The sequence below is a fragment of the Bufo gargarizans genome, chromosome 7 (genome assembly GCF_014858855.1).
Source record: "Bufo gargarizans isolate SCDJY-AF-19 chromosome 7, ASM1485885v1, whole genome shotgun sequence".
Lineage (NCBI taxonomy): Eukaryota > Metazoa > Chordata > Amphibia > Anura > Bufonidae > Bufo > Bufo gargarizans.
In genome coordinates this window covers 108,252,202-108,324,290 of record NC_058086.1, presented here as the reverse complement: position 1 = coordinate 108,324,290, position 72,089 = coordinate 108,252,202, and the positions used below count along the sequence as shown (strand labels likewise).

Sequence of the window (72,089 nt, the reverse complement as noted above, 5' to 3'; positions counted from 1 at the left end):
GATATTTGTGAAATTAAAAAGAATTTCATTAATCGCCACCTAAAAGATATTTTTAGCTTTCTCTAATGAAAAGGAAAGTATTCTATGATTCTAGTAAAGGAACAACTGCATAAGCCAATGTATATACAGACGTGGACAAAATTGTTGGTACCCTTTGGTCAATGAAAGAAAAAGTCACAATGGTCACAGAAATAACTTTAATCTGACAAAAGTAATAATAAATTAAAATTCTATAAATGTTAACCAATGAAAGTCAGACATTGTTTTTCAACCATGCTTCAACAGAATTATGTAAAAAAATAAACTCATGAAACAGGCATGGACAAAAATGATGGTACCCCTAGAAAACACAGAACATAATGTGACCAAAGGGACATGTTAATTCAAGGTGTGTCCACTAATTAGCATCACAGGTGTCTACAACCTTGTAATCAGCCATTGGGCCTATATATATGGCTCCAGGTAATCACTGTGTTGTTTGGTGATATGGTGTGTACCACACTCGACATGGACCAGAGGAAGCAAAGGAAAGAGCTGTCTCAAGAGATCAGAAAGAAAATTATAGACAAGCATGTTAAAGGTAAAGGCTATAAGACCATCTCCAAGCAACTAGATGTTCCTGTGAGTACAGTTGCACATATTATTCATAAGTTTAAGATCCATGGGACTGTAGCCAACCTCCCTGGACGTGGCCGCAGGAGGAAAATTGATGACAAATCTAAGAGACGGATAATCCGAATGGTAACAAAAGAGCCTAGAAAGACTTCTAAAGAGATTCAAGGTGAACTTCATGCTCAAGGAACATCAGTGTCAGATCGCACCATCCGTCGTTGTTTGAGCCAAAGTGGACTACATGGGAGACGACCAAGGAGGACACCATTGTTGAAAACGAATCATAAAAAAGCAAGACTGGAATATGCCAAACTACATGTTGACAAGCCACAAAGCTTCTGGGAGAATGTCCTGTGGACAGATGAGACAAAAATCGAAGTTTTTGCCAAGGCACATCAGCTGTATGTTCACAGACGAAAAAATGAAGCATATCAAGAAAAGAACACTGTCCCTACTGTGAAACATGGAGGAGGCTCTGTTATGTTCTGGGGCTGCTTTGCTGCGTCTGGCACAGGGTGTCTTGAATCTGTGCAGGGTACAATGAAATCTCAAGACTATCAAGGAATTCTAGAGAGAAATGTACTAGCCAGTGTCAGAAAGCTTGGTCTCAGTCGCAGGTCATGGGTCTTGCAACAGGACAATGACCCAAAACACACCGCTAAAAACACCCAAGAATGGCTAAGAGGAAAAAATTGGACTATTCTAAAGTGGCCTTCTATGAGCCCTGACCTCAATCCTATTGAGCATCTTTGGAAGGAGCTGAAACATGCAGTCTGGAAAAGGCACCCTTCAAACCGGACACAACTGGAGCAGTTTGCTCATGAGGAGTGGGCCAAAATACCTGCTGAGAGGTGCAGATGTCTCATTGACAGTTACAGGAAGCGTTTGATTGCAGTGATTGCCTCAAAAGGTTGCGCAACAAAATATTAAGTTAGGGGTACCATCATTTTTGTCCATGCCTGTTTCATGAGTTTATTTTTTTACATAATTCTGTTGAAGCATGGTTGAAAAACAATGTCTGACTTTCATTGGTTAACATTTATAGAATTTTAATTTATTATTACTTTTGTCAGATTAAAGTTATTTCTGTGACCATTGTGACTTTTTCTTTCATTGACCAAAGGGTACCAACAATTTTGTCCACGTCTGTATATGTCTGAAGCTGCCGACATTAGGTCTGCCAAAAGGGCAGAAAAAGGTTAGCAATCATAGTTGTTAGGTTTCCTTCCTTCTGGGAAGTGTTAATAGTTTTCTATGGCACGCTTCCCGAAAAGCTGTTTGCTTCATATTAAGGGAAAAGTTAAAAGCTTTTAACTGAAATGCCAGATAATTAGATTTTTTCCCAAGAAATACTGAAATGACCTTTCTCATTAAGGGCTCATGCACCCAAACGTATTTTCATTCCGTGTTAGTTTCATTTTTTTTGCGGACCGTATGCGGAACTATTCATTTCAATGGGTCGCAAAAAAAACCCTGAAATTTAACCACGTGTATTCCGTTTCCATATGTCCGTATATCCATTCCGCAAAAAAATAGAACATGTCCTATTTTTGTCCGCAATACGGACAAGGATAGTACTGTTATATTAGGGGCAAGCTGTTCCATTCTGCAAAATATGGAATGCACACAGATGTCATCCGTTTTTTTTGCAGAGCCGTTTTTTATACATACAGTCATGTGCATGAGCCCTTAAGCCCCTTTCACACGAGCGAGTTTTCCGTGCGGGTGCAATGCGTGACGTGAACGCATAGCACCCGCACTGAATCCTGACCCATTCATTTCAATGGGTCTGTGTACATTAGCGTTGATTTTCACGCATCAGTTCTGTGCTGCGTGAAAATCGCAGCATGTTCTATATTCTGCTTTTTTCACGCAGCCATATATAATATATTAGTAGGATGCACAGAATTGTTGGTCCCCCAATCAGGGTGCTCACAGTCCCGCAGTGTCACCCCACTGCCAATAAAGAACAGAGAATTAAATAGAAAAGGACTGGACACACCTAGGATACTGGGTCATTCACTTTATTTAGGTACAGTTAAAATATAACAATATATAGCAGTAAAAACGATAATGAATTATTGTAGCAAAGATGATTAGGATATTGTATCACCTGCGGTAGAAGGTATACAATGTATCCAGGGACAGACACACTCCTTAAATGGAATAAAAATGTTAGGGCTACTACTTGTAACTGAAATAGATGTGACGTAAGTTAATTAGAACAGCATGGTGTGTAGCAAATCAATAAATATAGCAGCATAATTCATTAAAATAGCATAAATTAATATATTAATATAGCATTATTCATTTTTAGCAGCGCTGATATTAAATTATAGGAATGGCCCAAATTCTTGATGAATAAACAATAAAAGCATAAGTCCCTAAGGTGTTCCGTTAAATAGAGGACTAATTCTGAGGTGGTCTTTCAGAATAAAGTTTTCCAAAATAGAATTCTTCGAATGTCCCAAATACTAAATAATAGTATAGACTGGATGGAACCGGCACTCAAAACAATCGGATTGCACGTGGAAGTTGAATAAAAATTTATTAAACAATCAACACTATATACTAGATGCACCAAGATAAAATTCATATAAAATATATAAAAATATAATAAAAAGCATATACAGTATCTCAGTGTTAGCCAAGCGAGTGGAGTTTTCTTAGGGCACAAAGGTCTGAAGTGCTACGCACAGAGGGCTGCATCCGTGTCCCCCCAATTGGGTAGGCTATTGGATCACAGTCGTCCGTGACGGAGCTGCACAGAGCTGATTGAATATTGTGCTTGAAATAGTCGCAGGTATTATTCACATATAAATTTCACATAAGCTTAAATGCATGTAGATAAAATCTTGTGCCACCGTATGGGGTAGAGAAAAGGTATTTAAAGGTGAACTGAGTTCAATTATCCATCACCTATAATGGTCTCAATTTCTAAGTGAACTGGAGGTGAGAAAGTCACTAGTCCAGCACGTCTGATGTCACCGTGCATATGCCGCCTTGCGTACAGCGGTTCAGTATGGTTCCACTTGAGTTAATGTTACTCACTGTTTCCCGTGTGAATTCACTTGGTTAGGTCTGCGGGAGGTTTTCTGTCGTGGCGTCCCACGCTTCAGTCTTTCCCCGCTGTATTAGTGTCGGGTCCGGTTGTCTGTTTGGATCCCGTCTGTACTCTCGTGGGAGACCTATGTCAGCTGTTTCACTTGCGTGAATTTCACAGCGCTTCTTGGTCTTACGTGAGTAAGTGGATGAACTTTTAGTACATGGCCATGTACCGCTGCGATAATTCTTTCACAGGTAATACGCCCAGACGCGTTTCGAGATATCTTATCTCTTCCTCAGTGGGTATGACCTGTGAGCTCTGGTCTCGCTTTTTGTATGTTCTCATCTCAATTGGATAATTGATTTCACCTGTCCCAAAGTTTGTGTGGGAAAATGGAGCCTTGCTTTTCGTTGCCCTTTACTTTTTCATATGTTGTTTCTACCTAAAACCCCTCTTTCGGTGGCAATTTAGCAATACCTTTCTAATAGTGTCCAGTCTCTCTGTATACATATACGCATACATGTATCGAATATGGGAGATATATATGACTACATAAAATACATACAACCAAATAAAATACATAAAATAAGGCTGTGTCAAAAAAGAGACACTTCTTAGTTATATTAATATAGAAGGCAGTATCTTATAATGCAAGGGAATGTTATTATGTCAGCATTGTGTAGTAAATGATTATACGTTTACGTGTCTTACTATACTGGTATCCACAGTATTATCAAAGAGGATTTTGATCCTGAGTGGTGGATATCGATCTATATCCTCTTGAGGGCTGATTAATTCGATATTAGAGTACTCTTGTAATTTTAATTTATTTATAATTTTCAAGGAATGGTGAATCTGTTTCTCTTTCTTATATGTATCCTTCTCTATAATCTTTATTCCTGTTTTGATATAATTTCTTTTTGCTATTTTTCTTTTTATATTGCGTTTTTTTATATTGCGTTTTAAAAAAAAATGTTCATGCGGTTTTTATTAGAATGCGTTTTTTTTATAATTTTTTATAATTTGTTTTTATATACAGAAGGTCCTATTTCCCTTCTAGTGGAGAAGTTTTTCAGCTCAATCGGAGATATAATATTTTCATTTTGCTATATATGGAGAATCATTACTCCCTTTTTAATAGTCAATTTTTATTTTTTATTTTCCGTCCATACTACTGTGGATGAATTTATATTTATGCTCAATTTTTCATTAGTGTTGGTCAAGCACCAAAGTGCTCTTGTGCTCGGGTTCTCGAATAGAACACCTGGGGATGAAGACTTATAATTTAGATGAAGCCAAAAATTTCCAAATCAGAATTTAACCCTGCAGGGAGAAGGCTGCCAAAATCATAAATCCTTCTGGACTCAGCCCGTGACATTCTCATGATGTGGTTACCTCCTCTCCAGTGTATGTCCACCTTTTCCAGGGCCACAAAAGAGAAACCCTTGGGGTCACTGTTATGCACCATTTTAAAGTGCTTAGATAGAGAGTGGTTTTCATATCCTTTTCTGATATTGTTTAGATGTTCTGTGATCCTCACTCGCAGGGGTCTCTTAGTTCTGCCAATATATTGTTTTTGGCAGGGGCACTGGAAAAGGTAGACAACACTGGAGGAGTCACAAGTCAAACAGCCCTTAATGTCTAACGTAAATTGGTTCTGAGTGGATTGTACCCTACTTATCTTTTTTGGGAATGTTGAGTGTTTACACCCCGAACACCTCCCACATCTGTAGAACCCATTCATCTTCAGCCATTTTTGAAGTGTAGGTGCATCTTTTTTCTTGTGATTGGTTATTGAAGGTGCTATTTTTAAACCTAAATTTGGTGCTTTAGTGAAGGTGATTAATGGGGAAGTGTGTAACATAGGTCCAATGACCTTGTCTCTTAATAGGAAGTGCCAGTGTTGGTTTATAATGTGTCGTATTTGTTTAGATTGTGAACTATAAGGTAGGATTAGTCTCAGTTCGCCTTCCTTATTTGTGTTTTTGTGCGTATTTGGCTGAAAAAAGGTTTCTCTCTCTGTTTCTCTTATTTTTTCCAGAGCATCTATCAGAACTTTTTCGGGGTAGCCCTTACATTCAAATTCTTGTTTCATTTTTAGGGCCTCCATTTCGAAATCCGCTTCCTCTGTACAGTTTCGCTTTATACGGCGGAACTGACCTGAGGGAATATTTAGCAGCCACTGGGGTAGGTGGCAGCTCATGAATGGTATAAAGCTATTTTTCGCTGTAGGTTTATAGTAAGTGTTACACCTATATTTGTTATCACATTGTGTAATCTGAATGTCCAAAAACTCTATAGATGTTTCCTTAATTTTGGACAGAAAGATCAAGTTTTTATCATTGTGATTCAGGGTCTCTAGGAATTCTTGCAATAGATGTTCATCTTTTCTCCATACAAACAGGACGTCGTCAATGTAGCGACGCCATAGGGCCAGGTCCGTCCCCAGTTTGGGGGTGATGTTTTCATGTTCCCACTGTGCCAAAAATAGATTTGCATAACTGGGGGCGAACCTGGTCCCCATGGCCGTCCCACACAGCTGCAAGTAATGATCGCCCTCAAAATAGAAATAATTATGATGGAGTATAAATTGGATCCCCTCCATCAAAAATTCGATCTGTTTGGTGCATAGGGTACCATCCATTTCTAGTTGTAATTTTACTGCTGCCATCCCTTGGTCATGTTTTATGCTGGTATAGAGGGATTGGACATCTAGTGTCCCAATAATCCAGCCTGGTTCTACGACAAGACCCTCTAACGTCCCAATAATATCTGTGGTGTCTCGAATATATGATTTGGTCCTCCTCACTACAGGCTGTAATAGTACATCAATGTACTGGGAGAGATTCGAGGTCATTGACCCTATCCCAGATATTATCGGACGTCCTGGTGGTTGTTCCAAGCATTTGTAAATTTTGGGCAGGCAGTAGAAGACTGGAAGTCTTCCCTGCGTGCCCAAAATAAAATTCCGTTCTTGGTCGGACAGTATATTGTCTCTTACACCTCTGTCACAATAGTTTGTGAGACTTTTATTAAATTCCTGTCCTGGGTCTGTCTTTAATTTTTTGTATGTAGTAGTGTCTCCCAGTTGTCTGAGACACTCATCAATATATTGTGTGGTGTTCATGACCACTATGGCCCCCCCCTTATCTGCGGGGCGTATTGTAATATTTTCTTGTTTCTGCAGTTCTTTAATAGCCCGGATTTCCCCCCCTGTTAGATTGTTCCTTTGGCTCTGTCTACAGACGGGATCCAAACAGACAACCGGACCCGACACTAATACAGCGGGGAAAGACTGAAGCGTGGGACGCCACGACAGAAAACCTCCCGCAGACCTAACCAAGTGAATTCACACGGGAAACAGTGAGTAACATTAACTCAAGTGGAACCATACTGAACCGCTGTACGCAAGGCGGCATATGCACGGTGACATCAGACGTGCTGGACTAGTGACTTTCTCACCTCCAGTTCACTTAGAAATTGAGACCATTATAGGTGATGGATAATTGAACTCAGTTCACCTTTAAATACCTTTTCTCTACCCCATACGGTGGCACAAGATTTTATCTACATGCATTTAAGCTTATGTGAAATTTATATGTGAATAATACCTGCGACTATTTCAAGCACAATATTCAATCAGCTCTGTGCAGCTCCGTCACGGACGACTGTGATCCAATAGCCTACCCAATTGGGGGGACACTGATGCAGCCCTCTGTGCGTAGCACTTCAGACCTTTGTGCCCTAAGAAAACTCCACTCGCTTGGCTAACACTGAGATATATGCTTTTTATTATATTTTTATATATTTTATATTAATTTTATCTTGGTGCATCTAGTATATAGTGTTGATTGTTTAATAAATTTTTATTCAACTTCCACGTGCAATCCGATTGTTTTGAGTGCCGGTTCCATCCAGTCTATACTACATTGATCAGAATCAGGGGGTTCTTCTTTGAACCTGTGCACCTGTCGTGTCGAATCACAGTGAGCCACCTGCACAGCACCCTTTGCAAACTAAATAATAGTATATAGTTTTGGATCCTCTGGTCGGACTTTTGTAGGACAGTGTATAGTTATAGTAATAGGCGGCAGAGTCTCGCTAGATCGCTGACCTGGCGGCGTCCCACTTGGGGTCAGTATTGAAGCATATAACAGTATCACCGGCTTTTTGAATAGAGACAGTCTTACCGGTGTTAGGAGCTTCTGGCGTCCGATATTAGGAGTTTCTGCCGTCCAAAAAGAAACTTGCTCCGGTCTCCTCCTTCGATCGAGCAGGTAGCGTGTCCACAGCGTTGTTTGCTCACTGCACGTGAGCACGCTTGTTTGAATGTGGACTCCGTCAGTTTTTCGCCTATCGAGCAAAAGTTCCAAAATGACTTTAACACTATTCCTTAGTCTGACCAGACGCATTTCGGGGTTGGGGTATCCCCTTCCTCAGTGGTAATCAGACCCCCCCGAACATTGTTTCTTTTATATATGAAGAGGTATTGGCTACAAGCCCCGACATGGACTCCATTCCGGAAGTCTCCTGAGTATGTCCATCTTGCAGATTTATTCCATTTTCCATTTTATGCTATATGGGCAATTTTCCATTTTAGCAGTCATTTATATTAGTTATTTTTCCATACAGTCTTGATTCCATAAATGCTTGTTTCATTAGTATAGAAAACGCAATTTGTATCTTTGCGATATTGTTGCGGTTATCTGCATTTTGCTACTAAAAGCCTACAGCAACATTCTAAAAACTATGTGTTCACAGTTCAACTAATATATCATTAAATTAGTTAGTTAAAAATATATAAATTATATAAAAGTATTAATAAAAATTAATAAAAGTTTCTGATGAAATTTCCGGAGAGAGAGAGCTATTTTCTATTATTATTATTATTATTATTATTAGAAACTCTGATTGTTTGTAGCATAAATATATAAAATGTCATCAGTAATCAAACATAAATAATCTACAGGGAGCAGAGGGAAAGGAAAGCCATATAGTTTTTGGAGGGCAGATTTTACTAGGATAATTTTAAGTTGCCATGTCACATTTGAAGACCCCCTGATGCATCCCTAGAGTAGAAACTCAAAAAAGTGACCTCATTTTTAAAAATACACCCCTCACGATTTAAAATTGATTTTATAAACTTCGGTAACCCTTTAGGCGTTCCACAAGAATGAAATAAAAAATATAGATGAAATTTTAAAATTTAGCTTTTTTGGAAGATTTTCCATTTTTATTAATTTTTCCAGTAACAAAGCAAGGGTTAACAGCCAAACAAAACTCAATATTTATTAGCCTGAATCTGTAGTTTACAGAAACACCCCATTTGTGGTCGTAAACTGCTGTTTAAGCACACGGTAGAAGGAAAGGAACGCTATATGGTTTTTGGAGGGAAGATTTCACTTGGCTAATTTTAAGTTGCCATGTCACATTTAAAGACCATCTGGTGCACTCCTATAGTAGAAACTCCATAAAACTGACCCCATTTTGGAAACTACGGAATAAGGTGGCAATTTTGTTGGTACTATTTTAGGGTACATATGATTTTGGTTGCTCTATATTACACTTTTTGTGAGGCGCGGTAACAAAAAATAGCTGTTTTGGCACCATTTTAATTTTTTGTTATTTACAATGTTCATCTGACAGGTTAGATCATGTCGTATTTTTATAGAGCAGGTTGTTACGGACACGACAATACCAAATATACAACTTTTTGGGTTGTTTGTTTCAGTTTTACATAATAAAGCATTTAAAAAAAAATGTGGGGCTCATTTTTTTTCGGTATGAGATGTCAGTTTGATTGGTGCTATTTTAGGGTTCATATTACTTTTTGATTGCTTGGTACACTTTTTATGATGTAAGGTGACAAAAAATTGCGTTTTTTACACACTGTTTTTTATTCTTTTTTACGGTGTTTACCTGAGGGGTTACGTTATGCGATATTTTTTTAGAGCAGGTTCTTACGGACGTCGCGATATCTAATATGTATACTTTTTTTATTTATTTAACTTTTAAGCAATAAGCATTTTAAAATATAAAACAAATCATGATGAAGTATTTCCATATTCGGAGAGCCATAGTTTTTTCATTTTTTAAGCAATTGTCTTAGGTACGGTGTAATTTTTTGTCGGATGAGATGAAGGTTTGATTGTTATGATTTTGGGGTGTGTATGACTTTTTGATCGCTTGGTATTACACTTTTTGTGATGTAAGGTGACAAAAAAAATTGCTTTCTTGACACCGTTTTTTTTTAAATGTCTTTTATTTAACCTGAGGGGTTAGGTCATGTAAATTTTTTATAGAGCAGGTCATTACGGACGTGGTAATACCTAATATATATACTTTTTTTATTTAAGTTTTTCACAATGATATTTTTGAAACAAAAAAAAAAATCATGTTTTAGTGTCTCCATAGTATGGGAGCCAATTTTATTTTTTGGGCGATTGTCTTAGCTAGGATCTCATTTTTTGCAGGATGAGATGACTGTTTAATTGGTATCAATTTGAGGTGCTTATGACTTTTTGATCACTTGGTATCACACTTTTTGCGATGTAAAGTGACAAAAAAATAGTTTTTTTATGCCACATTTTTATTCTTTTGCTTTACGGTGTTAGGGTCCAGTCACACGTCCGCAATTCTGTTCCGCAATTTGTAGAACGGAATTGCAAACCCATTCATTTCTATGGGGCCGCACAATGTGCTGCTCGGATCCGGAAATTCCGTTCCCGAAAAAAATAGAACATGTCCTATTCTTGTCCGCAATTGCAAACAAGATTAGGCATATTCCATTATAGTGTCGGTGATGTGCGGTCCGCAAAATGCAGAACGCACATTGCCGGTGTCCGTGTTTTGTGGATCCACGGATCCACAAAACACATACAGATGTTTGAATGGACACTTAACCTGAGGAGTTAGGTCATGTGATATTTTTATAAAGCAGGTCGTTATGGATGTGGTAATACCTACTATGTATACTTTTTTTTATTTTATTTAAGTTTTACACAATAATGTAAAAAAGAATAATGTTTTAGTGTCTTCATAGTCTGAGAGCCATAGTTTTTTTTATTATTTGGGTGATTGTCTTGGGTAGGGAATCATTTTTGCGGGATGAGATGACAGTTTGATTGGCACTTTTCTGGGGTACATATGACTTTCTGATCGCTTGCTATAACACTTTTTGTTATGTAAGGTGACAAAATGGCTTTTTTAACACTGTTTTAATTTTATTTATTTTTTACGGTGTTCACCTGAGGGGTTAGGTCAAGTGATATTTTTATAGAGCAGGTCTTTACGGATGTGAGAATACTTAATTTGTATACTTTTTTTTATTAATTTAAGTTTTACACAATAATATCATTTAAAAAAATAAATAAATCATGTTTCAGTGTCTCTATAATCTGAGAGCCATAGTTTTTTCATTTTTTGGGCGATTGTCTTAGGTAAGATATCATTTTTGCAGGATGCGATGCTGGTTTGATTGACACCATTTTGGGGTAAATATGACTTTTTGATCACTTGCTATTACACATTTTGTGATGTAAGGCTACTTTCACACTGCCGTTTCTGGGTCCGCCTGTGAGATCCGTTTCAAGGATTAAAGAGAGAAAAGCAAATTATATTTGGTGTGAGGGGCCTCGACAAAAGCAGCGGTGCCCTTAATGGAGTAGGTTCAGTCTCCTCAATGACAAAGTAAAACAGTAGGTACGGGAACCGCGCTATGTATTTGTGATTTATGTCAGTCGTTCGAATGGAATCCTATAAAGATGGGGAACTGAATTTGCATCCAGCTTTCAGAAGCAACAGTCACAGGTACGTATTTCACATACAGGGAAACCGTTATACACCTCCAGCTGGTCCTCAGATCCCATCATGAACCACCGACCGCTGATTCCAACATCGGGTCAAAATTCCTTCACAGAAGGACAGAAAAGATGGTGCAATACCCTCGATATCTAAAGGTAACAAGGTTTTATTGTACTCACAAATTCAAAGTTGTTAGCATGCACATAGAAATGCCCGGCCCGGGTTTCGCAGTTAGCTTCTTCAGCGGCTGCAGTGCAAACACTGCTGTAGTCCACGAGTAAAAAAGAACTTCTACCCCGGAACCAAAAACGGACTTCCGTTGTCCGGTGGCATGTCAATCAATCAATCGGTATCAAATGCCATAAAACATATGTAAAATGTGATATATAAACAGTTACATAAAATCTCAAGTAGCTTTTAAATAGACAGTTTCATATAAAAACACAATGTTATGAATTAAACTAAAATATATAGTAATATAATAATTAGTAGCATATTGCTTATATAAAAGACAATAGTATCAGACAAATCACACCATGCAGACTGCTTTTATATCCCATTCGATATTATGTCCTTGCGGCTGCAACGTATCCATTTCAAAAATGCATTGCGCCTCTTTTTTATTAATTTGTGTAGCGGGGTTGCCTCCTTGCCAGTGACATTTAACCAGTTCAACGCCACCGATTTGTAGGACGGTGGGGTCCTTCTGGTGGAATCTCTTAAAATGTGCCGAGACACTGTGTGTCTCAAGCCCTTATTTAATGTTCTTAATATGTTCCTCCACCCGAACTTTCAACTTCCTCAATGTTCTACCAATGCACTGAAGCCCACAAGGGCACTCAAGCATATAGATGACTCCCATAGATTCACATGAAATATTCCCTTTTATTTTTAATGTGGAGGATTTAGAGGTGGACACAACTGCCTCTATTTTAGTTATTTTCTTTCCATCCCTGGAGCAATTTTTACAACAGACAAAAACCGCACCAAGTGAAGACCATGTGGGGTTTAGATATAGTCAGGTCACCTTTCATATAGCTGCGCACAATGCGATTCCTAACAGTAGGGGCTCTTTTAAAAATAAATGGGGGTTTCTTAGGAATTAGATCTCCAATAACTTGATCATTTTTTAAAACATTCCAATTTTGATGAATAATTTTCTTAATTTGGGGGCAGGTAGTGGAATAGGAAGTGGAGAAGGCAAATTGATATTTGTCACTATTCTGTTTTATATGTTCACTGGAATCCTTCTTTTTAGTATTATAGTTTTCTCGCTTTACTTCCTCCCTCTGATTATATAACGCTTCCTTTTCATATCCTTTTTCAATTATTCGATCTACAATAATATTGCTCTGCGTTTCATAGTCCTCTATATTGGTGCAATTCCTTTTGATGCGCTGCAACTGTCCTTTTGGTACATTACAAATCCAGGGCTCATAATGACAGCTGCTCCTCTCAATATAACCATTACGGTCAGTCGGCTTAAAATAGGTCATAGTTATAATTTTTCACAGTTCTACCCTGATTTCAAGATCTAAGAAATGGATGGTATTTTTGCTAACATCTTCAGTGAAGTTGATATTCCACGTGTTGGAATTAATCTGGGAGATAAATTCAATTAATCCTTTCTCTGTACCATACCAGACTCCAATGCAGTCGTCGATATATCTTTTCCAGAGTTGTAGACTGCCACCCTCGGTGCCTCTCTTTAGGACGGGATAGATGTTAAAATGCTCCCAATACGCCATAAAGAGTTTGGCGAAACTGGGTGCGAATTTCGCACACATCGCCACACCGGAGACTTGTAAAAAATAATAGTCATCATACCAAAAATAATTATGTCCTAAACAGTATTATATGCAGTCTAAGATGAAGGTTTTCCGTTCCTCACACATTTGTTCATCCCCATCCAAATAAAATTTTACCGCCTCCATACCGATGTTATTTGGTATAATTGTGTACAATGAATTGACATCAAGAGTCATCAAGAAGGCATTCTCCGGGATATTGACGACTTCTTTTAAAACTTCTAAGATGAGCCCTGTATCCCTTAAATAGGAAGGTATGGTGACCACATACCGCTGTAAAAAAATATCAATATATTCTCATACGCAGCTGGTAATTGAGTCAATCCCCGAGACTATCGGTCTCCCAGGGGGGCGCTCTGCATCTTTAGGTAGGTAATATATAGTGGGAGTCTTCGGATGTATATTATATAAATACTGGTACTCCTTTTGATTTAGGGCCTCTTGAGACAACCCTCTATCCAGGAGGGCTTTAATTTATTTTTTTTTATATTCAATAACCGGATTGTTTTCTATAAGTATTTTTATCACTAAGGATTCTCTGCATTTCCACATTATAATTTGCCTTATTCAAAACAACTATCCCTCCCCCCTTGTCGGCCGGTTTGATCCCTAATTTGTCATTTTTTAGGGCCTCTTTTTCGTTTTTACTCCAATTACTCTTTTTCATACCCCCTATATCTATGCGATCTAGTCCTTTCAAAACCCACAATCGATTGTTTCGGAACCAACAATCGATACCACCATGGCCCCCGAGATCACAATTCATGAAGGTTTAGGCAACAGTACCGTCCATATTTTAATAACAGAGGGACAAGCACATATGTACCAGAATATAATAAAAAGGTATCAGACTGAATCGAACCACACCAAAAGACCAGGATATGGATCAGGGGGAGGCTATTTCCCCAAAGAAAACAGACAATATGAAAGCCACACAGTAAGGGAAAATAATAATGAAGTACGATCATACCCCAATGATAGCGTTCAGGATGAAAATTTTCCGCACAAGTTGATAAAGGGAAAAACACCACAAATACCACAAAAGAAGGAGGAGACACCCACAAAGAAAAAAAGAGAGGTAGGTGAAACAGGGGAGTAAAGAGACACAATAAGCCCCGAAGCAAAGAAGGGCATAGAGAATCCATAGGTATTTATAATTTAAGTACCCACGTTTTATTACCCGAAGAATTGACGGTCCTCAAGAAAGGTCTCAAATTTGCACCCACACACAGAGGCAACAAATTTGAAACTTATTTAGAATTGCATTGATTCATCAGAAAGTTAAATATCCGCAAATACCTTATAAAAAATCCTATTAAAACCCGCCAAACAGAAGGTACGGAGATATATATGAATCTTAAAAACAAATCCACCTTTTAGCCAGACAATAAAGAAAATGAATGTATAGAGGCTTTTAAGCGTGGGGTTTTGAAAGGACTAGATCGCATAGATATAGGGGGTATGAAAAAGAGTAATTTGAGTAAAAAAGAAAAAGAGGCCCTAAAAAATCTTGAACAGAATGACCAATTAGTGATCAAACCGGCTGACAAGGGGGGAGGGATAGTTGTTTTGAATAAGGCAGATTATAATGTGGAAATGCAGAGAATAAAAATACTTATAGAAAATTGAAAAACTATCCGGTTATTGAATATAAAAAAGAACTTAAATCCCTCCTGGATAGAGGGTTGGCTCAAGAGGTCCTAAATCAAAAGGAGTACCAGTATTTATATAATATACATCCGAAGACTCCCACTATATATTACCTACCTAAGGTGCATAAAGATGCTGTCACGAGGGTGTCAAGAGCCACATCTGACTCCGTTATACCCGGGGTCAGGAAGTCGCAGCGGGTGGCTGCGCGCTCTATGTCTAAAGATCACGTTGTTTCTTAATGATAGTTTTCTGTGTTTGCCTTATTATCCTTTTTGTCTCACTCAGGGATCCGTAGCTTCTTCTCCTCAGCTGTTTCTTGTCTGTCACTCCCAATCTCCTTATATTCTCCTCTCTCACTTCTCTGGTTGCCAGATATAGAGCTTCCTGCCTGGACTTCTATACTGACCCACTGGAGCTGTGAATCCTGGTTGTTGCTCCAGAGTGTTACCCTCCCGATCCCTGTTGGGCTTTTTGTTGTCTTCTGTTGTCGCCCACCTGGGATTATATGTTGTCTGTATTGTCTGTCCTCCCCTTGGTGTTTTCCTTTAGAGTTAGTGGTGCGGACTAGTGTTCCCACCGCCCTATTCACTATCTAGGGCTCATCTTAGGGAAAGCCAGGGTTTTAGGCACGTGATCGGCGTATGGGTGAGGAACCCGTCTAGGGATGTCAGGGCAGTCAGGTGCCAGCCTCAAGGTAAGATAGGGGTCACCACCTTTCCCTCTCCCTTGGACAGAGCCTTCCCTTTTCCCTCCCTTTGTGTCACGTATGTGATAGGCACGCCGGTCGTGATAGATGTAGAGCGCCCCCCTGGGAGACCGATAGTCTCGGGGATTGACTCAATTACCAGCTGCATATGAGAATATATTGATATTTTTTTGCAGCGGTATGTGGTCATCATACCTTCCTATTTAAGGGATACAGGGCACATCTTAGAAGTTTTAAAAGAAGTCGGCAATATCCTGGAGAATGCCTTCTTGATGACTCTTGATGTCACTTCATTGTACACAATTATACCAAATAACATCGGTATGGAGGCGGTTAAATTTTATTTGGATGGGGATGAACAAATGTGTGAGGAACGGAAAACCTTCATCTTAGACTGTATACAATACTGTTTATGATATAATGATTTTTGGTATGATGACTATTATTTTTTACAAGTCTCCAGTTTGGCAATGGGTGCGAAATTCGCACCCAGTTTTGCCAATCTCTTTATGGCGTATTGGCCATCTATCCCGTCCTAAAGACCGAGGGTGGCAGTCTATAACTCTGGAAAAGATATATCGACGACTGCATTGGAGTCTGGTATGGTACAGATAAAGGATTAATTGAATTTATCTCCCAGATTAATTCCAACACGTGGAATATCAACTTCACTGAAGATGTTAGCAAAAATACCATCCATTTCTTAGATCTTGAAATCAGGGTAGAACTGTGAAAAATTATAACTATGACCTATTTTAAGCCGACTGACCGCAATGGTTATATTGAGAGGAGCAGCTGTCATTATGAGCCCTGGATTTGTAATGTACCAAAAGGACAGTTGCAGCGCATCAAAAGGAATTGCACCAATATAGAGGACTATGAAAAGCAGAGCAATATTATTGTAGATCGATTCATTGAAAAAGGATATGAAAAGGAAGCGTTATATAATCAGAGGGAGGAAGTAAAGCGAGAAAACTATAATACTAAAAAGAAGGATTCCAGTGAACATATAAAACAGAATAGGGACAAATATCAATTTGCCTTCTCCACTTCCCATTCCACTACCTGCCCCCAAATTAAGAAAATTATTAATCAAAATTGGAATGTTTTAAAAAATGATCAAGTTATTGGAGATCTAATTCCTAAGAAACCCCCATTTATTTTTAAAAGAGCCCCCACTGTTAGGAATTGCATTGTGCGCAGCTATGTGAAAGATGACCTGACTATATCTAAACCCCGCAATGTCTTCACTTGGTGCGGTTTTTGTCTATGTTGTAAAAATCGCTCCAGGGATGAAAAGAAAAGAACTAAAATAGAGGCAGTTGTGTCCACCACTAAATCCTCCACATTAAAAATAAAAGGGAATATTTCATGTGAATCTATGGGAGTCATCTATATGCTTGAGTGCCCTTGTGGGCTTCAGTGCATTGGTAGAACATTGAGGAAGTTGAAAGTTCGGGTGGCGGAACATATTAAGAACATTAAAAAAGGGCTTGAGACACACAGTGTCTTGGCACATTTTAAGAGATTCCCCCCCCCCCCCCCGGCCTAAAATTCTGTGGCGTTGAACTGGTTAAATGTCACTTGCGAGGAGGCAACCCCGCTACACAAATTAATAAAAAAGAGGCGCAATGCATTTTTGAAATGGATACGTTGCAGCCGCAAGGACATAATATCGAATGGGATATAAAAGCAGTCTGCATGGTGTGATTTGTCTGATACTATTGTCTTTTATATAAGCAATATGCTACTAATTATTATATTACTATATACTTTAGTTTAATTCATAACATTGTGTTTTTATATGAAACTGTCTATTTAAAAGCTACTTGAGATTTTATGTAACTGTTTATATTGCACATTTTACATATGTTTTATGGCATTTGATACCGATTGATTGATTGACATGCCACCGGACAACGGAAGTCCATTTTTGGTTCTGGGGTAGAAGTTCTTTTTTACTCGTGGACTACAGCAGTGTTTGCACCGCAGCCCCTGAAGAAGCTAACTGCGAAACCCGGGTCGGGCATTTCTATGTGCATGCTAACAACTTTGAATTTGTGAGTACAATAAAACCTTGTTACCTTTAGATATCGAGGGTATTGCACCATCTTCCTCAACTGCATGAGGAATCAACATAGTAGCCTAGTTACAGAGTAGTGAAGTGGCAACCGCATGAAGAGTCAACATAGTGTTCAGTCACAGAGTCGTGACGGTGGCAACCACATGAGGAGTCAACACAATGGCCCAGTCACAGAGTGTTGAAGAGGCAACCGCATGAAGAGTCAACATAGTGGCCCAGTTACAGAGTGATGAGGTGGCAACCGCATGAGGAGTCAACATAGTGGTCATTCACAGAGTGGTGAGGGTGGCAAACGCATGAGGAGTCAACATAGTGGCCCAGTTACAGAGTGGTGAGGTGGCAACCACATGAGGAGTCAACACAGTGGACCAGTTACAGATTGGGGATGTGGGGGCAACAGCAGTTGCAGTCACAGGACAAGGTAGCTGCAGGAGAACATGGCAGCAGTGAAAGCTGGTGTGTGGCATCAGGCAGGTGGCAGCATCGCAATAGAGGCTGAAGCAGGTTCAGCACTACATCAATTGCAGATCTAGAGGGGTCATTTACTGCTTCTTTTGTGAATGCGGTAAGGAATACATTGGAAAAACCACTGTGAATTCCGCAGAAGAGTAGGTGAACATCTTAACGATATAACTAACATGTGGGATACACTGATAGCCCAGCATGTCCATTGCTACCGCAACGGCAGAGCTTGTGTATCGTTCATGGGCATTGACAAAGTTACACCACCTAGAAGGGGTGGTAACTGGGATCATGCAATTTTTCAGAGAGAGGCTTGCTGGATTTACTACCTCAAAACTACAACCCCAATAGGTTTAAATGAACAACTGAACTTCAGTTGTTTAATTTGACTTCCAATGTTCAGCCTCCCCTTGGCATTAGTACCCCTTGTTTTTGTTTATTTATCCATCTGCAGCTTTCTCTGCTTCATCAGCAATTTTTAACCCCCCATTCCACTTCCCTACACTAACAAATAGTTAACTTATTTTATTTTTATTTAATCTTATTTTCATCCTATTTACCTTGTCTTTGCTGATTTATGTTGATATATTTGCCCTCTCCAGCCCTATGGGCAGTTGTACGTGGCTTGAGTCCTGCCTTTATTGCTCCTTTCACTTTGTTTTTGTTGAGTACCAGCAGAAACAATGTATCTGTGCCTCCCACCAGTACCTGGAGCGTTTTGGACTTTGTTTCCAGTCGTCCCGGGTTGCTAGGCACCCGCTTTGCCTCCCGATTGCAAAGTTTCTGCCCCACGTGACCTCCGCTACATTCCACAACGTTGCACCTCTTTGGTTTGTGTCCTCTGCTGCGCACTGTGTGGGTCACGTACTTCGAGCACCTGACTGGATGGGCGGTCCCTGGGCTAAGGCACACAGGATGTGGCCTTTAAATGAGCTATACCGCACACCATACATGGTGCTTTGACATGCAGCACCTACCCCCTGGAAGTACATGTTTGTATCCTTCAGGGTAGAACACTTTTCCGCTGTAGGGTGTTTGACTAGGGAAACCTTTTGACCTCCCTTTCTGGGTCCATTGATTCAAGGGAGTGTTGTGGGATAAATTCTCTCATTCCCCTTACATTATTTATCTGTACCCCCTCTTTTTGGGCCCCTTTTCATTTTTGCAATTGTGTATTCAGTATACCCTATATACCTTGTATTCAGCATACTCTATTACTGTCCGTTTCCCCTGATGAGTTATCTAAATGAAACGTGGCACGTCGGGAAATTTCATTTAGGGTTTTTTAGGGATTTTGCCAAGGTTTAGGGTCAGGTATGTGGACGGGGTCGCCCCTTTCGGGGCAAGTGCTCTGTATCGATAGGCAGGGCATTCCTAGTCCCTTCCCTCCATATAGCGTGACATAGGGCTATCTGTTCCTGATGCTATCTCTACATAAAAGATCAGAGTGACTGGCCCGTTTGCCTGTTCTGCATTCAAAAGTTCAAGAATCACCCGTTTGTATGCCGATATCATACTCACGTGAGCACATCAAGGCACCATATGGTTTTTCTGGGGTTCGTGAATGATCCACATTTCTCTGAGGACCCACAGCATCCGGATTAGTGAGATTATTCCAATTTTATTTATCTCCATTGTATGTGATGGGCCCTCTGATATCTCATGGTTGTGCTACAAGGTGATTCTCCAATACATGTTCTACATGATTTTGTGTTTTGTATGTCTTTGTTGGTGCAGTCTTGTGATTTTATCTTAGCAATAGTAAAAGTTAAGTTTTATCTCCCTTTTGTCTCAATCCTGGAGTACAGTACAGACCAAAAGTTTGGACACACCTTCTCATTCAAAGAGTTTTCTTTATTTTCATGACCATTAAAATTGTAGATTCACACTGAAGGCATCAAAACCATAAATGAACACATGTGGAATTATATACATAACAAAAAAGTGTGAAACAACTGAAAATATGTCATATTCTAGGTTCTTCAAAGTAGCCACCTTTTACTTTGATTACTGCTTTGCACACTCTTGGCATTCTCTTGATGAGCTTCAAGAGGTAGTCACCTGAAATGGTTTTCACTTCACAGGCCTGTCAGGTTTAATAAGTGGGATTTCTTGCCTTATGAATGGGGTTGGGACCATCAGTTGCGTTGTGGAGAAGTCAGGTGTATACACAGTTGATAGTCCTACTGAATAGACTGTTAGAATTTGTATTATGGCAAGAAAAAAGCAGCTAAGTAAAGAAAAACTAGTGACCATCATTACTTTAAGAAATGAAGGTCAGTCAGTCCGAAAAATTGGGAAAACTTTGAAAGTGTCCCCAAGTGCAGTCACAAAAACCATCAAGCGCTACAAAGAAACTGTCTCACATGTGGACCGTCCCAGGAAAGAAAGACCAAGAGTCACCTCTGCTGCGGAGGATAAGTTCATCTGAGTCACCAGCCTCAGAAATCTCAGGTTAACGGCAGCTTAGATTAGAGACCAGGTCAATACCACACAGAGTTCTAGCAGCAGACACATCTCTAGAACAACTGTTAAGAGGAGACTGTGTGAATCAGGCCTTCATGGTAGAATATCTGCTAGGAAACCACTGCTAAGGACAGGCAACAAGCAGAAGAGACTTGTTTGGGCTAAAGAACACAATGAATTGACCTTAGACCAGTGGGAATCTGTGCTTTGGTCTGAGGAGTCCAAATTTGAGATCTCTGGATCTTTGGTGTAGGGGTGCTTTGCTGGTGACACTGTTGGGGATTTATTCAAAATTGAAGGCATACTAAACCAGCATGGCTACCACAGCATTATGCAGCGGCATGCTATTCCATCCGGTTTGCGTTTAGTTGGACCATCATTTATTTTTCAACAGGACAATGACCCCAAACACACCTCCAGGCTGTGTAAGGGCTATTTGACCATGAAGGAGAGTGATGGGGTGCTGCACCAGTTGACCTGGCCTCCACAGTCATCGGAACTGAACCCAATCGAGAAGGTTTGGGGTGAACTGGACTGCAGAGTGAAGGCAAAAGGGCCAACAAGTGCTAAGCATCTCTGGGAACTCCTTCAAGACTTTTGGAAGACCATTTCAGGTGACTACTTCTTGAAGCTCATCAAGCTTCAAGAGAATGCCAAGAGTGTGCAAAACTAAAGCAAAAGGTGGCTACTTTGAAGAACCTAGAATATGACTAGGGATGAGCGAACTCGAACTGTATAGTTCGGGTTCGTACCGAATTTTGGGGTGTCCGTGACACGGACCCGAACCCGGACATTTTCGTAAAAGTCCGGGTTCGGGTTCGGTGTTCGTCGCTTTCTTCGCGCTTTTGTGACGCTTTCTTGGCGCTTTTTGAAAGGCTGCAAAGCAGCCAATCAACAAGCGTCATACTACTTGCCCCAAGAGGCCATCACAGCCATGCCTACTATTGGCATGGCTGTGATTGGCCAGAGCACCATGTGACCCAGCCTCTATTTAAGCTGGAGTCACATAGCGCCGCCCGTCACTCTGCTCTGATTAGCGTAGGGAGAGGTTGCGGCTGCGACAGTAGGGCGAGATTAGGCAGATTAACTCCTCCAAAGGACTTGATTAACTGATCGATCTGCAGCTGTGGATCATTGAGCTGCTGATCCTCAATTGCTCACTGTTTTTAGGCTGCCCAGACCGTTTGTCAGTCACATTTTTCTGGGGTGATCGGCGGCCATTTTGTGTCTTGTGGTGCGCCAGCACAAGCTGCGACCAAGTGCATTTAACCCTCAATGGTGTGGTTGTTTTTTGGCTAAAGCCTACATCAGGGTGAAGCTGTCACACCAAGTGCATTTAACCAGCAATAGTCTGTTCATTTTTTGGCCATATACAAAATCAGGGGCAAGCTGCGCCTGTCACCAAGTGCATTTAACCCTCAATGGTGTGGTTGTTTTTTGGCTAAAGCCTACATCAGGGTGAAGCTGTCACACCAAGTGCATTTAACCAGCAATAGTCTGTTCATTTTTTGGCCATATACTAAATCAGGGGCAAGCTGCGCCTGTCACCAAGTGCATTTAACCCTCAATGGTGTGGTTGTTTTTTGGCTAAAGCCTACATCAGGGTGAAGCTGTCACACCAAGTGCATTTAACCAGCAATAGTCTGTTTATTTTTTGGCCATATCCCAGTCTAATTCTGTCACTAAATCCATACCGGTCACCCAGCGCCTAAATACTAGGCCTCAAATTTATATCCCGCTAAATCTGTCCTTAGTGCTGTAGCTGGGCGAGTTATTTAGTGTCCGTTCAAGCACATTTCTTGTTCTGGGTTGAAATACAATTCCCAATTTAGCAATTTCATAATTTAGTGGTTTCTGCTATATCAGAGCTATTTGAAATCTATCCCTAAAAGGGTATATAATATTCAAGGTGCACATTGGGTCATTCAGAATAACTTCACACACACCCGCTACTGTGTATTTCCAAGTCTAATTCTGTCACTAAACCCATACCTGTCACCCAGCGCCTAAATACTAGGCCTCAAATTTATATCCCGCTAAATCTGTCCCTAGTGCTGTAGCTGGGCGAGTTATTTAGTGTCCGTTCAAGCACATTTCTTGTTCTGGGTTGAAATACAATTCCCAATTTAGCAATTTCATAATTTAGTGGTTTCTGCTATATCAGAGCTATTTGAAATCTATCCCTAAAAGGGTATATAATATTCAAGGTGCACATTGGGTCATTCAGAATAACTTCACACACACCCGCTACTGTGTATTTCCAAGTCTAATTCTGGCACTAAACCCATACCTGTCACCCAGCGCCTAAATACTAGGCCTCAAATTTATATCCCGCTAAATCTGTCCCTAGTGCTGTAGCTGGGCGAGTTATTTAGTGTCCGTTCAAGCACATTTTTTTGTTCTGGGTTGAAATACAATTCCCAATTTAGCAATTTCATAATTTAGTGGTTTCTGCTATATCAGAGCTATTTGAAATCTATCCCTAAAAGGGTAGATCATATTGAAGGTGCACATAGGGACATTCAGAATAACTTCACACACCCGCTACTGTGCATTTCCAAGTCTAATTCTGTCACTAAACCCATACCTGTCACCCAGCGCCTAAATACTAGGCCTCAAATTTATATCCAGCTAAATCTGTCCTTAGTGCTGTAGCTGGGCGAGTTATTTAGTGTCCGTTCAAGCACATTTCTTGTTCTGGGTTGAAATACAATTCCCAATTTAGCAATTTCATAATTTAGTGGTTTCTGCTATATCAGAGCTATTTGAAATCTATCCCTAAAAGGGTAGATCATATTGAAGGTGCACATAGGGACATTCAGAATAACTTCACACACCCGCTACTGTGCATTTCCAAGTCTAATTCTGTCACTAAACCCATACCTGTCACCCAGCGCCTAAATACTAGGCCTCAAATTTATATCCCGCTAAATCTGTCCTTAGTGCTGTAGCTGGGCGAGTTATTTAGTGTCCGTTCAAGCACATTTCTTGTTCTGGGTTGAAATACAATTCCCAATTTAGCAATTTCATAATTTAGTGGTTTCTGCTATATCAGAGCTATTTGAAATCTATCCCTAAAAGGGTATATATAATATTCAAGGTGCACATTGGGTCATTCAGAATAACTTCACACACACCCGCTACTGTGTATTTCCAAGTCTAATTCTGTCACTAAACCCATACCTGTCACCCAGCGCCTAAATACTAGGCCTCAAATTTATATCCCGCTAAATCTGTCCCTAGTGCTGTAGCTGGGCGAGTTATTTAGTGTCCGTTCAAGCACATTTCTTGTTCTGGGTTGAAATACAATTCCCAATTTAGCAATTTCATAATTTAGTGGTTTCTGCTATATCAGAGCTATTTGAAATCTATCCCTAAAAGGGTATATAATATTCAAGGTGCACATTGGGTCATTCAGAATAACTTCACACACACCCGCTACTGTGTATTTCCAAGTCTAATTCTGGCACTAAACCCATACCTGTCACCCAGCGCCTAAATACTAGGCCTCAAATTTATATCCAGCTAAATCTGTCCCTAGTGCTGTAGCTGGGCGAGTTATTTAGTGTCCGTTCAAGCACATTTCTTGTTCTGGGTTGAAATACAATTCCCAATTTAGCAATTTCATAATTTAGTGGTTTCTGCTATATCAGAGCTATTTGAAATCTATCCCTAAAAGGGTATATAATATTCAAGGTGCACATTGGGTCATTCAGAATAACTTCACACACACCCGCTACTGTGTATTTCCAAGTCTAATTCTGTCACTAAACCCATACCTGTCACCCAGCGCCTAAATACTAGGCCTCAAATTTATATCCAGCTAAATCTGTCCCTAGTGCTGTAGCTGGGCGAGTTATTTAGTGTCCGTTCAAGCACATTTCTTGTTCTGGGTTGAAATACAATTCCCAATTTAGCAATTTCATAATTTAGTGGTTTCTGCTATATCAGAGCTATTTGAAATCTATCCCTAAAAGGGTATATAATATTCAAGGTGCACATTGGGTCATTCAGAATAACTTCACACACACCCGCTACTGTGTATTTCCAAGTCTAATTCTGTCACTAAACCCATACCTGTCACCCAGCGCCTAAATACTAGGCCTCAAATTTATATCCTGCTAAATCTCTCGTTAACGCTGTCCTGTTGTGGCTGGGAAAGTTATTTAGTGTCCGTCAAAGCACATTTTTTGTTCTGGGTTTAAATACAATTCCCAATTTAACAATTTCATAATTTAGTGGTTTCTGCTATATCAGAGCTATTTGAAATCTATCCCTAAAAGGGTATATAATATTCAAGGTGCACATTGGGTCATTCAGAATAACTTCACACACACACGCTTCTGTGCATTTCCAAGTCTAATTCTGTCACTAAATCCATACCGGTCACCCAGCGCCTAAATACTAGGCCTCAAATTTATATCCCGCTGAATTTGAATACAATACATTGGGCCAAATAATATATTTGTTGTTGTGGTGAACCATAACAATGAGAAAAACATCTAGTAAGGGACGCGGACGTGGACATGGTCGTGGACATGGTCGGACATGGTGGGTGACGTGAAGCCTCATTCTCTGCTATGACATGCAGACTGATTCTCTGCTGACATGAAGCCAGATTGTCTGTTACGGGACCTCTCTCCTCTGCCTGGGTGCTGGGTAGTGTTGAGCGCGAATATTCGAAAAGCAAATTTTTTTCGCGAATATCGCAACTTCGCGATTTCGCGAATATTTCGAATATAGTGCTATATATTCGTAAAAACGAATATTCGTTTTTTGTTTCCCCCCCCCCCCCCCACAAAATTACAGTACACATATAATTGATTGTTTCCCAAAGGTCCAACAGCTCAGATCTTACTCACATTGCCTAGAAAGTGATTGAGGCGCGAATCTTCGTAAGGCGATTTTATTAGCGCACATGCGAATATCTACACTTGTCCCAGAACAGAGGCAAAGGGCTTTGCATTCATACATTAGTGATTGAATTGAGCTGCGAATCTTCGTAAGGCGATTTTATTAACGCAAATGCAAATATCTACACTTGTCCCCAGAACAGAGAGGCAAAGGCCTGTGCATTCATATAGTATAGCACCATATTCGCGAATACGTAGAACTTCGTAAAATTCGATTAACGAAAATTCGTATTTTTTATTTTACTTTCCACCTTACAGATTACATTGATCTGTACTCTGTCAACTACTGTCATCACCCCCCACTGTATCTCGATTGATTCCCAAAAGTCTCACATTCCCTAGAAAGTGATTGAGGTGCGAATCTTCGTAAGGCGATTTTATTAGCGCACATGCGAATATCTACACTTGTCCCAGAACAGAGGCAAAGGGCATTGCATTCATACATTAGTGATTGAATTGAGTTGCGAATCTTCGTAAGGCGATTTCATTAGCGCACATGTGAATTTTGCATAGCATATGTATTATGCGATGCGAAAATTCGAATTATCGCATATGCGAAATAATAACGAATTTGAATAATCGCGAATATTTTACGAATATTCTTTCGAATATTCACAAAATTTCGCGAATTCGAATATGGGACATGCCGCTCAACACTAGTGCTGGGCCTAAATTTATGACAATGGACTGTTGCAGTGGTGAGTGACGTGAAGCCTGATTCTCTGCTATGACATGCAGACTGATTCTCTGCTGACATGAAGCCAGATTGTCTGTTACGGGACCTCTCTCCTCTGCCTGGGTGCTGGGCCTAAATATATGCCAATGGACTGTTGCAGTGGTGGCTGACGTGAAGCCTCATTCTCTGCTATGACATGCAGACTAATTCTCTGCTGACATGAAGACAGATTCTCTGTTACGGGACCTCTCTCCTCTGCCTGGGTGCCGGGGCCTAAATATCTGAGAATGGACTGTTCCAGTGGTGGGTGACGGGAAGCCAGATTCTCTGCTATGGAACCTCTCTCCAATTGATTTTGGTTAATTTTTATTTATTTAATTTTTATTTTAATTCATTTCCCTATCCACATTTGTTTGCAGGGGATTTACCTACATGTTGCTGCCTTTTGCAGCCCTCTAGCTCTTTCCTGGGCTGTTTTACAGCCTTTTTAGTGCCGAAAAGTTCGGGTCCCCATTGACTTCAATGGGGTTCGGGTTCGGGACGAAGTTCGGATCGGGTTCGGATCCCGAACCCGAACATTTCCGGGATGTTCGGCCGAACTTCTCGAACCCGAACATCCAGGTGTTCGCTCAATTCTAAATATGACATATTTTCAGTTGTTTCACACTTTTTTGTTATGTATATAATTCCACGTGTTAATTCATAGTTTTGATGCCTTCAGTGTGAATCTACAATTTTCATAGTCATGAAAATAAAGAAAACTCTTTGAATGAGATGGTGTGTCCAAACTTTTGGTCTGTACTGTATATGTGGTTAATAATAGATTTTGAGAGTTTTGATGAGGGGCTGAACTAACTTCTCTAGCCATCATTTTTATTTTTAGCTGAAGCAGGTGGCCAGACAAAATAGTTTTTTTCACAAAGTTTTGGTGTTGCAGCCAGAATGATCTAATAAAAACAATACTGGATCCGCGCTCAGTCCTTGGAATCACCCGTAAATTTGGAGATTATTCCTTGTCTCCAACTTCTCACTTCTCTCCTCTGGTGTGTTTTCTGTTTTTGGTTCATTCATACTGTCCATCTTATTCTCCTGCTTGGAACAAAACGGCACCAAAATCTCTGGTCATCCGTATTGCGATCCACTAAAATGGTAATCCCAACAGTGAAGTATGCCAAGACAGATTACGCATAACAAACATTTATGCACTCACAAGATTAAAAAGTAAAATTGCATATATCCTCCACTCCAACAAGCACAGCAGCAGCTGTTGGTTTAAATTCAAAAATAAATTTCTACTGTTAAAAACTGTTTCCTGAACTCGGGTTCGGTTCCAAGTGGTACTTTGGAACCGAACCCAAGTTCTTATTTTTTTTTTTTTTTACAGTAAAAATAAATGTATGAAGTTATTATGCGAAGTCACGCAGGACTTTGCAAAGTAATAACTTTGGCTTATCTGAACCAATACATTCTAATACTGTACGGAGCACTCGCTCCGTACAGTATTCAAACAAAGTTTTATGTGAATCGACTTCGTATATTTCATCCGAAGTTGATTTGCTCATCCCTACTTGCAACCTTACTCCTGGCCTGACCTGGTTTCTCTCCACTTCGTCAGGGGCAGAAACATACATTTTATAAAAAATGGGCGGTATTTAAGCACTCAAACACCTAATAACATATTTTGTTTCCACAGCAACCTTCTCGGTTCTCTATACACTTTGCTCTCATAGAATAATAAAAAAAATATAAAGAATTCTCCTACTATACATCCTACGTATTCTCAAAATATAACTATATAGAAGTGTCATTCTTTGAAATACACAAAACTTTGATGAATGGTATCATATGACCCACCCTGCAAGTCCTAGACTTTTATTCAATACTACTCAATTCAACCAATAAACTGTTACGGGAATGAAGTACCCATACTATACTATTCTAGAAAAAGGCTGATTATACTTAAATATCTTCAATAATTAGTTTATTTGTCCTTCTTTAAAATAATATATGACTAGCAATATTCAAAAATGGACATTTGTCTCAAAATCCCACGTGGACCCAGCTGATCTGTCATGTATCCTATCACTACTTCATTCATCTCTTCAAGCTTCATGAATAAGAGGTAAGCCGGTCTCATGTCCATTTGCTGTATCCTTCCTTTCAATTTTGTGAATAAATGGTAACAGAATACTTTTTTAAAAGGAGGACCTGCTTTCAACCCATATGTAACTCCAAGACCTATACGTTGTGGCCCCCATACCCACACCTTTCCCTTAATGGAAATATAGGCAATACAATATGGCTAACTAGAAACTACCACGTTATATACAGTATCTATATGTGATCTAATTAATGTATATGTGACCAAACCTACTGTCATATATCTTAATAACCACTAGTAGGGTTGGCAAACTCGTCACATATTCCTTTGATATCCCATTCGATATGAAGGCCTGAGAGTTGTAATGTATTATATATCCATTCGATCTCTCTCGTATTGATGTTTTTGACTGGATCCCCATCCCTACATTTGTTTAAAATCAGCTCCACTCCGTAAATCTCAGTCCTCTGCGATTTTTTCCATGGTGTTTTTTAAAATGCGTTGATACACTATGTGATTCAAGGCCTTTCCTAATATTGCGGATGTGTTCTTGTACTCTCGTTTTGAGTTTCCTTAGGGTCCTTCCCACATATTGTAGCCCACATGGGCATTCTAATATGTAAATTACACCATTGTTTTAACATGAGAGATTCCCTTTGATCTTATACTCCTTGTTGTTTACATTGGAGACAATAATTGCTTCTTTCATTTTCTTATTTTCCTCTTTCCATCTGTTTTTACACAGTGCACAGAAACCACAGCACGTGAACCCATCTCTACCCTGGGCCTTTTCTTCTTTTTTATGTACCAACTTATTTCTGAATGTGTGAGCTTTTCTAAAGATGAAAGGTGGGTACTGGTAATTCGTTCCCTAATCATTTTTTAAAACTTTCCAGTTTTTTCTAACAATCTGTTTTATTTGCCTGAAATTAACATTATACTGTGTTATAAATGCATGGTTATATATATTTTCTTCCTTTATTTCCTTCTTCTTTTACTTTTTTCTAAATATTCCACTTCATATTCTTTCTCCACAAATCTCTTCTTAAGCACCACACTCTGTTCACCGTAATCGTCTTTTTTTTAGTACAGTTTATGTGTAAACATTGAAATTGACCTTTAGGTATATATTTGATCCACAGATGTTAATGGCAACTGATAACAGATATATAGCAGTTCCTGTCCGTAGGCTTCAAAAAGGTTTTTGTATATATTATTCCCTCTTCCACTTATTTTCCCAAATCCAGGAAACTAACTCTGTCTTGGCTAATATTCTCAGTGAATCTAATATTCCACTCATTCCTTTCCAGATAAATAGACAATTGTCTATATATCTTTTCCATAGTATTAGCATTTCTGAAGCAGGGGGGCAATGTAATATGTCTCCCAATAGGTCATGAAGATATTTGCGAAACTGGGTGCAAATTTCAGACCCATCTCTGTCCCATTTGTTTGTAAAGGAGGGAGGTATTGTGGTGTTAGATTGATCCCAATATGAGAAAGAAATGGAGAGGATCCTTTCAGATGACGTCACATACAGAAAAAAATTAAGACAAACCCCACTATTACATATAAAAAAGAACTGGGAAAATTGTTAGAAAGAGGTAAGGAGAGATTTATATTAAACAAGAAGGGTGGAGTTCCAACGGGTGGAAATGTTGCATATCAGGTGATGTTAGGAATGCTATTCTGTCTTTGCAGCTCAAGGAGGGCGTGTTTTGCAGTGTAAGAGTGGCTGAAGTGCACGGTTTCCTGACCATTTTCAGGATGTCTTGCAGTGGGCTGAATACTTCAGGAACTGCTTTGCAATCAGATTAAAGATGTGCGCAATGAAGGGTGCATGGGTCAGCCCTCCTTAACGTATCGCTGATACAATATTATTCCTGTTGTTGGTGACCATGGTTCCAATTTTCAGTTGGCGAGGAGAGAGCCAGGATTCAATTTTCCTCTTGAAGGACGCGGAGCAGTTCCTCTCCAGTGTGACATTGTTCACCCAGGCGCAGAACAGCATGACACCTTCCTGCTAGCACTCCAAATTGGGCCTGCAGTGGAGGCTGAGGACGAGGTGGAGCATGAGGAGGCAGAGGAGGACATTAGCGGAGAACTCGCAGCTTTAGAACGTGGAGGTGGCAGTACTGTTACCTGGCCAAGTTGCTGGTGTGGCTGGGCCGGAACCACATTTACCCAGTGGGCTATAAAATACATATATTATCCTTGATCGTAGATACAGCTCTACACGTCGGCGCTGCCGTAAACCTTAGCAGACACCAATGGGCTCAAGAACTGTCCCACCTTCTGTTCAACATACATGTGCAGGGCTGTTACAGCTATTTTGAGAAGTAATGATGGCAGGGGTTTCTCTTGCAACTTGGCCAGCAACACGTTTAGTTTTTTGCACCGTTGGATGAGTGTACACATACTGTTGTCTTTTTGAAATCAGCTGACGAAACGAGTGATGAAGAATATGAGGAGGAGGTACATGAGGAGCATGTGATGACGCAAGACCATGGTGCCTGGCTGGGGGTGTCTGATGTCACTTGTGATGATGTTGAAGACCGAGTCAACCATTCAAGGACAGCTGAGTTGCTGATCAAAACACGACCTCTAGATGACACTGGAAGCTCTGGCCTGTCGATGCGACTGCTGCTACCACCCCCTTCTTCTGCTGCTACTTCTGCCAGCTCCAGAAACATTTGGGCCACTGCCCATTCCCTTACCTGTCACCTGTCTGTTGGACATACTGTGCTGTAACAGTAACTGAAAGGGTAAAATAGTAGTAGTGCCAGAGTGCAATTTCATTCCCGAAACAAGGATAAATGGATGTACTTATACTGTATATATAAGAACATAACCACCCTAAAATCTGCTGTATCTTGCTGCAATTTCACCCCAATTAGGTATTAAAGGATATAATTATGTATAAAAGAACATAAACACCCTAAAAGTTTTAGTACCAAGCCACAATTTCACCCTAATTACACAATTAGGGATTAACGGATATACTTATGTATATTAAAAGGTGAGCACCCTAAAATCTGTAGTATCAGGCTGCAATTTGACCCAAATTAGACAATCAATAATTAACGGATTGCGCTATATATAAAAGAACGCAAGCACCCTAAAATCTGTAGTATCAAGCAACAATTTAACCCTAATTAGACAATCAAGGATTAATGGATTGAATTATATATAAAAGAACGTGAAGCCCCCAAATTCTGTAGTATCAGACCGCAGTTTCACCCCAATAACAGAATTAAGGAACATTTAACCAAAATGAGTGCAGCAAGGTGTAATAAAATAGCTCTTATTAACCAGGGTTTACACTGTTCAGTTGTCCCATGCTCTCTCCCTATAGTGTGGATAATGCCTCCCCATTATATCCCTATGCTATCAATAAGCTGTCCCTGAAATGCTCAATAGTAATTTTTTTGGTGAATAAAGTCTTTCCTAATTATTGTCCCTAGTGCCTGTAACGTCTCTCCCTGCACTAAATTCACTGGAAAATGGCGGAGACCGGGCAGGAGGAGACTTTTTATAGGGCTGTGACATCACAGGGGCTGGCTATCTGCTAATTGGCTGTCTGCATGGCACTATGGGTGATCCCTCATTCCCAAGCTTCTTACTTCCTCACTCTAACATGTGCAGCAGCCATTTTAGAAAAAAAAAAAATTGTTACCACGAAGCGCGAGGAAATTCAACTTCCGGATGAATACATTTTTTTTCAGAAATTCGGATCGAATTCCACTTCGTCAACTTAGAGTCACTCATCTATAGTGAGCAACAGTGACTTCTTGAACAGCTGATTAGCGGTGGGCTCCCAGGTTTCAGACTCCCACTGATCAGATACTGATCAGTTAAAGAGGACCTTTTACTAGAATAAAAAATCTAAACTAACTATACAGACATGGAGAGCGGCGCCCAGGGATCTCCCTGCACTTACTGTTATACCTGGGCGCCGCTCTGTTTTCCCGGTATCACCTAGGGTATCTTCATATGTTAGGCTCCACCCAGTTAAACCTGCCGGCGTCTCATTCTCCCATGCTGTAGCGCTGGCCAAAAAATAGCCTCTCAGGCTATGAGCTGAGCGCTGCGATTGGCCAGCGCTACAGCATGGGAGAATGAGATGCCGGCAGGTTCCACTGGGTGGAGCCTAACATATGAAGATACCGGAGGCTATACCGGAAGAACGGAGCGGCGCCCAGGTATAACAGTAAGTGCCGGGAGATCCCTGGGCGCCGCTCTCCATGTCCGTATAGTTAGTTTAGATTTTTTATTCTAGTGAAAGGTCCTGTTTAATTAACAATGATGTTTCCTCAGTAAAACATTTTAATGAATAATTCAACACGCTATGTGAATGAGGCCTTAAAAAAGGAACAGAGTATACACTTATGATGTTCAAGAAATGTCTTCTTTATTAGCGAAATTCATATCAGAAAGTTTTAGACCACTTACTGTAGGCTACTTTCACCTGTGAAGCACAGCTCTGACAGGCTATTCCAGAAGAGAATGCTGGGAATCGGCTGGACAATAACCATTACGTGCATATTTACTGGGGAGCTGTCAGATTTGATTCGGATCCCATTATAGTCAATGGACTCGATGGTTATTTAAAAAAAAAAGGCTCCTGTATACATTTTAATGTTTTTATGAAGTTTACTTTTTACCCCTTTAAATGCCACATTCATATCTAATTATGTCATCTAATAGTAATAACACAGTGTAAAATAATAATATTTTTTTTAAAAATCATACTTACCATTTGCTCGCGACGGGCCACACTCCAACATCTTGATTGAAGATTTAGTGGGGAATCTCACACAGCCCGAGATGACATCATCATGTTGGCCGGTGTTGTGACGTCATATACGTCACCGTGCGCGGGTTTTTCGAGCAAGATCATCAATTAAGATGGCTGCGGCTGGCCTGTCGTGAGCAAATGGATGAAGTATGTGGTTTTTTTCACACTATTTCAGGTAAAATTAGCTACCATGAAGCACAAGGAAATTCAGCTTTGCAGGGAATTGGACTTTGATTCGCTCAACACTGAATATGATGTAAGCACATTATTTTCTGCGATTGTTGATGTTATTTGAGTTTCGAGGACATTATGTGATATAATAATGAACACTTTGGAATTTGTGAATTGTCTATTACCTTCTCGCTAGTTTATTATTAGCTTTGTCATATAAGTTTATCTGTCACATTTCCTACGGTAACTCTTTTAAAGATTTAGTTAGCCTATCTAGCTGGCTACATCTTCAATTTATTAATAGGTAAAAGGCTTGTAACCACATTGCTGCAGAATTTCCTTTAAAGGTGTTGTCTCATCTTATGCATTGATGGTATATCGCTGGGATACCTCTGTGATCCACAGCTTTATTCAGAGTGGGTCCCTGGAAGGGGTTGTCTCACTTCAGCAAAAGTTATTACAAGGCACTTACTAATGTATTGTTATTAGTCACATTGCCTCCTTTGCTGGCTTGATTAATTTTTCCATCACATTATTCACTGCTCGTATCCAGGCGTTGCGACCACCCTGCAATCCAGCACACTGTATGAAAAAGCGCCAGCCTCTCTGGTGGCCGGGACCGTAGGATGACACTTTTTCCTATTGTGTGCAAGACCACGAGCAGTGTATAATATGATGGAAAAATTAATCAAGCCAGCAAAAAAGGCAATATGAAAAATCACAATACATTACTAACTGCTTTGTATGAACTTTGTCTACATGATAAATGCCATTTGTTGATGTGAGACAACCCCTTTAACCGCCTCCCGACCGCTGAACGCACGGATGCGTCCGGGAGGCGGTCGATTCATTCCTCCTGGACGCATCCGTGCGTCATCTCGCGAGAGGCGAGATTTCCTGTAAACGCGCACACACAGGCGCGCGCGTTCACAGCATCAGAAGGTAAGAGACAGGATCTCCAGCCTGCCAGCGGCGATCGTTCGCTGGCAGGCTGGAGATGCGATTTTTTGAACCCCTAACAGGTATACTAGACGCTGTTTTGATAACAGCGTCTAATATATCTGCTACCTGGTCCTCTGGTGGTCCCTTTTGCTTCGATCGACCACCAGAGGACACAGGTAGCTGAGTAAAGTACCACCAAACACCACTACACTACACTACACCCCCCCCGTCACTTATTAACCCCTTATGAACCCCTGATCACCCATGATCACCCCATATAGACTCCCTGATCACCCCCCTGTCAGGCTACATTCAGACGTCCGTATGATTTTTACGGATCCACGGATTCATGGATCGGATCCGCAAAACACATACGGACGTCTGAATGGAGCCTTACAGGGGGGTGATCACCCATATAGACTACCTGATCACGCCCCTGTCATTGATCACCCCCCTGTCATTGATCACCCCCCTGTCAGGCTCCATTCAGACGTCCGTATGATTTTTACGGATCCACGGATACATGGATCGGATCCGCAAAACACATACAGACGTCTGAATGGAGCCTTACAGGGGGGTGATCAATTTCAGGGGGGTGATCACCCATATAGACTCCCTGATCACCCCCCTGTCATTGATCACCCCCCCCCCCCTGTAAGGCTCCATTCAGACGTCCGTATGATTTTTACGGATCCACGGATACATGGATCGGATCTGCAAAACACATATGGACATCTGAATGAAGCCTTACAAGGGGGTGACACACTGTACTCAATACTCAGGGCCAATACTCACACTGACCCCCATGTAGCTCTGTGGAAGGAGCTGTTGCAGTTTCACTTACTCCCTCCTAGTCCTGCAGGTGCCAAAAGAGGAGTGGAAGATGAGCTGCTCGAAGGTGTGAAGGTCCAGGTGGAGGCCCTGCTCTACACATCATACGGAGAGGGAGGGCCTGTCCTGGCTGCACTGCCTGCTTCACATTATACAGTAGACAACAGCAGGCTACAGCCTCTCCTCCCTCCCCAGATCCTGCTCAAGGCCAGATTCCCAAAAGCATAACTGTGCCCAGTAAATAGTACTCCGGACACTAATAGTATAAACATAATGTCCCCAAAAATAATTGTCCTAAGCTGATACTGTGCCAGTGTGCCCACCATAGTAACAGTGCTCCCCAAAATCCCACCAATATAAATAATTCTCTGCCAGAGCACACTTAGTAGTAATAATGCCTCCATAGTGCCCATACAAGTAATCATGTTCCCCATAGCCCCCCTAGTAGTAAAGCTCACTCTAATGCCCCCTAGTCATAATACTTCTCCTTATAATATGACAGTACAAGAAATACCCCCACTTAGTGCCCGCAGTTGAACTAATGTCCCCATAATGTATGCCAGTATAAATTAACCCTATATAGTGTCACAGTAAATGCCCATTCTTAGTGCCCCCCTGCTGATGCCCCTATAGTGCTCTTCTCCCCCATAATGTTCCAGTAAAAAAATCCCCCTTCTTAGTGCTACCAGATGCACCCATAAAATGCCAGTAAAAAATTATCCTTCTTAGTGCCACCAGATGCCCCCATAGTTATCTCTCCCCCATAGTGCCCCATAATGTGCCAGTTAAAAATGCCCCTTATTAATGCCACCAGATGCCCCCATAGTGCACCCCATGATGTTCCAGTAAAAAATCCCCCTTTAGTGCCACCATATGCCCCACAGTGCTGCTCTCCCCTGTAGTGCCTCCCAAATGCTGCTTTAGAGTCCCCAGATGCCATAGTGCCCCCTATAATGTGCCAGTAAAAAAAGGCCCTCTACTGCCCCATAGAGACCCCAAATAATGCTCTTATAGTGCCAGCAGATGCCTCATAGTGCCCCCCCAAAATGGGCCAGTAAGAAATGCACCCAGATGTCCCCATAGTGCCCCTCCCCCCAAAATGGGCCAGAAATAAATGCCCCCATAGTGCCCCCCCAAAAAGGGCCAGAAATAAATGCCCCCATAGTGCCTCCCCCATATGGGCCATTAAGAAATGCCCCCATAGTGCCTCCCCCAAAGTGGGGCATTAAGAAATGCCCTAGTGTCACCAGGTGCCCCTTAAAATGTGCAATGCAGCGATGCAGGCCTCTTCTGGCCTGTGTCCTCTGCTGTGTGCTGCCCGGCTCAGGCGGCACAATGATAATGATGTCATTGTGCCGTCTGAGCCGGCCTCTGATAGGCTGCAGGCACTAGTGCCTGCAGCGTATCATAAGATCAGGGAAGGTAGGCGCCTCTCCCCTGCCCCGCTGCAGCACAGCCATCTGTTTCGCCGTCCTGAAGACGGCGATACACCGCCGCCACAATTAGATCCAAGGCCGCGCCGCCTGATGTGATTGGTGGTGCGGCCCTGAGTGTTTAAAAAAAATATTAATGGTTTTAGGGGGGGTCCAGACCCATTGGATTCCCCCCCTGTCGGTGCGTCCCTGGATATATATTCCAAGTCTACTGTAAGAGTCTAATTAACAATCTATTTTAACATATGTAATAGTTCTGGGAATTTCTTAGTCAGGAATTTCTGTGTTGTGAGAAATACATCCTCCAATTTTATGCAAATGACAAACGTCATTTGGGGTTTTTCTGTCCAACTGTTTAAAAGAGGCACGAGTCCAGCAGTGAAAGTACAAACCACAGGAAACTTCCCAGGATAAGCTGCCACTTCAGCAATACGGACCACTGATAGGATCATTCTGCCAAGTTAGTATATTCGTTTTTCAATATATATTATTGCCCTACAATAGCAAGATATGTTTTATTGTTAGTTAAGAAATAGCTTAAATGGTTTGCTTTGTCATCTTTTCCCATATGTTTTTTCATCTGTATATCTGTATATCTATCCATCTCTATCGATGATGTTTTAGTGACTGTTATTAAGAGAATGTTTCCATAAATGTAAGCTATGTTATACCTTAGATAATATCAGATATGAAACAGTAAAGATGTCAGAAAACATCTGTTGCCTATTAGTTTATCAGCTGTATTACTTTTCTTTATAAATATTATATAGCCAGAGCAAGATAAGATATACATGAAAATGACTCCTTCTTTTTTACAGACCTGTTTATTTAGTCACTGACTTCAAGAAAACAATGGAATTTCTAATCTCTCTGTTCCTACTATGCTGTGGTATGTGAATTCTGTTGTTTATATGCTATTGTATTATTTGCTATTTTTTTACTGCATTGTATATTCCACTAGGCAATGTTATAGATAGTCAAACAGTACTCTGTATTTTAAATTAGCGATTATAAAATACTATATACTTTAAAGACATCTTTGTCTTTAAACGAGTCTTTGTTAATCAGTCAGATCACTTTATTGTAAAAATAGATGATATAAAAGGTAGAGATCAACTGCCGTATGTAATTCATTCATTCATTCTTCATTGCAGGTTTTCCAATGATATATTTTACACATGGCTGGACCTATCACACCTCCTCACCCAACATCATGTCATATGATGAAGCGCAAAAATATTGTAGACAAAAATATACAGATATGGTGGCTATTCAAAACCAAGGAGAGAATAAGTATCTGAATGGGAATTTACCTTTTAATGCACATTATTATTGGATTGGCATTCGGAAAAACATTACCACTGGCAAATGGACTTGGGTTGGCACTAAAAAGGTGCTCACAAAGGAAGCTGAAAACTGGGCTACAAATGAACCCAACAATCTGAGTGAGAACAGAAATGAGGATTGCGTTGAGATGTATGTTAAAAGGGCTGTTGATGCTGGAAAATGGAATGATGAGCCCTGCAGCAAGAAGAAAGCGGCTTTGTGTTACAAAGGTATAGACATAACGGCAACACACAATTATAGCATTCAGAGAAAAAGATCTGGTAGTTGCCCACTTATTCTGTATGTTGTATTGAGGCTGTTTTAGTAAGAAAGAAATTATAAGTAGAAAAATGATGGAATCCTTTAAAGGGATTCTGTCACCTCCCCTAAGGCAAAAAACGATTTAAAACCAGCCATGCAGCACAGCTTACCTGGATTAGGCTGTGCTGTTCAATCTTGAAATCCGTCCAGCAGTTAGTTCAAAAAACGAGTTTGATCAATAAGGAAATGCGTCCTGAAGGTGCCCAGAGGGGCGTTTTTTTCTTCTGAGAGAGCCCAGTCCCGCCCCTTTTTCAGTGCCCAGCCCGCCTTCCTTTTACTTCCTAACCGCCGCCCCCAGCCTGCCACAGCCTCCCCTTCCTCTCCTCCCCCTCCCTCTTGCCGAACGAAGTCACGCACAGGCGCAGTACCCACTGAGGGCTGCGCCTGTGCGATCATCAGGAGACTGAGGGCGGCAGCTTCATCTTCGTCACTGGGCATGCGCCGAGCCCAGTGACGTCCGATGCTCGCTCTTCCCTCAGTCAGCAGGGAAGAGAGAGCATCGGACGTCACTGGGCTCGGCGCATGCCCAGTAACGAAGATGAAGCTGCCGCCCTCAGTCTCCTGATGATCGCACAGGCGCAGCCCTCAGTGGGTACTGCGCCTGTGCGTGACTTCGTTCGGCAAGAGGGAGGGGGAGGAGAGGAAGGGGAGGCTGTGGCAGGCTGGGGGCGGCGGTTAGGAAGTAAAAGGAAGGCGGGCTGGGCACTGAAAAAGGGGCGGGACTGGGCTCTCTCAGAAGAAAAAAACGCCCCTCTGGGCACCTTCAGGACGCATTTCCTTATTGATCAAACTCGTTTTTTGAACTAACTGCTGGACGGATTTCAAGATTGAACAGCGCAGCCTAATCCAGGTAAGCTGTGCTGCATGGCTGGTTTTAAATCGTTTTTTGCCTTAGGGGAGGTGACAGAATCCCTTTAAAATAATTATTGTATTAGATTACTGTTTAATTGGAAAGTTTAATGAAAGCATACATAGCTAGTAATGAAGAGGCAAATAGAGAAGTCATGCTGCATGATAAATCTACTACCTCTGTTAGTAAGAATTTGGTTTTCTCAGACCTTTCCTTTCCTCTGCAGCTTCTTGTCACTCTTCTTCCTGCAACAACCACGGGGAATGTATAGAAACTATTAATGACTACACCTGCAACTGCTTTGATGGATTTTTTGGAAAAGACTGTGCACATGGTAAATATAAAAACTGTATAATCACATATTTTATAATTACTAGAACATTGTAATCTTCTGATTCTAACTATAACACATCGGTTCTGCTTTCCAGTGGTTACTTGTCCAGAGATCAATGGAATTGATCATGGAACAGCTGAGTGTTCTCATGTGTATGGGAATTTTACCTACCAGTCAAGTTGTAATTTCACCTGTTCCGATGGTCATCTCTTGGTTGGCTCTGAGAATCTACAGTGTAATGGAAAAGGAGACTGGGGATTCCAGATTCCACACTGTAAAGGTACATAAGCAATATAACATATATGATCTTTTTCACACTTTCTAGTTAATTGCTACAGAAAATAAGGCTATTTCTAGATGTGTACATATTGCAATATTCCATGAACAACGGAAGTTTGATAAAGAACGAACACATAATGTAGCTTGCAAAAGACAATTGGGCACTTAAGGCACATTTACATGCACCAAGGAGCAGCACATTGTCGGGAAGGAAGTGTTCATTCCCAACAGTTGGCTGCTTGTTCAGTGGAGGAGATCGCTGCATCACCTCCACAATATGAGGACGAGGGATGGCTCTTGTGATTGCTTGTTCTCATAGAGCTGCAATGTTTCTGGGCAGCAGATCACTGTTTAGACAGCACAATCTGCTGCCCAAAAATGATAATTTAGGTGCCTGCTTGAACTACAGGAACACCTGATGAGCGAGCATTTCACGCGGGTGATCTGCTGCACCTTTACGCTGGCAGATTGGAAAAGAGCGTTCTGCCTGATGACTGCACTGTGTGATTGCACCTTTACTGTCAGCTACATTATTAAGCTTTGGAAAAGTAAGAACAGCTGGAAGGTCAGGCTTGTAAAAGTATTAAATTATATTTTCTGACAATCTTTTTACTTCTTTTTTACAGCTATTCAATGCATGCAGCCAGAACTACCAGACAATGGGGTAATGAGCTGTTCTAGTGATGGTGAAATCCTTCCAGAAAAGTCCATATGCAATTTCAGTTGCAATAATGGGTTCTCTATGGTTGGCTCTTCTTCAGTACTTTGCACAACTTCTGGCCAGTGGTCAGAAAACCCCCCAAACTGTGAAGGTAATAATCCTGGATTTTCAGTATTTTCAAAGAATAATTTATGACACAGAAATTAAGATTTATTCTTTCATCTTTTTTTGTCAGCTATTCAGTGTGAAAGTCCAGCAGTACCAGAAAATGGAGCAATGGATTGTTCCAGCAATGGAGAAATGCTACCATATAATGCTACATGTCATTTCATCTGTAATGAAGCATTTATCTTAGTAGGGAATCCAAGAATTCATTGTTTGACTCCTGGTCAATGGTCTGCAGAATCCCCAAAATGTGGAGGTACTAAGAATTTCCAAATCTGATTTCATATATATATATATATATATATATATATATATATATATATAGTCTCATTACATTCTGGTAGTAATAATAGATCATGTAATGTTAGTGACATAATGGCTGTGGGTAAATCGCTATTTATTGCAAAAAAAAGCTGCATTATATATGACTTGAGAATGTTAAAGCAAGCTGTTCTTACAAACGCAAACCACTTTATGTACAATACATGTATAATTTCTACAGGCAAAAATCTATTTCTTTGTTGCAGGTTTAAATTGGATACATGGGCAATAATCATGCATATTATCAGGAACAGAAAGTTCCTGTGAATTCTCGTTCCGACATTCCGCCCATGTAAAGGTGCTGCCGATCAACCGATGAAAGGCTCGTTCATCGGGTGATCTTGTTGTTCCTGCATTATCATTTCTGGGCAGTAGATCATCCTGTTTAAACAGTGATCTGCTGCCCAGAAACAATGCAGCTGGATGAGGACAAGGGATCACAATAGCAATCCCTCATCCTCATACTGTGGAGGTGATCAACACATGTAAATGCAGTGGTCTCCTCCAATAAACGGGCAGCTGACTGTCAGGAAGAAATCTGCTGCTGCTCAACTCGTCTAAATGCCACTTTACATTTGGATTTAAATATTGGCTTGTGATTACATATCGATAAACTCTTGACATGCAATTCAAATGTGGTAAATCCTTTTAAATGAATATTTTCCTTGTTTCTCAGCTATACGGTGTGAGCAGCCACAGGAACCAGAGAATGGATCAATGAGCTGTTTCGGTGGTAAAGAGGTATCACCATATAATTCTACGTGTAATTTCAGCTGTGATGATGGATTTACTGTGGTGGGCTCTCCTTCCATACAATGCTCAGCTACTGGTCAGTGGACTGAAAAACCTCCAAAATGTGAAGGTAAGACATACTTTCCATGTTGGTAAGCAATGACAACAACATATGGGTGTACCTAGAATTTTATTAAGTTGATGTTTCACTAATGTATTAAATAACAACAGAGTTCTTTAATCAATAATAAGAATATTAGTTCCATAAAATACAGATAACATTAGGTCATATGTTTTCTTTCTGTACAGCTATTCAGTGCAATCACCCAGAGATACCACTAAATGGAGCCATGAGCTGCACACATTCGGGAAAAACACTTCCAGAGAACTCCATCTGTAATTATTTTTGTGCAGAGGGTTACACACTGAAAGGATCATCCTCATTACTTTGTGCTGCTACCAAGCAATGGATAGGAGAAATCCCAATGTGTGAACGTAAGGAAAACATCATCATGTTCAATTATTTTCATTTCACTTATGCACTATAGATATACACTGTATAAACTAGCAAAAATAAATCCTAAAGCCACATATTCTTTGAACAGCTGTACAGTGTGCTTCACTGGCCACCCCTGTGAATGGTCTAATGGAATGCAAGGATGGATCCAACTACAATTCTACATGTGCATTTTCCTGTTCTGAAGGCTCTGAAATAATTGGATCATCTGAGCTCCGATGCTTATCTTCAGGACAGTGGACATCCTCAGAACCCTTATGTAAAGGTAAAAGCGGCAATCCTTTCTGAGAATTTTTAGAATAAATCTAAAACAATTAATAACTCAGAAATTAGTATTTATCAATGCCCGTTCTCAACTTTCAGGTGTTCAGTGCCCCTCTTTGACTGCTCCAAAGAATGGACATCTGGTCTGTCAAGATATGACCAATTACAAATCAGAATGTTCCTTTAGCTGTTTGGCAGGCTTCTGGTTGATTGGATCACCAGTACTTACCTGCCAGTCATCTGGAGCATGGACTTCATCTGTTCCCAAATGTGAAGGTAAATGGGGAAACATGTTTAGTTTTGGTGCATTATCCAAGTATGTTACTACTTCTTCATCCTTTGTTTGCAATTATTTTCCAGCTGTTCACTGCCCCACTTTGACTTCTCCTGAGGATGGTTATGTGGACTGTCAAGATGCAGCAAACTACAATTCTCAGTGTTCATTTAGCTGCTTGAAAGGCTTCCAGTTGATTGGATCACCTGTACTCAGTTGCCAATTATCTGGATCATGGACGACTTCTGTTCCCAGATGTGAAGGTAAATATTGACTGAACCTACCAAATTTTCCACCCATTTTCCATAAAATATGAAAATTGTTGATGTTCTTGTTATTTAAGAAGTAAAGAATCAATGTAGCTGCCTAAGAGGTCTATGAATGAAGTCTTCATTTTTTAAATGTGCATTAACGCAGGAAGAGTTTGTCTCACAAATACTATACCTGTCTATGTGCCCTATTAGGACATTACGATGTATACATAGGGCCCTTCTAAAGACCTTGAGCAATGGTAGGAAGCTGCTAAAAAAAAGTAGCTTTCTCTTTGGTATATTTAAACCCTCCATGTTTTTTTGGTCAACCATTCATTTCAATGGTAATGCTACTCCTGAAGCGGAAATGTACAGTCAAGGGCAACTTTTATTGGCAAAATCAGGTTTCTGCTTGTACTGACCAGCTCATTATGGTATCCATCTTAAATAGCGTTTATGAAACATTCCCTTTAAAAACATGAAATATGGACAGTGAAGTCACATAGGCAAGATGTATCTTCCTCTCTGTTGTTTTCAGTCATTATTAGTCAGTGTTTATTATAAAAGTCCTCTTTCTGTTTTTCAGCTGTACGATGCAATGCTCTTGTTCCTCCATCAATGGGAAAAATGAATTGCAGTCACATAGATTTTGGATATGGTACAGTGTGCATATTTACTTGTGAATATGATCTAGTAATAAATGGAACAGATACTCTGGAATGTCACAGTAATGGAAGCTGGAGTACAGAAACCCCAACTTGTGAAGGTAAGTTAGATGACAAAAGCATGCATAATCTCAGGGCTGGTGCAAGGATTTTTTTCAACACAAGTGAATCTCCATTTTGGCGCCCCCTCATCATTTCACATTTCTGCCCCTCATGATTTATGTCCATTTCTTGCCCCCCCCCCCCATCATTTCACATTTCTGCCCCTCACGATTCATGTCCATTTCTTGCCCCTCCCATCATTTCACATTTCTGCCCCTAACGATTCATGTCCATTTCTTGCCCCCCCATCATTTCACATTTTAGCCCCTCATGATTCATATCCATTTCTTGCCCCCCCATTATTTCACATTTCTGCCCCTCATGATTCATGTCCATTTCTTGCCCCCCCATGTGCCAATATCATAGTGCCATCCTCTCCCCCTGCCCCTTAATGTGCCAGTATCAAGTGCCTCTCTCTTCCCCCCTCCATGTGCCAGTATCATGGCACCAATAGCCCCCCCTCCCCTGTGGAAGTAAGTAACAGTCCGGTATAAAAAATATATATATACTTTTATACTTACCTCCATGTCAGCGATGCGATGCAGGCCTCTTTCTCTTCCTGTGTTCCCACCAGCCTCTAGTGTTGAAGATTTGGTGCTCGTGTTCTTATTTAGCCTGTCTTTCAAAAAAGTTTAAGATGGGATTCAAACCCATGACCTTCTGTATCAAAGGCAAAGCACTTACCCACACAAAAAAGACTTCTACTGTAGATAACTTTGATACCTAGTGTACAACCATACACATGGCAGTTGCCCCAACACACCCAGCTCTGCTACATCCATACAAAATGTGCTGGGGCAGCTGTCATGTCATGTGTACACTAGGTATCAAAGTTATCTAGAGTAGAAGTCTTATATATGTTTTTTTAAGTAACTGGCTATACAGCTCTCATAGCTGTGTGGGTAAATGACTTGCCTCTGGTGTGAAAGGTCACGAGTTCGAGCCTGTCAGCTCTGTCACTGAGACAGTGAGGGTGGGGTAAATGCAAGTTAATTGCTTTCCGCACGGCGCCGCCCCCCCCCTTCCCCCCCTTCCCCCCCCTTCTCTGCACCCTCAAGCAGCAGCTTGGGCTGCCTTATAATAGAGCCGGCCCTGCATAATCTACATTGTATTTCTCATGTTTTGAAGATCTACGTTTGTCATCTCTACAGCTATCAAAGTGCCAAATGAAGCAGCCATGTATTTAACATTTGGAATTGTTACCTCTGGGGCTTCTGTGTTGTCAACTGCTTTTCTAATCATTTGGCTCATAAAGCGGATGCGTAAAACAGGTAAATAATAAAAACAAATTGACTGATAGTGCTTATAGGGCTATTACAACAAACGAATAGCTATATATAGAATGAGTACCGTAAATATATTTAATATATTATTAAGCATATTTTTATTTTTATTTTACAGCAAAGACATTTACCCTCACAAAGTAAGTTAATATTTTGTATAATGTTATTAATGTAAATTTGTCTCATTCAGTTTGAATATTGATGTAAAAAAGATTGCTTATTTATGTTACTGTTGCTTTTATTTACAGCAGTCCTTGAAGCAACAGATATCTACCAGAATGCTGATGATAGCTTGGATGCTGTTTGATAAACAGTAAGTGGTTTTAACAATTCCAGTATTTCAAAATTGTCAGCCTATGTATTCTCTGTTGTAGAATCATGCAAAGGTTCTACGCATATTTCCTATTAAAGGCACTTATTAATGGGAATCTGTCACCAGTTTTAGCTCCAGCACATACCAATAAGTCCTTATATTCATGAGCTCACGGTTCTCCCCGTCCACCTGCCTCTCATTGACAGTTTATTTTTTTATATGAATCAACAGCAGATGGGCAAAGAAAGCTAGGAGCTCATAAATATTCAGGACTCATTATGCAAAGAAGCTGCTAAATATAAGATTTTGGCAAAACGGCCTCATCAATTAAAGAAAGTGACCTAGCATTGTCACTTGTTTATGTTACTCTTAGTTAGGACACCAAAAAACGGTTGACAGATTCACTTTAAGACACTTAGCTCTCTCTTTCACACCACATTTATGGGAATGTAGTTGAAATACAGTACAGACCAAAAGTTTGGACACACCTTCTCATTCAAAGAGTTTTCTTTATTTTCATGACTATAAAAATTGTAGATTCACACTGAAGGCATCAAAACTATGAATTAACACATGTGGAATTATATACATAACAAAAAAGTGTGAAACAACTGAAAATATGTCATATTCTAGGTTCTTCAAAGTAGCCACCTTTGATTACTGCTTTGCACACACTTGGCATTCTCTTGATGAGCTTCAAGAGGTAGTCACCTGAAATGGTCTTCCAACAGTCCTGAAGGAGTTCCCAGAGATGCTTAGCACTTGTTGGCCCTTTTGCCTTCACTCTGCGGTCCAGCTCACCCAAAACATCTCGATTGGGTTCAGGTCCGGGGACTGTGGAGGCCAGGTCATTTGGCGCAGCACCCCATCACTCTCCTTCATGGTCAAATAGCCCTTACACAGCCTGGAGGTGTGTTTGGGGTCATTGTCCTGTTGAAAAATAAATGATGGTCCAACTAAATGCAAACCGGATGGAATAGCATGCTGCTGCAAGATGCTGTGGTAGCCATGCTGGTTCAGTATGCCTTCAATTTTGAATAAATCCCCAACAGTGTCACCAGCAAAGCACCCCCACACTATCACACCTACTCCTCAATGCTTCACGATGGGAACCAGGCATGTATAGTGCATCCATTCACCTTTTCTGCGTTGCACATAGATACAGTGGTTGGTGGAACCAAAGATCTCAAATTTGGACTCATCAGACCAAAGCACAGGTTTCCACTGGTCTAATGTCCATTCCTTGTGTTCTTTAGCCCAGACAAGTCTCTTCTGCTTGTTGCCTGTCCTTAGCAGTGGTTTCCTAGCAGATATTCTACCATGATGGCCTGATTCACACAGTCTCCTCTTAACAGTTGTTCTAGAGATGTTTCTGCTGCTAGAACTCTGTGTGGCATTGACCTGGTCTTTAATCTGAGCTGCTGTTAACCTGCGATTTCTGAGGCTGGTGACTCGGATGAACTTATCCTCCATAGCAGAGGTGACTCTTGGTCTTCCTTTCCTTGGGGCGGTCCACATGTGAGCCAGTTTCTTTGTAGCGCTTGATGGTTTTTGTTGACTGCACTTGGGGACACTTTCAAAGTTTTCCCAATTTTTCAGACTGACTGACCGTAATTTCTTAAAGTAATGATGGCCACTAGTTTTTCTTTACTTAGCTGCTTTTTTCTTGCCATAATACAAATTCTAACAGTCCATTCAGTAGGACTATCAGCTGTGTATCCACCTGACTTCTCCACAACGCAACTGATGGTCCCAACCCCATTTATAAAGCAAGAAATCCCACTTATTAAACCTGACAGGGCACACCTGTGAAGTGAAAACCATTTCAGGTGACTACATCTTGAAGCTCATCAAGAGAATGCCAAGAGTGTGCAAAGCAGTAATCAAAGCAAAAGGTGGCTACTTTGAAGAACCTAGAATATGACATATTTTCAGTTGTTTCACACTTTTTTGTTATGTATATAATTCCACATGTGTTAATTCATAGTTTTGATGCCTTCAGTGCGAATCTACAATTTTCTTAGTCATGAAAATAAAGAAAACTCTTTGAATGACAAGGTGTGTCCAAGCTTTTGGTCTGTACTGTATGTATATTAAGATGTATTCAAAAAGCATATGCAACTGTATAGCATATATTTGCATACATCTGCTATTAACTATCACGTCTGCAAATATAGCATAACATTTTTGTTTTACAGTATTACCATGTTTTGACACTGTATGTATCTACAGGGCATTCAGTAAGTCTTCAGACCCTTTCAGTTTTTCCATATTTTGTCATGTTGTGACCTTGTGCTAAAATAAAAAAGTTCAAACTTTCCCCCCATCACTCTGCACTCATTATCCCAAAATGACAAAGTGAAAACCGAATGTTAGAAATCTTTGTTCATTTATTGAAGTATTCAGACTAGAGTTGAGCGAACACCTGGATGTTCGGGTTCGAGAAGTTCGGCCGAACATCCCGGAAATGTTCGGGTTCGGGATCCGAACCCGATCCGAACTTCGTCCCGAACCCGAACCCCATTGAAGTCAATGGGGACCCGAACTTTTCGGCACTAAAAAGGCTGTAAAACAGCCCAGGAAAGAGCTAGAGGGCTGCAAAAGGCAGCAACATGTAGGTAAATCCCCTGCAAACAAATGTGGATAGGGAAATGAATTAAAATAAAAATTAAATAAATAAAAATTAACCAAAATCAATTGGAGAGAGGTTCCATAGCAGAGAATCTGGCTTCCCGTCACCCACCACTGGAACAGTCCATTCTCAGATATTTAGGCCCCGGCACCCAGGCAGAGGAGAGAGGTCCCGTAACAGAGAATCTGTCTTCATGTCAGCAGAGAATTAGTCTGCATGTCATAGCAGAGAATGAGGCTTCACGTCAGCCACCACTGCAACAGTCCATTGGCATATATTTAGGCCCAGCACCCAGGCAGAGGAGGGAGGTCCCGTAACAGAGAATCTGTCTTCATGTCAGCAGAGAATTAGTCTGCATGTCATAGCAGAGAATGAGGCTTCACGTCAGCCACCACTGCAACAGTCCATTGGCATATATTTAGGCCCAGCACCCAGGCAGAGGAGGGAGGTCCCGTAACAGAGAATCTGTCTTCATGTCAGCAGAGAATTAGTCTGCATGTCATAGCAGAGAATGAGGCTTCACGTCAGCCACCACTGCAACAGTCCATTGGCATATATTTAGGCCCAGCACACACACAGGCAGAGGAGAGAGGTCCCGTAACAGAGAATCTGGCTTCATGTCAGCAGAGAATCAGTCTGCATGTCATAGCAGAGAATGAGGCTTCACGTCAGCCACCACTGCAACAGTCCATTGGCATATATTTAGGCCCAGCACACACACAGGCAGAGGAGAGAGGTCCCGTAACAGAGGATCTGGCTTCATGTCAGCAGAGAATCAGTCTGCATGTCATAGCAGAGAATCAGGCTTCACGTCAGCCACCACTGCAACAGTCCATTGTCATAAATTTAGGCCCAGCACCCAGGCAGAGGAGAGAGGTCCCGTAACAGACAATCTGGCTTCATGTCAGCAGAGAATTAGTCTGCATGTCATAGCAGAGAATGAGGCTTCACGTCAGCCACCACTGCAACAGTCCATTGGCATATATTTAGGCCCAGCACACACACAGGCAGAGGAGAGAGGTCCCGTAACAGAGGATCTGGCTTCATGTCAGCAGAGAATCAGTCTGCATGTCATAGCAGAGAATCAGGCTTCACGTCAGCCACCACTGCAACAGTCCATTGGCATATATTTAGGCCCAGCACACACACAGGCAGAGGAGAGAGGTCCCGTAACAGACAATCTGGCTTCATGTCAGCAGAGAATTAGTCTGCATGTCATAGCAGAGAATGAGGCTTCACGTCAGCCACCACTGCAACAGTCCATTGGCATATATTTAGGCCCAGCACACACACAGGCAGAGGAGAGAGGTCCCGTAACAGAGAATCTGTCTTCATGTCAGCAGAGAATTAGTCTGCATGTCATAGCAGAGAATCAGGCTTCACGTCACCCACCACTGCAACAGTCCATTGGCATATATTCAGGCCCAGCACCCAGGCAGAGGAGGGAGGTCCCGTAACAGAGAATCTGTCTTCATGACAGCAGAGAATCAGTCTGCATGTCATAGCAGAGAATGAGGCTTCACGTCACCCACCACTGCAACAGTCCATTGGCATATATTTAGGCCTAGCACACAGGCAGAGCAGAGAGGTCCCGTAACAGACAATCTGGCTTCATGACAGCAGAGAATCAGTCTGCATGTCATAGCAGAGAATGAGGCTTCACGTCACCCACCACTGCAACAGTCCATTGGCATATATTTAGGCCTAGCACACAGGCAGAGCAGAGAGGTCCCGTAACAGACGATCTGGCTTCATGTCAGCAGAGAATCAGTCTGCATGTCATAGCAGAGAATGAGGCTTCACGTCAGCCACCACTGCAACAGTCCATTGGCATATATTTAGGCCCAGCACCCAGGCAGAGGAGGGAGGTCCCGTAACAGAGAATCTGTCTTCATGTCAGCAGAGAATTAGTCTGCATGTCATAGCAGAGAATGAGGCTTCACGTCAGCCACCACTGCAACAGTCCATTGGCATATATTTAGGCCCAGCACACACACAGGCAGAGGAGAGAGGTCCCGTAACAGACAATCTGGCTTCATGTCAGCAGAGAATTAGTCTGCATGTCATAGCAGAGAATGAGGCTTCACGTCAGCCACCACTGCAACAGTCCATTGGCATATATTTAGGCCCAGCACACACACAGGCAGAGGAGAGAGGTCCCGTAACAGAGAATCTGTCTTCATGTCAGCAGAGAATTAGTCTGCATGTCATAGCAGAGAATCAGGCTTCACGTCACCCACCACTGCAACAGTCCATTGGCATATATTCAGGCCCAGCACCCAGGCAGAGGAGGGAGGTCCCGTAACAGAGAATCTGTCTTCATGTCAGCAGAGAATTAGTCTGCATGTCATAGCAGAGAATGAGGCTTCACGTCAGCCACCACTGCAACAGTCCATTGGCATATATTTAGGCCCAGCACACACACAGGCAGAGGAGAGAGGTCCCGTAACAGAGAATCTGTCTTCATGTCAGCAGAGAATTAGTCTGCATGTCATAGCAGAGAATGAGGCTTCACGTCAGCCACCACTGCAACAGTCCATTGGCATATATTTAGGCCCAGCACACACACAGGCAGAGGAGAGAGGTCCCGTAACAGACAATCTGGCTTCATGTCAGCAGAGAATTAGTCTGCATGTCATAGCAGAGAATGAGGCTTCACGTCACCCACCACTGCAACAGTCCATTGGCATATATTTAGGCCCAGCACCCAGGCAGAGGAGGGAGGTCCCGTAACAGAGAATCTGTCTTCATGTCAGCAGAGAATTAGTCTGCATGTCATAGCAGAGAATGAGGCTTCACGTCACCCACCACTGCAACAGTCCATTGGCATATATTCAGGCCCAGCACCCAGGCAGAGGAGGGAGGTCCCGTAACAGAGAATCTGTCTTCATGTCAGCAGAGAATTAGTCTGCATGTCATAGCAGAGAATGAGGCTTCACGTCAGCCACCACTGCAACAGTCCATTGGCATATATTTAGGCCCAGCACACACACAGGCAGAGGAGAGAGGTCCCGTAACAGAGAATCTGTCTTCATGTCAGCAGAGAATTAGTCTGCATGTCATAGCAGAGAATGAGGCTTCACGTCAGCCACCACTGCAACAGTCCATTGGCATATATTTAGGCCCAGCACACACACAGGCAGAGGAGAGAGGTCCCGTAACAGACAATCTGGCTTCATGTCAGCAGAGAATTAGTCTGCATGTCATAGCAGAGAATCAGGCTTCATGTCAGCCACCACTGCAACAGTCCATTGGCATATATTTAGGCCTAGCACACAGGCAGAGGAGAGGTTCATTCAACTTTGGGTAGCATCGCAATATAATGGTAAAATGAAAATAAAAATAGGATTGAATGAGGAAGTGCCCTGGAGTCCAATAATATATGGTTATGGGGAGGTAGTTAATGTCTAATCTGGACAAGGGACGGACAGGTCCTGTGGGATCCATGCCTGGTTCATTTTTATGAACGTCAGCTTGTCCACATTGGCTGTAGACAGGCGGCTGCGTTTGTCTGTAATGACGCCCCCTGCCGTGCTGAATACACGTTCAGACAAAACGCTGGCTGCCGGGCAGGCCAGCACCTCCAAGGCATAAAAGGCTAGCTCTGGCCACGTGGACAATTTAGAGACCCAGAAGTTGAATGGGGCCGAACCATCAGTCAGTACGTGGAGGGGTGTGCACACGTACTGTTCCACCATGTTAGTGAAATGTTGCCTCCTGCTAACACGTTGCGTATCAGGTGGTGGTGCAGTTAGCTGTGGCGTGTTGACAAAAGTTTTCCACATCTCTGCCATGCTAACCCTGCCCTCAGAGGAGCTGGCCGTGACACAGCTGCCTTGGCGACCTCTTGCTCCTCCTCTGCCTTGGCCTTGGGCTTCCACTTGTTCCCCTGTGACATTTGGGAATGCTCTCAGTAGCGCGTCTACCAACGTGCGCTTGTACTCGCGCATCTTCCTATCACGCTCCAGTGCAGGAAGTAAGGTGGGCACATTGTCTTTGTAGCGTGGATCCAGCAGGGTGGCAACCCAGTAGTCCGCACAGGTTAAAATGTGGGCAACTCTGCTGTCGTTGCGCAGGCACTGCAGCATGTAGTCGCTCATGTGTGCCAGGCTGCCCAGGGATAAGGACAAGCTGTCCTCTGTGGGAGGCGTATCGTCATCGTCCTGCCTTTCCCCCCAGCCACGCACCAGTGATGGACCCGAGCTGCGTTGGGTGCCACCCCGCTGTGACCATGCTTCATCCTCATCCTCCTCCACCTCCTCCTCATCCTCGTCCTCCTCGTCCTCCAGTAGTGGGCCCTGGCTGGCCACATTTGTACCTGGCCTCTGCTGTTGCCAAAAACCTCCCTCTGAGTCACTTCGAAGAGACTGGCCTGAAAGTGCTAAAAATGACCCCTCTTCCTCCTCCTCCTCCTCCTCCTCCTGGGCCACCTCCTCTTCCATCATCGCCCTAAGTGTTTTCTCAAGGAGACATAGAAGTGGTATTGTAACGCTGATAACGGTGTCATCGCCACTGGCCATGTTGGTGGAGTACTCGAAACAGCGCAACAGGGCACACAGGTCTCGCATGGAGGCCCAGTCATTGGTGGTGAAGTGGTGCTGTTCTGTAGTGCGACTGACCCGTGCGTGCTGCAGCTGAAACTCCACTATGGCCTGCTGCTGCTCGCACAGTCTGTCCAGCATGTGCAAGGTGGAGTTCCACCTGGTGGGCACGTCGCATATGAGGCGGTGAGCGGGAAGGCCGAAGTTACGCTGTAGCGCAGACAGGCGAGCAGCAGCAGGATGTGAACGCCGGAAGCGCGAACAGACGGCCCGCACTTTATGCAGCAGCTCTGACATGTCGGGGTAGTTGTGAATGAACTTCTGCACCACCAAATTCAGCACATGCGCCAAGCAAGGGATGTGCGTCAAATTGGCTAGTCCCAGAGCTGCAACGAGATTTCGCCCATTATCACACACCACCAGGCCGGGCTTGAGGCTCACCGGCAGCAACCACTCGTCGGTCTGTTGTTCTATACCCCGCCACAACTCCTGTGCGGTGTGGGGCCTGTCCCCCAAACATATGAGTTTCAGAATGGCCTGCTGACGTTTACCCCGGGCTGTGCTGAAGTTGGTGGTGAAGGTGTGTGGCTGACTGGATGAGCAGGTGGAAGAAGAGGAGGAGGAAGCCGAGAAGGAGGAGGTGGCAACAGGAGGCAAAGAATGTTGCCCTGCGATCCTTGGCGGCGGAAGGACGTGCGCCAAACAGCTCTCCGCCTGGGGCCCAGCTGCCACTACATTTACCCAGTGTGCAGTTAGGGAGATATAGCGTCCCTGGCCGTGCTTACTGGTCCACGTATCTGTGGTTAGGTGGACCTTGCCACAGATGGCGTTGCGCAGTGCACACTTGATTTTATCGGATACTTGGTTGTGCAGGGAAGGCACGGCTCTCTTGGAGAAGTAGTGCCGGCTGGGAACAACATACTGTGGGACAGCAAGCGACATGAGCTGTTTGAAGCTGTCTGTGTCCACCAGCCTAAATGACAGCATTTCATAGGCCAGTAGTTTAGAAATGCTGGCATTCAGGGCCAGGGATCGAGGGTGGCTAGGTGGGAATTTACGCTTTCTATCAAATGTTTGTGAGATGGAGAGCTGAACGCTGGCGTGTGACATGGTTGAGACGCTTGGTGACGGAGGTGGTGGTGGTGGTGTTGGTGGTACATCCCCTGTTTGCTGGGCGGCAGGTGCCAACGTTCCTCCAGAGGCGGAGGAAGAGGCCGAGGCGGCAGCAGCAGAATAGGCCGAGGCGGCAGCAGCAGAAGAGGTAGCAGGGGGAGCCTGAGGGACTTCCTTGGTTTTAAGGTGTTTACTCCACTGCAGTTCATGCTTTGCATGCAGGTGCCTGGTCATGCAGGTTGTGCTCAGGTTCAGAACGTTAATGCCTCGCTTCAGGCTCTGATGGCACAGCGTGCAAACCACTCGGGTCTTGTCGTCAGCACATTGTTTGAAGAAGTGCCATGCCAGGGAACTCCTTGAAGCTGCCTTTGGGGTGCTCGGTCCCAGATGGCGGCGGTCAGTAGCAGGCGGAGTCTCTTGGCGGCGGGTGTTCTGCTTTTGCCCACTGCTCCCTCTTTTGCTACGCTGTTGGCTCGGTCTCACCACTGCCTCTTCCTCCGAACTGTGAAAGTCAGTGGCACGACCTTCATTCCATGTGGGGTCTAGGACCTCATCGTCCCCTGCATCGTCTTCCACCCAGTCTTGATCCCTGACCTCCTGTTCAGTCTGCACACTGCAGAAAGACGCAGCAGTTGGCACCTGTGTTTCGTCATCATCAGAGACATGCTGAGGTGGTATTCCCATGTCCTCATCATCAGGAAACATAAGTGGTTGTGCGTCAGTGCATTCTATGTCTTTCACCGCTGGGGAAGGGCTAGGTGGATGCCCTTGGGAAACCCTGCCAGCGGAGTCTTCAAACAGCATAAGAGACTGCTGCATAACTTGAGGCTGAGACAGTTTCCCTGGTATGCATGGGGGTGATGTGACAGACTGATGGGGTTGGTTTTCAGGCGCCATCTGTGCGCTTTCTGCAGAAGACTGGGTGGGAGATAATGTGAACGTGCTGGATCCACTGTCGGCCACCCAATTGACTAATGCCTGTACCTGCTCAGGCCTTACCATCCTTAGAACGGCATTGGGCCCCACCATATATCGCTGTAAATTCTGGCGGCTACTGGGACCTGAGGTAGTTGGTACACTAGGACGTGTGGATGTGGCAGAACGGCCACGTCCTCTCCCAGCACCAGAGGGTCCACTAACACCACCACGACCATGTCCACGTCCGCGTCCCTTACTAGATGTTTTTCTCATTGTTATGGTTCACCACAACAACAAATATATTATTTGGCCCAATGTATTGTATTCAAATTCAGCGGGATATAAATTTGAGGCCTAGTATTTAGGCGCTGGGTGACCGGTATGGATTTAGTGACAGAATTAGACTTGGAAATGCACAGAAGCGTGTGTGTGAAGTTATTCTGAATGACCCTATGTGCACCTTCAATATGATCTACCCTTTTAGGGATAGATTTCAAATAGCTCTGATATAGCAGAAACGACTAAATTATGAAATTGCTAAATTGGGAATTGTATTTCAACCCAGAACAAAAAATGTGCTTTGACGGACACTAAATAACTTTCCCAGCCACAACAGGACAGCGGTAACGAGAGATTTAGCGGGATATAAATTTGAGGCCTAGTATTTAGGCGCTGGGTGACAGGTATGGGTTTAGTGACAGAATTAGATTTGGAAATGCACAGTAGCGGGTGTGTGAAGTTATTCTGAATGACCCTATGTGCACCTTGAATATTATATACCCTTTTAGGGATAGATTTCAAATAGCTCTGATATAGCAGAAACCACTAAATTATGAAATTGCTAAATTGGGAATTGTATTTCGACCCAGAACAAGAAATGTGCTTGAACGGACACTAAATAACTCGCCCAGCTACAGCACTAGGGACAGATTTAGCTGGATATAAATTTGAGGCCTAGTATTTAGGCGCTGGGTGACCGGTATGGATTTAGTGACAGAATTAGACTTGGAAATGCACAGAAGCGTGTGTGTGAAGTTATTCTGAATGACCCTATGTGCACCTTGAATATTATATACCCTTTTAGGGATAGATTTCAAATAGCTCTGATATAGCAGAAACCACTAAATTATGAAATTGCTAAATTGGGAATTGTATTTCAACCCAGAACAAGAAATGTGCTTGAACGGACACTAAATAACTCGCCCAGCTACAGCACTAAGGACAGATTTAGCGGGATATAAATTTGAGGCCTAGTATTTAGGCGCTGGGTGACAGGTATGGGTTTAGTGCCAGAATTAGACTTGGAAATACACAGTAGCGGGTGTGTGTGAAGTTATTCTGAATGACCCAATGTGCACCTTGAATATTATATACCCTTTTAGGGATAGATTTCAAATAGCTCTGATATAGCAGAAACCACTAAATTATGAAATTGCTAAATTGGGAATTGTATTTCAACCCAGAACAAAAAATGTGCTTTGACGGACACTAAATAACTTTCCCAGCCACAACAGGACAGCGGTAACGAGAGATTTAGCGGGATATAAATTTGAGGCCTAGTATTTAGGCGCTGGGTGACAGGTATGGGTTTAGTGCCAGAATTAGACTTGGAAATACACAGTAGCGGGTGTGTGTGAAGTTATTCTGAATGACCCAATGTGCACCTTGAATATTATATACCCTTTTAGGGATAGATTTCAAATAGCTCTGATATAGCAGAAACCACTAAATTATGAAATTGCTAAATTGGGAATTGTATTTCAACCCAGAACAAGAAATGTGCTTGAACGGACACTAAATAACTCGCCCAGCTACAGCACTAAGGACAGATTTAGCGGGATATAAATTTGAGGCCTAGTATTTAGGCGCTGGGTGACAGGTATGGGTTTAGTGCCAGAATTAGACTTGGAAATACACAGTAGCGTGTGTGTGTGAAGTTATTCTGAATGACCCAATGTGCACCTTGAATATTATATACCCTTTTAGGGATAGATTTCAAATAGCTCTGATATAGCAGAAACCACTAAATTATGAAATTGCTAAATTGGGAATTGTATTTCAACCCAGAACAAGAAATGTGCTTGAACGGACACTAAATAACTCGCCCAGCTACAGCACTAAGGACAGATTTAGCGGGATATAAATTTGAGGCCTAGTATTTAGGCGCTGGGTGACAGGTATGGGTTTAGTGCCAGAATTAGACTTGGAAATACACAGTAGCGGGTGTGTGTGAAGTTATTCTGAATGACCCAATGTGCACCTTGAATATTATATACCCTTTTAGGGATAGATTTCAAATAGCTCTGATATAGCAGAAACCACTAAATTATGAAATTGCTAAATTGGGAATTGTATTTCAACCCAGAACAAGAAATGTGCTTGAACGGACACTAAATAACTCGCCCAGCTACAGCACTAAGGACAGATTTAGCGGGATATAAATTTGAGGCCTAGTATTTAGGCGCTGGGTGACAGGTATGGGTTTAGTGCCAGAATTAGACTTGGAAATACACAGTAGCGGGTGTGTGTGAAGTTATTCTGAATGACCCAATGTGCACCTTGAATATTATATACCCTTTTAGGGATAGATTTCAAATAGCTCTGATATAGCAGAAACCACTAAATTATGAAATTGCTAAATTGGGAATTGTATTTCAATCCAGAACAAGAAATGTGCTTGAACGGACACTAAATAACTCGCCCAGCTACAGCACTAAGGACAGATTTAGCGGGATATAAATTTGAGGCCTAGTATTTAGGCGCTGGGTGACAGGTATGGGTTTAGTGCCAGAATTAGACTTGGAAATACACAGTAGCGGGTGTGTGTGAAGTTATTCTGAATGACCCAATGTGCACCTTGAATATTATATACCCTTTTAGGGATAGATTTCAAATAGCTCTGATATAGCAGAAACCACTAAATTATGAAATTGCTAAATTGGGAATTGTATTTCAACCCAGAACAAGAAATGTGCTTGAACGGACACTAAATAACTCGCCCAGCTACAGCACTAGGGACAGATTTAGCTGGATATAAATTTGAGGCCTAGTATTTAGGCGCTGCGTGACAGGTATGGGTTTAGTGACAGAATTAGACTTGGAAATACACAGTAGCGGGTGTGTGTGAAGTTATTCTGAATGACCCAATGTGCACCTTGAATATTATATACCCTTTTAGGGATAGATTTCAAATAGCTCTGATATAGCAGAAACCACTAAATTATGAAATTGCTAAATTGGGAATTGTATTTCAACCCAGAACAAGAAATGTGCTTGAACGGACACTAAATAACTCGCCCAGCTACAGCACTAGGGACAGATTTAGCTGGATATAAATTTGAGGCCTAGTATTTAGGCGCTGGGTGACCGGTATGGATTTAGTGACAGAATTAGACTGGGATATGGCCAAAAAATAAACAGACTATTGCTGGTTAAATGCACTTGGTGTGACAGCTTCACCCTGATGTAGGCTTTAGCCAAAAAACAACCACACCATTGAGGGTTAAATGCACTTGGTGACAGGCGCAGCTTGCCCCTGATTTAGTATATGGCCAAAAAATGAACAGACTATTGCTGGTTAAATGCACTTGGTGTGACAGCTTCACCCTGATGTAGGCTTTAGCCAAAAAACAACCACACCATTGAGGGTTAAATGCACTTGGTGACAGGCGCAGCTTGCCCCTGATTTAGTATATGGCCAAAAAATGAACAGACTATTGCTGGTTAAATGCACTTGGTGTGACAGCTTCACCCTGATGTAGGCTTTAGCCAAAAAACAACCACACCATTGAGGGTTAAATGCACTTGGTGACAGGCGCAGCTTGCCCCTGATTTAGTATATGGCCAAAAAATGAACAGACTATTGCTGGTTAAATGCACTTGGTGTGACAGCTTCACCCTGATGTAGGCTTTAGCCAAAAAACAACCACACCATTGAGGGTTAAATGCACTTGGTGACAGGCGCAGCTTGCCCCTGATTTTGTATATGGCCAAAAAATGAACAGACTATTGCTGGTTAAATGCACTTGGTGTGACAGCTTCACCCTGATGTAGGCTTTAGCCAAAAAACAACCACACCATTGAGGGTTAAATGCACTTGGTCGCAGCTTGTGCTGGCGCACCACAAGACACAAAATGGCCGCCGATCACCCCAGAAAAATGTGACTGACAAACGGTCTGTGCAGCCTAAAAACAGTGAGCAATTGAGGATCAGCAGCTCAATGATCCACAGCTGCAGATCGATCAGTTAATCAAGTCCTTTGGAGGAGTTAATCTGCCTAATCTCGCCCTACTGTCGCAGCCGCAACCTCTCCCTACGCTAATCAGAGCAGAGTGACGGGCGGCGCTATGTGACTCCAGCTTAAATAGAGGCTGGGTCACATGGTGCTCTGGCCAATCACAGCCATGCCAATAGTAGGCATGGCTGTGATGGCCTCTTGGGGCAAGTAGTATGACGCTTGTTGATTGGCTGCTTTGCAGCCTTTCAAAAAGCGCCAAGAAAGCGTCACAAAAGCGCGAAGAAAGCGACGAACACCGAACCCGAACCCGGACTTTTACGAAAATGTCCGGGTTCGGGTCCGTGTCACGGACACCCCAAAATTCGGTACGAACCCGAACTATACAGTTCGAGTTCGCTCATCCCTAATTCAGACCCTTTGCTCAATACTTAGTTGGCAGTGATTACAGCCTCCAGTCTTCTTGGCTATGATGCTACAAGGTTTGAAGTTTGCACATCTGTATGTGGAAATATTCTGCCATTTTTCTCTGCAGATCCTCTCCAGCTCTGTCAGGTTGGGTGGGGATGGTCAGTGGACAGACATTTTCAGCTCTCTCAAAAGATGTTACATTGGTTTCAAGACAGGGCTCTGGCTGAGCCACTCACACAGTTGTCCCTAAGCCACTCCTCTGCCTGTGTTGTCTTGGCCTTATGCTTAAGGTCATGGTTTTGTTAGAAGGTAATCTGTTGGCCCAGTCTGTGGTCCAGAGGACACTGGATCAGGTTTTTGTTAAGAATATCTCTGTACTTTTCTCCATATATCATTCCCTCAACTTTGACTAGTCCCAGCAGGTCAAAAACACCCCCACAGCGTGATGCTGCCACCATCATGCTTCACTGTAGCAATGGTATCTGTTTTTCTCCAAATATGACACTTAGAACTGAGGCCAAAAAGTTCAATCTTGGTTTTATCATACCAGAGAATTTTGTTTCTCACAGTCTGAGAGTCCTTTAGGTGCTTTTTGCTAACTTTTATTTGTCTTTTACCGAGTAGAGGCTTCTTTCTGGCCACTCTGCCATAAAGCCCTGATTGGTGGAATGCTGCAGTGATGGTTGACCTAGAAGTTTCTTCCATCTGAACACAGGATCTTTAGAGCCAAACCAGAATGACCATTGGTTTCTTGTTCACCTCTCTTACCAATGCCCTTTCCCCCCTGATTACTGAGTTTGGTGGTGTAGCCAGCTCTGTGAAGAGTCCTGGTTGTTCCAAACATCTTCCATTTAAGAATTATGGAGGCTGCTGTGCTACTGGGAAATTTCAGTGCAGCAGAACTATTTTGGTAACCTTCTCCAAATTTGTGCTTCCACACAATTATGTCTCTACAGGTGGTTCTTTCCTTGTTATAACTTGGTCCTTGCTCTGATGTCATTGTCAGCTGTAGGACATTATGTAGACAAGGGTGTGTCTTTCCAAATCATGTCAAATCAACTGACTTTACTACAGGTGGTTTCCAATCAAAATGTAGAAACTTCTCAAAGGTCAACAGGAATGGGAGGCCCCAATAGCTAGATTTCAAGTGTCATACCAAAGGGCCTGAACACATAAGTTAGTACATAAAATGAGAATACTTGGGCTTGGGGAAAATGTGTCTAACTAACTGGCTCAGTGATAGAAAACAGAGGGTGATTATTAACAATACACACTCAGATTGGGTCACTAGTGGGCTACTAAAGGGGTCAGTATTGGGCCCTATAATCTTCAATATATTTATTAATGATCTTGTAGTGGGGTTGTGTAGTAAAATTGCATTTTGTGCAGACAATACTAAACTGTGTAAAGAGTACATAATACTGCCACAGAGGGATCTAGATAGATTGGCAGCTTGGGCAGAGAAGAAGCAAATGAGCTCAATACTGACAACTGTAAGGTTATGTACAAGGGAAGGGAAAACACAAGGCACCAGGACATACTAAGTGGTATAACACTGGGTAACACATGGGATAGAACTTAGTAAGTTTTAGTGGACAGTAAACTTAACTGTAGAAACCAGTGTCAGCCAGCTGCTGCCAAGACCAATAAGATTATGGGGCACATCAAAAGGGTCGATAGATGCAAGTGATGAGAACATAGTCCAGCTACTTTACAGATCACTAGTCAGACCACACATGGAGTACTGTGTACAGTTCTGGGCTCCTGTGAACAAGGCAGACATAGCAGAGCTGGAGAGGGTTCAGAGAAGGGCAAGTAAAGTAATAACTGGAATGGGGGGACTACAGTACCCAGAAATGTTATCAAAATTAGGGTTATTCAGTTTTAAAAAAAATAGACAACTGAAGGTCGATCTAAGAACTATGTATAAGTATATAAGAGGGCAGTACAGAGATCTCTCCCGTGATCTATTTATACCCAGGATTGTGATTGTGACTGTGACAAGAGGACATGTCACAGTTTATGTATTTTTTTTCTAACACAAATCCTTCTTGCATAAAGTAGCCCAACTAAACTTGGTCTGAAAAAGGCTTTACAGAAATAGTTACTAGTAACTAGTAATTTTTTTCTCATACAAAATATGTCCTTTTCATCAGGAAATATTTGCCAAAACTGTTTCTTTAATAAATAAATGTAGCAACTAAACTGACTAAAATATTGTTTGTATTTTTAATTTTTGCAGTGTTCTACATTTTTGCACTTGAAAATTTGAAACGAAAACCAAGGGATCCAAGCTTTCACTGTTTATATGAAATACTAAAATAGAAGGTACTACAGAATTTTTGAGGTCCTGTCCTGAAATGTCACACTTTACCATTGTGCAAGAAGAATTTCTGTCAGTGTGGAACTATATGTTATACCATGACTGTATTTCTAAAAGCAGAGTCAAATTTCACAGGTGCTCATGCCTTACAGCACATTTATTAAAGGCTTTTGACACCCCTGACAAGACTGCATGGCTTAGGCTACTTTCACATCTGCCTTGTGCTGTCCGGTTTTGAGATCCGGCACAGGCTCTGAAAACCACATCACAGCATTGAACAACCCGTAACAGAGTGAACCAGAATGCATTCCGTTCCGGTTTGTTGGATTCCCATGGCGGACACAAAATCACTGCAAGCAGCGTTTTTGTGTGCGGCATGGGAAACTGAAGAAGCCCGATCTGGCACCAAAACAGGAATCGGTGCCCATTGACTTACAATGGTTTTAGTGCCAGATCTGGTTTCTTCATTTTCAATATAATACAGCTGGTTGTATTTTTCAAATGGATTCATTTTGTTGTGGTTTTTGGGATCCCATGCTGAATCTTAAAACCGGACAGCAAAAACATGGATGTGAAATGGATGTAGCCTTAGAATGAAATGGCATGTGTTCAGATGCACCAAACATTACCCCCAAATTTTGGTGCTAAATTCTGGTGCAACATAAGCCAATTATTAGGCAATTTAAGCTTAAAATAGACAGTTTAAAGGATTGTACATTTTTAGATTGTGTTGTCTAGATTTGCATTATCCAAATCTTAGACAGTATTAGTAAATCTGTCCCACATTGCATTGTTAAAATTCTGGTTTCCACATCAACCAAATTAACAGGTTATGCTCATATATCCTCAAATATGAATCATCTGTTGTCCAGAACAAAAGGATCTGCATTCAGTTTTTCCTCTTTTTTTATGTCATGTAATTTTTTATACAATAAGTGAATAATTCAAAGAAGGACTTTTATGTTGGAGGCAGCCATGTTGGATTATCTGGAAATTTTTAATGCAGTATAAAATATGTATCTGTTTATAACAGGCTTTAACATTTGTCATCCCAATGGGATATATACTTTTCCTATGAAAACCTATGTTTCATAGTCTATAGAAAAAATACAAGCAATCACATCAAAAGTTTTGGCTCAAAAATAAAATGTTTGTTCATTTTATGGTGGTGAGAGAAAATCCCAGCATGGCAGGTTCAGGTGCCAGGCCCCCTCTATTCTAAATATTTACACTTGTTTAAGGATGCATGCACATAACTGTATGTATTTTGCAAATCATGGATCCGCAACATACGGGTACAGCCCATGTGCATGCCACAACTTTTTTGTAGAAATGCCTATTCTTGTCTGCAAAACAGACAAGAATAGGACAGCTTCTATAATTTGCAGAATAGCCCCATGAATGCAGACAGCACACGGACATCTGTGTGTTGTCCGCATTTTTTGAGGCTCCCTAGAAATGGACGTGGACCAAAATACGGTCATGTGCATGAGGCATAATTGATATAACATACTGATGTTTTTAGCTAGAAAGCCCATCAGCTATCCAAGTGATTTTAGTAAAAATCTGAAAATGTTTCACTCCAATAGACATCATAGATTACATGTAGAAATATACCCTTGAATGACAGTTGTCTTAGACTAATGCCTCATTCACCTGTAAGTGTTTTTTCAGTGATTTCCATCAGTGATTGTGAGCCAAAACCAGGTGTGGTTCTAAACAAAGAACAGGTGCAGATCTTTCCCTAAGGCCCCATGCACACGGCCGTGTTTCACAGCCGTGTGCGGGCCGTGGAACCGCGGCCTGGATCCCTCCTGAGAGCAGGAGCGCACGGCGTCACTGGTTGCTATGACGCCATGCGCTCCCTGCTGCCGCCGCAATACAGTAATACACTGGTATGATCTATACCAGTGTATTACTGTACTGTGCCGGCAGCAGGGAGCGCACGGCGTCATAGCAACCAGTGACGCCGTGCGCTCCAGCTCACAGGAAGGATCCAGGCCGCGGTTCCACGGCCCGCACACGGCTGTGAAACACGGCCGTGTGCATGGGGCCTTAGGGAAAGATCTGCACCTGTTCTTTGTTTAGAACCACACCTGGTTTTGGCTCACAATCACTGATGGAAATCACTGAAAAACACTTACAGGTGAATGAGGCATTAGTCTAAGACACTGTCATTCAAGGGTATATTTCTACATGTAATCTATGATGTCTATTGGGTGAAACATTTTCAGATTTTTACTAAAATCACTGGATAGCTGATGGGCTTTCTAGCTAAAAACATCAGTATGTTATATCAATTATGCCTCATGCACATGACCGTATTTTGGTCCACGTCCATTTCTAGGGAGCCTCAAAAAATGCGGACAACACACAGATGTCCGTGTGCTGTCTGCATTCATGGGGCTATTCTGCAAATTATAGAAGCTGTCCTATTCTTGTCTGTTTTGCAGACAAGAATAGGCATTTCTACAAAAAAGTTGTGGCATGCACATGGGCTGTACCCGTATGTTGCGGATCCATGATTTGCAAAATACATACAGTTATGTGCATGCATCCTTAAACAAGTGTAAATATTTAGAATAGAGGGGGCCTGGCACCTGAACCTGCCATGCTGGGATTTTCTCTCACCACCATAAAATGAACAACATTTTATTTTTGAGCCAAAACTTTTGATGTGATTGCTTGTATTTTTCTATAGACTATGAAACATAGGTTTTCATAGAAAGTATATATCCCATTGGGATGACAAATGTTAAAGCCTGTTATAAACAGATACATATTTTATACTGCATTAAAAATTTCCAGATAATCCAACATGGCTGCCTCCAACATAAAATCCTTCTTTGAATTATTCACTTATTGTATAAAAAATACATGACATAAAAAAAGAGGAAAAACTGAATGCAGATCCTTTTGTTCTGGACAACAGATGATTCATATTTGAGGATATATGAGCATAACCTGTTAATTTGGTTGATGTGGAAACCAGAATTTTAACAATGCAATGTGGGACAGATTTACTAATACTGTCTAGATTTGGATAATGCAAATCTAGACAACACATCTAAAAATGTACAATCCTTTAAACTGTCTATTTTAAGCTTAAATTGCCTAATAATTGGCTTATGTTGCACCAGAATTTAGCACCAAAATTTGGGGTAATGTTTGGTGCTCTGAACACATGCCATTTCATTCTAAGGCTACATCCATTTCACATCCATGTTTTTGCTGTCCGGTTTTAAGATTCAGCATGGGATCCCAAAAACACAACAAAATGAATCCATTTGAAAAATACAACCAGCTGTATTATATTGAAAATGAGAAACCAGATCTGGCACTAAAACCATTGTAAGTCAATGGGCACCGATTCCTGTTTTGGTGCCAGATCGGGCTTCTTCAGTTTCCCATGCCGCACACAAAAACGCTGCTTGCAGTGATTTTGTGTCCGCCATGGGAATCCAACAAACCGGAACGGAATGCATCTGGTTCACTCTGTTACGGGTTGTTCAATGCTGTGATGTGGTTTTCAGAGCCTGTGCCGGATCTCAAAACCGGACAGCACAAGGCAGATGTGAAAGTAGCCTAAGCCATGCAGTCTTGTCAGGGGTGTCAAAAGCCTTTAATAAATGTGCTGTAAGGCATGAGCACCTGTGAAATTTGACTCTGCTTTTAGGAAATACAGTCATGGTATAACATATAGTTCCACACTGACCAGAAATTCTTCTTGCACAATGGTAAAGTGTGACATTTCAGGACAGGACATCAAAAATTCTGGTAGTACCTTCTATTTTAAGTATTTCATATAAACAGTGAAAAGCTTGGATCCCTTGGTTTCGGTTTCAAATTTTCAAGTGCAAAAATGTAGAACACTGCAAAAATTAAAAATACAAACAATATTTTAGTCAGTTTAGTTTGCTACATTTATTTATTAAAGAAACAGTTTTGGCAAATATTTCCTGATGAAAAGGACATATTTTGTATGAGAAAAAAATTACTAGTTACTAGTACTATTTCTGTAAAGCCTTTTTCAGACCAAGTTAGTTGGCTACTTTATGCAAGAAGGATTTTGGTTAGAAAAAAAAATACATAAACTGTGACATGTCCTCTTGTCACAGTCACAATCACAAGCCTGGGTATAAATAGATCACGGGAGAGATTCTCTGTACTGGCCCTCTTATATACGTATACATAGTTCTTAGATCGACCTTCAGTTGTCTATTTTTTTTAAAACTGAATAACCCTAATTTGATAACATTTCTGGGTACTGTAGTCCCCCCATTCCAGTTATTACTTTACTTGCCCTTCTCTGAACCCTCTCCAGCTCTGCTATGTCTGCCTTGTTCACAGGAGCCCAGAACTGTACACAGTACTCCATGTGTGGTCTGACTAGTGATCTGTAAAGTAGCGGGACTATGTTCTCATCACTTGCATCTATCGACCCCTTTTGATGTGCCCCATAATCTTATTGGTCTTGGCAGCAGCTGGCTGACACTGGTTTCTACAGTTAAGTTTACTGTCCACTAAAACTTACTAAGTTCTATCCCATGTGTTACCCAGTGTTTATAACCACTTAGTATGTCCTGGTGCCTTGTGTTTTCCCTTCCCTTGTACATAACCTTACAGTTGTCAGTATTGAGCTCATTTGCTTCTTCTCTGCCCAAGCTGCCAATCTATCTAGATCCCTCTGTGGCCGTATTATGTACTCTTTACACAGTTTAGTATTGTCTGCACAAAATGCAATTTTACTACACAAACCCCACTACAAGATCATTAATAAATATATTGAAGATTATAGGGCCCATACTGACCCCTTTAGTAGCCCACTAGTGACCCAATCTGAGTGTGTATTGTTAATAATCACCCTCTGTTTTCTATCACTGAGCCAGTTAGTTAGACACATTTTCCCCCAAGCCCAGTATTCTCATTTATGTACTAACTTATGTGTTCAGGCCCTTTGGTATGACACTTGAAATCTAGCTATTGGGGCCTTCCCATTCCTGTTGACCTTTGAGAAGTTTCTACATTTTGATTGGAAACCAACTGTAGTAAAGTCAGTTGATTTGACATGATTTGGAAAGACACACCCTTGTCCTACATAATTTCCCTACAGCTGACAATGACATCAGAGCAAGGACCAAGTTATAACAAGGAAAGAACCACCTGTAGAGACATAAGTTGTGTGGAAGCACAAATTTGGAGAAGGTTACCAAAATAGTTCTGCTGCACTGAAATTTCCAGTAGCACAGCAGCCTCCATAATTCTTAAATGGAAGATGTTTGGAACAACCAGGACTCTTCACAGAGCTGGCTACACCACCAAACTCAGTAATCAGGGGGGAAAGGGCATTGGTAGAGAGGTGAACAAGAAACCAATGGTCATTCTGGGTTTGGCTCTAAAGATCCTGTGTTCAGATGGAAGAAACTTCTAGGGTCACCATCACTGCAGCATTCCACCATCAGGGCTTTAATGGCAGAGTGGCCAGAAAGAAGCCTCTACTCGGTAAAAGACAAATAAAGTTAGCAAAAAAGCACCTAAAAGGACTCTCAGACTGTGAGAAACAAAATTCTCTGGTATGATAAAACCAAGATTGAACTTTTTGGCCTCAGTTCTAAGTGTCATATTTGGAGAAAAACAGATACATTGCTACAGTGAAGCATGATGGTGGCAGCATCACGCTGTGGGGGTGTTTTTGACCTGCTGGGACTAGTCAAAGTTGAGGGAATGATATATGGAGAAAAGTACAGAGATATTCTTAACAAAACCTGATCCAGTGTCCTCTGGACCACAGACTGGGCCAACAGATTACCTTCTAACAAACCATGACCTTAAGCATAAGGCCAAGACAACACAGGCAGAGGAGTGGCTTAGGGACAACTGTGTGAGTGGCTCAGCCAGAAGCCCTGTCTTGAAACCAATGTAACATCTTTTGAGAGAGCTGAAAATGTCTGTCCACTGACCATCCCCACCCAACCTGACAGAGCTGGAGAGGATCTGCAGAGAAAAATGGGCAGAATATTCCACATACAGATGTGCAAACTTCAAACCTTGTAGCATCATAGCCAAGAAGACTGGAGGCTGTAATCACTGCCACTAAGTATTGAGCAAGGGTCTGATTAGGGATGAGCGAACTCGAACTGTATAGTTCGGGTTCGTACCGAATTTTGGGGTGTCCGTGACACGGACCCGAACCCGGACATTTTCGTAAAAGTCCGGGTTCGGGTTCGGTGTTCGTCGCTTTCTTCGCGCTTTTGTGACGCTTTCTTGGCGCTTTTTGAAAGGCTGCAAAGCAGCCAATCAACAAGCGTCATACTACTTGCCCCAAGAGGCCATCACAGCCATGCCTACTATTGGCATGGCTGTGATTGGCCAGAGCACCATGTGACCCAGCCTCTATTTAAGCTGGAGTCACATAGCGCCGCCCGTCACTCTGCTCTGATTAGCGTAGGGAGAGGTTGCGGCTGCGACAGTAGGGCGAGATTAGGCAGATTAACTCCTCCAAAGGACTTGATTAACTGATCGATCTGCAGCTGTGGATCATTGAGCTGCTGATCCTCAATTGCTCACTGTTTTTAGGCTGCACAGACCGTTTGTCAGTCACATTTTTCTGGGGTGATCGGCGGCCATTTTGTGTCTTGTGGTGCGCCAGCACAAGCTGCGACCAAGTGCATTTAACCCTCAATGGTGTGGTTGTTTTTTGGCTAAAGCCTACATCAGGGTGAAGCTGTCACACCAAGTGCATTTAACCAGCAATAGTCTGTTCATTTTTTGGCCATATACAAAATCAGGGGCAAGCTGCGCCTGTCACCAAGTGCATTTAACCCTCAATGGTGTGGTTGTTTTTGGCTAAAGCCTACATCAGGGTGAAGCTGTCACACCAAGTGCATTTAACCAGCAATAGTCTGTTCATTTTTTGGCCATATACTAAATCAGGGCAAGCTGCGCCTGTCACCAAGTGCATTTAACCCTCAATGGTGTGGTTGTTTTTTGGCTAAAGCCTACATCAGGGTGAAGCTGTCACACCAAGTGCATTTAACCAGCAATAGTCTGTTCATTTTTTGGCCATATACAAATCAGGGGCAAGCTGCGCCTGTCACCAAGTGCATTTAACCCTCAATGGTGTGGTTGTTTTTTGGCTAAAGCCTACATCAGGGTGAAGCTGTCACACCAAGTGCATTTAACCAGCAATAGTCTGTTCATTTTTTGGCCATATACTAAATCAGGGGCAAGCTGCGCCTGTCACCAAGTGCATTTAACCCTCAATGGTGTGGTTGTTTTTTGGCTAAAGCCTACATCAGGGTGAAGCTGTCACACCAAGTGCATTTAACCAGCAATAGTCTGTTTATTTTTTGGCCATATCCCAGTCTAATTCTGTCACTAAATCCATACCGGTCACCCAGCGCCTAAATACTAGGCCTCAAATTTATATCCAGCTAAATCTGTCCCTAGTGCTGTAGCTGGGCGAGTTATTTAGTGTCCGTTCAAGCACATTTCTTGTTCTGGGTTGAAATACAATTCCCAATTTAGCAATTTCATAATTTAGTGGTTTCTGCTATATCAGAGCTATTTGAAATCTATCCCTAAAAGGGTATATAATATTCAAGGTGCACATTGGGTCATTCAGAATAACTTCACACACACCCGCTACTGTGTATTTCCAAGTCTAATTCTGGCACTAAACCCATACCTGTCACCCAGCGCCTAAATACTAGGCCTCAAATTTATATCCAGCTAAATCTGTCCCTAGTGCTGTAGCTGGGCGAGTTATTTAGTGTCCGTTCAAGCACATTTCTTGTTCTGGGTTGAAAATACAATTCCCAATTTAGCAATTTCATAATTTAGTGGTTTCTGCTATATCAGAGCTATTTGAAATCTATCCCTAAAAGGGTATATAATATTCAAGGTGCACATTGGGTCATTCAGAATAACTTCACACACACCCGCTACTGTGTATTTCCAAGTCTAATTCTGGCACTAAACCCATACCTGTCACCCAGCGCCTAAATACTAGGCCTCAAATTTATATCCCGCTAAATCTGTCCTTAGTGCTGTAGCTGGGCGAGTTATTTAGTGTCCGTTCAAGCACATTTCTTGTTCTGGGTTGAAATACAATTCCCAATTTAGCAATTTCATAATTTAGTGGTTTCTGCTATATCAGAGCTATTTGAAATCTATCCCTAAAAGGGTATATAATATTCAAGGTGCACATTGGGTCATTCAGAATAACTTCACACACACCCGCTACTGTGTATTTCCAAGTCTAATTCTGGCACTAAACCCATACCTGTCACCCAGCGCCTAAATACTAGGCCTCAAATTTATATCCCGCTAAATCTGTCCTTAGTGCTGTAGCTGGGCGAGTTATTTAGTGTCCGTTCAAGCACATTTCTTGTTCTGGGTTGAAATACAATTCCCAATTTAGCAATTTCATAATTTAGTGGTTTCTGCTATATCAGAGCTATTTGAAATCTATCCCTAAAAGGGTATATAATATTCAAGGTGCACATTGGGTCATTCAGAATAACTTCACACACACCCGCTACTGTGTATTTCCAAGTCTAATTCTGGCACTAAACCCATACCTGTCACCCAGCGCCTAAATACTAGGCCTCAAATTTATATCCCGCTAAATCTGTCCTTAGTGCTGTAGCTGGGCGAGTTATTTAGTGTCCGTTCAAGCACATTTCTTGTTCTGGGTTGAAATACAATTCCCAATTTAGCAATTTCATAATTTAGTGGTTTCTGCTATATCAGAGCTATTTGAAATCTATCCCTAAAAGGGTATATAATATTCAAGGTGCACATTGGGTCATTCAGAATAACTTCACACACACCCGCTACTGTGTATTTCCAAGTCTAATTCTGGCACTAAACCCATACCTGTCACCCAGCGCCTAAATACTAGGCCTCAAATTTATATCCCGCTAAATCTGTCCTTAGTGCTGTAGCTGGGCGAGTTATTTAGTGTCCGTTCAAGCACATTTCTTGTTCTGGGTTGAAATACAATTCCCAATTTAGCAATTTCATAATTTAGTGGTTTCTGCTATATCAGAGCTATTTGAAATCTATCCCTAAAAGGGTATATAATATTCAAGGTGCACATTGGGTCATTCAGAATAACTTCACACACACCCGCTACTGTGTATTTCCAAGTCTAATTCTGTCACTAAACCCATACCTGTCACCCAGCGCCTAAATACTAGGCCTCAAATTTATATCCCGCTAAATCTCTCGTTACCGCTGTCCTGTGTAGGCTGGGAAGTTATTTAGTGTCCGTCAAAGCACATTTTTGTTCTGGGTTGAAATACAATTCCCAATTTAGCAATTTCATAATTTAGTGGTTTCTGCTATATCAGAGCTATTTGAAATCTATCCCTAAAAGGGTATATAATATTCAAGGTGCACATTGGGTCATTCAGAATAACTTCACACACACCCGCTACTGTGTATTTCCAAGTCTAATTCTGTCACTAAACCCATACCTGTCACCCAGCGCCTAAATACTAGGCCTCAAATTTATATCCCGCTAAATCTGTCCTAGTGCTGTAGCTGGGCGAAGTTATTTAGTGTCCGTTCAAGCACATTTCTTGTTCTGGGTTGAAATACAATTCCCAATTTAGCAATTTCATAATTTAGTGGTTTCTGCTATATCAGAGCTATTTGAAATCTATCCCTAAAAGGGTATATAATATTCAAGGTGCACATAGGGTCATTCAGAATAACTTCACACACACCGCTACTGTGCATTTCCAAGTCTAATTCTGTCACTAAACCCATACCTGTCACCCAGCGCCTAAATACTAGGCCTCAAATTTATATCCCGCTAAATCTCTCGTTACCGCTGTCCTGTTGTAGGCTGGGCGAAGTTATTTAGTGTCCGTCAAAGCACATTTCTTGTTCTGGGTTGAAATACAATTCCCAATTTAGCAATTTCATAATTTAGTGGTTTCTGCTATATCAGAGCTATTTGAAATCTATCCCTAAAAGGGTATATAATATTCAAGGTGCACATAGGGTCATTCAGAATAACTTCACACACCCGCTACTGTGCATTTCCAAAGTCTAATTCTGTCACTAAACCCATACCTGTCACCCAGCGCCTAAATACTAGGCCTCAAATTTATATCCCGCTAAATCTCTCGTTACCGCTGTCCTGTTGTGGCTGGGAAAGTTATTTAGTGTCCGTCAAAGCACATTTTTTGTTCTGGGTTGAAATACAATTCCCAATTTAGCAATTTCATAATTTAGTCGTTTCTGCTATATCAGAGCTATTTGAAATCTATCCCTAAAAGGGTAGATCATATTGAAGGTGCACATAGGGTCATTCAGAATAACTTCACACACACGCTTCTGTGCATTTCCAAGTCTAATTCTGTCACTAAATCCATACCGGTCACCCAGCGCCTAAATACTAGGCCTCAAATTTATATCCCGCTGAATTTGAATACAATACATTGGGCCAAATAATATATTTGTTGTTGTGGTGAACCATAACAATGAGAAAAACATCTAGTAAGGGACGCGGACGTGGACATGGTCGTGGTGGTGTTAGTGGACCCTCTGGTGCTGGGAGAGGACGTGGCCGTTCTGCCACATCCACACGTCCTAGTGTACCAACTACCTCAGGTCCCAGTAGCCGCCAGAATTTACAGCGATATATGGTGGGGCCCAATGCCGTTCTAAGGATGGTAAGGCCTGAGCAGGTACAGGCATTAGTCAATTGGGTGGCCGACAGTGGATCCAGCACGTTCACA

The 72,089-nt window shown here is 41.9% G+C and overlaps 1 protein-coding gene across 1 annotated transcript; it reads left to right on the top strand.

Annotated features, from left to right (window-relative positions):
• The first annotated feature begins 36,898 nt into the window (after positions 1 to 36,898).
• Positions 36,899 to 63,092, top strand: LOC122943273 (E-selectin-like). The gene is made up of 17 exons (XM_044300877.1): positions 36,899 to 36,964; positions 37,323 to 37,393; positions 37,659 to 38,060; positions 39,228 to 39,335; positions 39,430 to 39,615; positions 40,241 to 40,426; positions 40,511 to 40,696; positions 41,438 to 41,623; positions 41,803 to 41,988; positions 42,099 to 42,275; positions 42,374 to 42,550; positions 42,635 to 42,811; positions 43,386 to 43,565; positions 44,718 to 44,837; positions 44,968 to 44,989; positions 45,098 to 45,162; positions 61,255 to 63,092. The coding sequence occupies exons 2-16, from the start codon at positions 37,357 to 37,359 to the stop codon at positions 45,105 to 45,107; spliced, it is 2,340 nt and encodes a 779-aa protein (XP_044156812.1). The 5' UTR covers positions 36,899 to 36,964; positions 37,323 to 37,356; the 3' UTR covers positions 45,108 to 45,162; positions 61,255 to 63,092.
• The last annotated feature ends 8,997 nt before the right edge of the window (positions 63,093 to 72,089 follow it).

What these genes read in the sequence shown, in the direction of transcription:
- LOC122943273 (XM_044300877.1), top strand. Translation starts at nt 37,357, where the DNA reads ATGGAATTTCTAATCTCTCTGTTCCTACTATGCTGTG. An exon ending in ATCTGTTCCCAAATGTGAAG is followed by an intron (nt 42,551 to 42,634) that starts GTAAATGGGGAA and finishes ATTATTTTCCAG; the next exon opens with CTGTTCACTGCCCCACTTTG. An exon ending in AGAAACCCCAACTTGTGAAG is followed by an intron (nt 43,566 to 44,717) that starts GTAAGTTAGATG and finishes TCATCTCTACAG; the next exon opens with CTATCAAAGTGCCAAATGAA.